Genomic DNA, 72,089 nt, shown 5'->3' on the forward strand with positions numbered 1-72,089 from the left:
AATAGGCAGAGTGCTGGAGAGGTCCCCTGAAATCCACAATGATACATCCTCTTTAACTGCTGGTAATGGTCGAGAGAAAGCCTGATCTGATCTAGTCTGGTGATCAGATGGCCAAACACCCTAACTGTTGTGCTGGAAGTCTCATCCAATAACTGATGGAAGTAGATGCAGAGATCCTCGGCCAGGCCCCAGGTAGAGCTCCAGGAGTCCAATTGTCAAGAAAGAGGAGGGACTGTAAGACTGTGAATTGTTGAGCCCAAGATTGGAAAAAGCACAGGGACAAATAGCCAAACAAATGGAAGCACATGAATTATGAACTAAAGGCTGTGGAGCCCCCAACTGGATCAGGCCCTCTGGATAAGTGAGACAATTGAATAGCTTGAACTGTTTGGGAGGCATCTAAGCTGTGAGACCCAGACCTGTCCTTAGTGCATGAGCTGGCTCTTTGGAACCTTGGGCTTACATAGGGACACTTTGCTCAGCCTGGATGGAGGGGACTGGACCTGCCTGTACTGAATCCATCAGGTTTAAATGAATCCCCAGGGGAGTCTTGACCCTGGAGGAGTTGGGAATGGAGGGGAGGGGATGGGGGGAAGGTGGAGGTGGGGGCGGGAGGGGGGAGGACAGGGGAACTCATGGCTGATGTGTAAAATTAAAACACAAATATAATAATAATAATAATAATAATAATAATAATAATAAAAGAAAAAATACTGTTATCATTTGCATAGAAATGATACAATGTCTTCCTTTCCCTGTTAGAATTATTGTAACTATTTGTTCATTCCTCATAAATGAGAAGCCATTGATACATACAGTATTTAAAGGGAAAAATGTGTTTACAGATATTTGTTTATAGATCCCTCATCCATGAGTTTACATAAAGCCACTACATGTACCCACAATTTCTATACATGCAATGCCCTGAATTATAGATTGTTGTAATAACATTTATAAATTTCACAGATAGTTTGAATAGTCAGATACTGTATTCTAAAAAATGGATGGTTTTAGGAGCAAAATGTGTAAGGTTTTGTGTTGAATCTGATGCTATATGCTAATTTACAATAACTTATTTGGTAGAATTGATTTGATAATACAATAAATACTGAACACAGTTATGGCTACTATACTTTTCAGTCTTTTTTTTTTCTGTTTATTCGAGACAGGGTTTCTCTGTGTAGCTTTGCGCCTTTTCCTGGAACTTGCTTGGTAAACCTGGCTTACTTTTCAGTCAGTACACATTCTCTGAAATATAATCCCAGAAATGCACTCGTTTGTGCTTACAGAAATGAAGTAGTAGTATTTCCTTGGTTACAAATATTACCTCCAATTAGAACTCTGTAATACAATACTATAATACATTAATGTAGTCACATGACTTTTTATGCTTGTTGTTTTAATTATCTATGAACATTTTTTTTTCTATAGTAACTTTATTTAGGGCTGAATAGATAGTTCAGCTGGTAGAGACAATTGCTGTAAGCCTGGGGACCTGAGTTCAATCCCTTGAACCCATGTGGTGGAAGGAGATAATTGACTCCTGGAATTGTGCTCTGACTTCAATAAACATGCCAGGACACATGAATACAGTAAATGCCATACAAAGTTAAAACAAAGCAAAAATCTTTACATTTTTAATCTTTAGTTTTTCAGAGAACAAAAATGAAGTCACGAGGTAAAAGTTTAATGCAAATATAACATTGTCTCCATGAGGAAATAGTAATTTCTGAATTATTAGGAATAAATAGAAATTTTCATGAAATATCCTTTATTGAAACCATAAAGCTAGAAATGTAAGCAACATGACTTCCATCTGTCTTGGTATATAACAATGAATAGCTGGCTGCTACATAAGTTCTCCTTTATGTGTGGTGTCATTGGTTTTTAAGAGCAGAAGCTGGAATAGTGACAGGAAAATTATTGTGGGTTTTCTTATTTTGAAACAGGGTCTTACTGTGTAGATCAGGCAGGTCTGGAACCCTTAAAGATCCATCTGTCTCTGCTTCCTGAATGCTGCTTTTATTCAAATAATGGACATTTCTCTTCTTTTGCTTGCTTTATTATAATTAACATTATTTTATATTAATGCATGTATATATCTGTCATTAATGTAACATGAAAATTTCAAACCAAAAGACAATCTGCTATTGTGTTTTGAGGAATGGCTAAAATATATTAAAATATGTGGCCAATAGCAATTAATATGCCTAAGTGATGATTTGAGGAGCTCTCCAGTTTTTTCCAGTCAAATAAAGTATTCAGTAACAGATGAAATACATTTATTAAAAATATATACCATACTTTTTGTTATGTATGATATCACCAATCAAAAATTTATAATCTTAAATGCCTATTTACTTAATATGTGACACTTAGTATATTTATACTATTCTTTGAAAGTTTCAAAAATTTTTAAAAAGTATTTTCTCATTAATTTTTATATAATATATCTTGATCTTATTCTTTTTTGTGTGTATTTTTTATTTTATAATTTAATTTAATTTTACATATCAGCCATGGGGTCCCCTCTCCTCCCCCCATCATATTCTTTTAACTACCCAAGTCCTCCTAAATTTTTCTCATCTCCATGCCCATTCAACTTTATGTTCTCTTTTCCTATTTCCTCAGATAAACCCCAATAAATATAAAACAAAAATAAAAACAAACCAACTAAATACAAAAGAAAAGAAAACAACAAAAAATAAGACTAAAAACAACAAAACAAAAAGCATAGAGTTTATTTTGTGTTGGCCAACTACCCCTGGGCATGGGGTTTGCCCTGCAGTGTGATTGGTAGACCCAGTGACACTCTACTGGAGAAAAGTGAATTTCCCTTTAGCAGGACGCCTAAAGGCACATTGCTGTACCCATAAATAAAACATCACCCATTCATTGTCAGAGAAACTTCCTCTTGCAGTAAAGAGTGATTGACAGAACCACAGCTGACAATGTGTGGAAAGTGACAGAGTTTGGAGCACTCAGCCCTATCTCAAAGCCCTCTTCTCAAGGCTCATGGAGCTATGAGGAAGAAGAGGCTTAATGATGATAAGAGCTGAAGGTCATAGATAACGCCAAGAAAATAGTGTTATCCAGACACAACAGGACTACAGATATGATATCACAGAGCCTGTGACAGCATACACAACAGAGAGAGAGAGAGAGAGAGAGAGAGAGAGAGAGAGAGAGAGAGAGAGAGAGAGAGAGAGAGATTTAAATAAGAAAAAATCCCAGCAGGGAGAGGGTAAAGTGAAAACAAAATCCCACTTCTAAAAAAGAACCCATTTGCAATTTTAGAGACCTTGCTGATTTAGATCAACTTCATGTCTATTACATAAAATCCTCTCACATAGATAAAGAACATGCTGAAGTACATGAACAATTTCTAGCAGTGTCAGAAGTAAAAATAATTTTATCTACAATATCTTCTGTGTATGAACATACCAGCTAGGAACTGGCCTGAAAAACCCATTATCTTAAATCATGACATTTCTTTAATTTCCAGGGAATAGTGGGTGGTGAAACATTTTAAAGTCCTCCAAAGTAGGTAAAGATTAAATATTACATAAGGATAAGACAATTTACCTTCTGTGGTCACTATAAATCCCTGAGAGACTAGCTTGCAGAAAGGAAGGAAGCAATCAGAGGTTAATTCAGATGTAATGCTCTTATGAAATATCTGTCTGGAAAGCACAGCAATACAGGTAGATGAAAATATTGTAGGTCAACTGATGCAATCAGCCTACTTTCTCTCCAGCCAAACTTAATTTTCATTATAAACACATGGGCTACTCTAGACTTGGGAGATAATTTATTCTCAGTTCCTTTGGGATTGGCTAAATTGATAAGAGTAGCATATATGTTTTATTCACCTGTACATTTTGAGAGCACAAAGAAAATGAAAAGCTAATGAAAACTATTTAATATCTTTACAAATCACCAAAACTTTATTTGATGCTGGTGAAAACATGATATGTTGCATTCACTATAGATTTCAGTATGAGGGGAGTCTCAAAAAACTACCACATGACCCACTATACCATTATTGGGCCTGTACACAAAAGACTCTAAATGCCACCACAGAGATATTTGCACATCTATGTTATTTTTTACCTTAATTTACAGTCAAGGAAATGGAACGAGTTTACTGTTCATTAACACATGAATGTGTGGTGTATGCCCTAATGGATTTTTATTTAATCAAAGAAAAATTAATAATGAAATATATAGAAAAATGAATGAATCTGGAAATTCTTATATCAAATGAGACATCTATGACTCAATAAGACAAAATTTCAGTTTCCTTCATAAGTGAGGTCTAGATTTGAACTGCTCTATGTGTGTATGGATGCACAGCTGTAGTGTGTGTCTTGAACATGAACTAGATATGGTACCATGAGGAAGGAGGGGGAAGGTTTTAAGCAAACAGAATATGGAAGTAGAATATATATGACATGAAAGTGGGAAGGAAGATCTCGGGGAGCATTGGTTTAGGCAGGGAACCTGGGTGGGTAGAATCAAAAGAGAAAAATAGGAATGAAAATTCCCTAACAATACCAAGTACTTTGTGCTTTTATTTTAAAAAGTAAAATACAGAATGCATTAAATTTATTTATAAACTAATAATGTTATAATCTGCAAGAATATCAGTAGTATATAATAGTGTATATAGTAGTGTATAAGGATATACAGAGTCATTGTTATATTTGCAACATGGCTTCAATTTCTCTCAAATCTTCAAATGAAATTGTACGCAATATTATAGTCTATGAGATACTTCTATGTATTCACTCAGAAACAAGTCCTATTTACTCACATAGAAGAGATTTTTTTTTATACTTTACACACATTTACAAATTTTACAGATGCATCCAATTCATGAAATTTTATTATACAAAATACTCTTCAGATTCCCTGTATGTTTTTCCGTTTCTAGTCATTATTGTAAAGAGCGTTACTCATGATCAACCTTCCAAACAGTTGTCAATGACTGAGGGTGGTTACATATAGTTTAATAATGTAGGAAGAGTAGTGTACATATTAGCATAGATACTGAACAGAAATTATTTTTATGCCTATGAATTGTCTATTAAGGGTTAATTTTTGGTTGTACTTATTGTGTAATTTATTAAAGATATTTCTGTACATTAATATATAACTTGAATTTTTAGGTAACTATGCAAAATAACGGGGTTCATTATGGAAGTTTATGCACATATGTCCTTCCTTTGGCTCATTTATTACACTCGTGTACTATACATCCTCACCCATTTTTCAAATTTTGTCATTCATATTGTGACTTTCCTCTGTATGTCTTTGCCCTCTGTTAAGTCACTGTATATTCTTTCTAGTTAGAAAATTTTTTCAAAAAAAATTTTTTTTTAGTTAACACTTTTTTCATCCCACCCCACCACCACCTCCCATCTACCCCGCCTCCCCTCCATTCCTTCTCAGGCTCCATTTAGAAGGGCACAGGAGCTTGAACAAAGCATGGCACATCAAGTTGAGGCAGGATCGAGCTCCTCCTCCTCCTGATGGAGAAGGAAAATGTGGTACATTTACACAATGGAATGTTACTCAGCTGTAAAAAGCAATGGCCTCATGAAATTTTCAGGCAAATCAATAGCACCAGAAAAAAAATTATTCTGAGTGGGGTAACTTAGGCCCAGAAAAAAACAAAGCAAAGCCATGGTATGTGCTCACTCATAAGTGGATATCAGGAGTACAGTAGAGGATCACCAACTCCAATCCATAGACCCAGAAAGGCTAGATAACAAGGAGGGCCCAAAGGATTCATGGATTTCCCTGGGAAGAGATCTCCTGGGTAAACCTGGGCAAGGGTGAGGAGAATAGGGGAATGGGAACTTGAAGGAGCAGGTTGGGCAGGCTGAGTGTTGGGGCCAGGTTGGAGGCTGAACAGGGGCCAGGGAGTAATGAAAGAGACATCTGGATGCGCATGGCGGGGGCAGGGAGGGGGCTTTGGAGTTAGAAAAGTTTTGATATCTATAAACTGTAAAAATAATGTGCTAGGCAAGGTGTGCCCACTGTGAAATAGTGGCACAGTTGTTAATCAGTGTCTTCAACTGCTTTCTGATTAGAGTTGAGGCCCACTCTACAAGACTGATTCTGTAAACCTAGTTAAAAAAAATAAATAACATAGCTAAGGAGGGCTCAGGCTCTCAGATTAACCTAATGTTGTTATTCAACTAAGTTATCATTGTGCAAGCAGTTTTCTATATTTATATCCATAGACAAATGTGACTTCCAGATCAGAAAATCTTTTTTCCCCCAAAAAACGACAGGGATTACAGACACACATAACGACTATGGTAGAGAATACTACGTAATAGTTGATTGCTCAGCTCAAACCAGCACATTTATATATCCCTCCCACAGGCTCAGGGATCACTTCAGAAGTAGTAGGAAAAAAGAAAGAGCTCAAAGATGAGGAGACAGGCTGGATAACGCTGTCTTTTGGGCATGGTATACATCTCTTGGTACTTGCAAAGGCTGAACAAAACTCTGCCCATCAATGGTCAATCATGGATCAGGGAAAATCTCATTCAGCTCTACTACTTACTCATGAAAATCCAGAAATAAAGTACAAAGCAGGGGATATCTTTGATATGAAATTCCAAAAGAAGTAACACTCTCAATAGTGGTTGAAAAATCACCTGTAGACATTTGATTTAATTTCAAATGGATGTAGGAGGTATTAGGGGGATGTTTGTAGGGAAGGAGGATGGGATTTAAGGGAGCAGAGGAAAAAAAGGTAATGGAGAACATGAGCCTTGATGTATAGATTATAACTGACATACTTGGAAATTATATTGCCCCTTTTTTCCATTCATGTCCCAGTAGCATACTATTTATGCCTAAATCTTAACTCATTGTTTTGAGAAGAATATAATCTGTGAAGTACCTGTTTAAAAGCATCCTTCACCTGTTGGTTTCTTAGAGTGTAAATGAAAGGATTTAGCAAAGGGGCCACAGAAGTATTAAGCACAGCTACACCTTTATTTAAAGAGACCCTTTCCTTTGCCGATGTTTTCATGTACATGAAGATACAACTCCCATAAGTAATGGAGACAACAACCATGTGTGAGGAGCAGGTGGAAAAGGCCTTTCTCCGTTGTTGAGCTGAAGGGAACTTGAGGATGGTTTTGATGATGAGTGTGTAGGAGAGGATCACTAAGATCAAGGTGATGACCAGTGTCATCACGGCCAAGGCAAAAGCCATCAACTCTATGAAACGTGTGTCTGTGCAAGACAGCTGGAGGACAGGAGAAGTGTCACATAGAAAGTGGTCTATTGTTTTGGAAGCACAAAAATCCAGTTTGAGTCCCAAGAGCAAAGGGGGGAAGATGACTAAGAACCCAGTCACCCAGGAGCTGATGACCAGCAGATGACACACTTTGCTGTTCATGATGATGGGGTAGTGCAGTGGTCTGCAGATAGCAACATAGCGGTCATAGGACATGGCAGCCAGGAGGTAGAACTCTGTGATTAGTAACAGAAAGAAAAAGAATAATTGAGCTGCACAAGCATTGTAGGTAATGGTTCTGTCTCCAGTGAGAATGCTCATCAAGAACCGTGGAATACAGGCAGATGTGAATGCAATTTCTAGAAAGGAGAAATTCCGGAGGAAGAAATACATTGGAGTCTTGAGGTGGGGATCCAGCAGGGTGAGGAGGATGATCACTAAGTTCCCCATCAGGCTCAAGATGTAATTAATAAATAAGAACAGGAAAATCAGAATTTGTAGCTGAGGGTCATCCGTCAGTCCAAGCAAAATGAACACAATCTCCACAGATTGGTTCTTCATTTCCTTTTTGCCCTAACAAGTCTACAGAAAACAAAACAAAATTAAATTTAAAAATAAATAAAAAATAAAAAAGGAAAAACACCCAAAACAACTAATATCACACATCATACATAAGAAAAATATTTGTTCCTTTGTAATCATATCAATGTTCATTTTTAGTATAACCCATGCAAAAATATTTTAATGTGTTTAGAGTTCATCTCATGAACATATATTATACCTTATATGTGTCTTAGTTAAGCTTTCTACTGTTATAAAACATCATGACCAAAAGTAAAATGGGGAGGAAATGCTTTAAAGGGTTTACTTCACCTTATAGTTATAATTCTACCGGTGGGGGACTCCAGGGCAAGAACTAAGGGAGGAAACCTGGAGGCAGTAAATTATGCAGAGGCTATAGATAAATGCTATTTACTGATTGATGTGCTGTTCATGGCTTTCTCAGATTGCTCCCAGGACCACCTTTCCACATCAACCATCCATCAAGACAATGCAACATAGACTTGTCCAAAGGTCTGTCTGGTGTGGCCATTTTTTCAATTGAGGTTTTCTCTTCCCAAGTGTCTATAGCTTGTGTCAATATGGCACAATATGGCTTATAAGATTCAGAATCGTATTTAACTCTAAGTTGAGTGAGTCTTTAGCTCATTTATAGGAGGCATGTCAGTTATGTGTTCATCTGTTCCTGTCTTTCTAGTAATTTATTTAAAGTAACTGTTCAAGTGTGTGGTATTTGAAAATTTCTCAGTTAAAAATCTTGAGTAAATTGCCACTTGAGTGATACAATGGTTATAATAAATGATGGTGTTCCCAGTAGCTATAGTAATTCCCAATTTAGGGGTCTATATCTAGGGCATTTCTAAGAAAGAAAATCCCTAAAGAAGGAAATATGTGAGACTGTAGTAGGAGATTCTAGTAGGGTAAGTGTGGTGATAATCAAAGTTCAGTTCCTAGAAACGAACTGGGGAACGTAAAATCACACAAATTTCTAACTGAGTAATCATGTGAGCCTGCTACCATAAACTCTGTCTTTCTCGTAAGTTTTCTCATTACCATTGTCTATCTTATGATAGTTTTTAATGGAGAGAAATATCTGTATGGAAAGTAATAACTAGTGTTTAACCTATGAATATAAAGCCAATGTTTTAAATAAAAATACAAGGCTCACTTTTCATTTTCAAACAACTGTGTAAGAAAAATACATTAAAATTATAAAATACTTAAATTCAATATTAAAACTTTTATAGTCTGTCAATTTTATAGTCATGTAAGCATAGGAAATTTTGAAATATATGGAATATTTATTTTGAATAATTAGAATACACTTAAAGCTTAGAAAATACACATGTTCTATATAATGTGATTGAATACCAGATAATTTCCTGATTAGTTTTAGGAATTGTGTAGTAGAATCAAGTGACATGAACAACAATCTATATCTGTCAATGAATATACACATCCACAGAAACAAACCTAGCCAATATCAGTAGGAAAAAAATCTAGCCAATATCAGTAATTAGCATTAGTTCATTTGTACTGTTTTATTCAGTCAACCAAAGATTAGCATACCTGATTCTTGAGTGATTTTGTTTTATGGCCAATAACACTGGTGTTCAGGTGTTTCCACTTAATAAAGGATGGCTTTTCATTTAAGGCTTCCAAGTTATCTCAGTTCCACATCCCAGGTACGATTTTATTTCATTATGAACAGTTTGGTAATGCTGTTACAGTGAGCAACATACCATCTCTTTCTCATTTCTGTGGTATTGACACAATGCAAGGTCTAGTGATATGAAAATGTTTGTTAAGTTATTGTAGGAACAGAAAAACATGTAAATATTTTAGAACATACTAAGAAATCACAGAATGATATGATACAAGTAATAGCAAATGAAGTATTTTGGCTAGCATTCATACCAAAGGGTAGACTAACTGAGGCTGATTTCAGAGGTCGTGATTCTAAAATTATTCTATTTTATAAAGGCTTCTAATCAAAAGCCATCTTACATAACATTAATTAAATAAAGAATTAGTGATATCATCTCTAATGAAAAATTTTATGAGATCTTTAAATAACCATAATATGATCACTTGAGCCATTTAAAGTAAAAATATATAAGGTCATGTGTTCTGCATTGTGAATGTTAATAGAATTATCTCTAACCCCTGAGGTACAAATTATTCTTTAGAAAGGAGTAAAAATTCAAAATTAACATATAAAGAACCAAAGGATAACTGAAAATCAATTCTTTCCTTTGTTATTTATGGTAATATGCAGAAGGATATGAGCATTTGGATATTTAAATGATCCACAAAGGAACCAAAAATTTGAGATAAGATATTCTAGGCAGATGAACAAGCCTGAGACAAAGAAAACCTAATGCATCACACAAGCTTTGCTTGGAAAAAATACTTAGTGTTTTCATATTTATTCATCTCTCATAGAACCATAAACTATTATAAAGAAGAGTACCATGGTCATTGAAGTTCTGTAGGACATGCAGATGTTATAAAACAATATATCATAAAATATGCTCATTTATACAAATCTTCCCATTGGTAGCACTGATACAGCTGTTTAATTATACCATACTTACACTAAGTTTTCCTCATATGAAATGATTGATTTGTTCATAACACATAGTGTAAAGGAAAACAGCACAAATCACACTATGTATTATTATATGAACCACAGGCCCATAAATACAATTGCATTTAGTTTTGTTGGATCTTATGGATACCACATAAAATTGGAAGATTTTTCTAATGTTAAAACATATTATATTAAAGCACTAACCCTTTATTAGTTCAAAAGCTTTCTTCAGTTGAGCATGTAAATTCCTCCAAATTTGTGCTTTCGTTTATCAGTTATTATCCTGGTGAACAAAGAGTGTGGATCAACCATTCCTTCTTCCTCATTCTATCCTAAAATATATGACAGATTTGCTTATTTACGTAAGCAAATGTCCTGGAGATACTATTTTTAACTAATTTAATGCCTGGGAGGAAATTAGTATTTCTATAGTACTACAGTTCATTTATTTAAAGCATTTAAAACCTTGTTAAATGTAACATGCACCATAATATAGAAATTCACCATCTCTGAAATAATGAAGAATTTATGTTTCTGTTTCCTATAGGAAAACATTTAATAAGAACAAACAATTCTCAGGGTAACTAGACCTAACACCATCTTTTCCTAAGGGATCGCCAAATTGTATGATGCAGAAATCCTGCTTATAAAAATAAACATCCACACATAGACTTTTACTTCTTTTAATTACACTTCAGAAAATTAATTACTGATTAATATTTCATTGCCTAATACACTAATCTTTTGAAAATATAACTATATGTTTCTAGGTTCAAAATCAGAGAAAACAAAGAATATTTCAAGTGAATATGAAAAGTGATCATGTAAGATGGGAAAATATAACCTGTTGTATACTAATTAACCCTAAGATAAAGATGTTATTCTAAAAGTGCCTGATTCCTCTTGGCTTGTTTGCTTAATGGTATGTACTGTCAGTCACAGGACCATGGCAACACATGCAGGCATTTCAAACATGACTGCAGCTGCACAGTCCTTTGTTAAAAGCTGAACCCTAACTTTTTTATTATTCTCTTAGAGGTCGGTCCATCAAGTTTCCAATTATAATAATTAGAACAGGACTAACTTCTAAAATTGTTTAGATGTACTAACATCTAAATTATGTATATTTTATGATGTATTTTCAAAAACCATAAACTTCTCAGTGTTCAAAATTATGTTAATATCTTTGGTATGAATTCCTCATAATGATTGCTGAATGAAAAGTAAACAGTAATTTAATCAAAACTGAATACATTTTCTCTTTCGATTCAATCAACCCCACATTAATGGACAAGTGCTCCTGTTTCACTCATTCTCCACAACTGAGTGTGTTTTATTTAAATGTTCAGAATAATCTATAGCTTATAGATATTTTTTAGAATTATGTCATATCCATCTTTTCTACTTTCACATTGCTTCTTTATTTCTTTTTCTTTTTTAATAAGAGAAACCCCATCCACTTGCCTTTGGATTCTTGTTTTATTAATTTGCATGCTGAACTCTAGTACTATCCATTCTTATGAAAATGACCTGATTTTGTTCTTTTTTGATGAATGCACTACACGATGTGCATATTTTATATTTTCTCAGTTCTTTCATTTGCTGAAAGTCACTTAGGCTCACTCCATGAGTTAGGTTGTAATACAATAAATATGGCTGTCCACACGTATTGGTGAAGGCCTTTTAAAAAATTCAGATAATGACCTTTTATTTCTGCTAATTCTTTTTTTTTTCTTTAAAATTTGTCAACATCACTTATATACTACATTTCTGAGTTTATGTATATTTATTGAATAAAATAATTAATACTTAATGTACAAGAAAAACTAGAAAAATATGAACAAAAAAGAACAAGTTACCAAGTACTTTTATTTTTTCCCCTTAACTCTTCATTGTAGCACTGGTATTCCATTTCAGATATTTCTGAAAAGCTGTATGGAAACCCACTTCTCTGGAAACTTCATATATATATATATATATATAAATGTGTGTGTGTGTGTGTGTGTGTGTGTGTGTGTGTGTGTGTAAGAATAAAGGAGTCAATACAAAAAGGGGAAGAGAATGCTCAACTAGACGTCTTGTTACCCTAAGTACAAACCCCAGTACTAGAAATGGTTTCCACCTTGTTGAGTCATTGTTCAAAGGGATTTCATAGAACTCTCAAACATTTAAGGCTATTTCCAAGGCTGTTGGTTACCTTCCGCCACCTGACAGTAAGGTCCTATTGCTGAAGACATCACTTTTCATCAAGCAGGGAGAAATGGAACTAGTGTTCAAAGAAACTTCATCCCTACTGACTAGAGTTCATGGCACTGGAAAGTACTATGGACACTATTGGAGAAGAAAAGTAATCATCAATATCTCCCAGATACAAATCATGTGATACAACAGCAATCTCCCTGCAAGATACACTAGTGCAATAGTGGCATATATATTATGGGAGTAGCAAACCACCTCTTTTGAATTTAAGGCCCAATCTATGAGGTGGAATCCACACCTGATATTGTTAATGAGACCTATTTGAGACTAGATAGGTCATGGACGCTAGGGGAAAACCTACTACAATTATTCTGCTAACTGAACATAGCAACAAAATGACTCTCGATGACATATTGTTATACCCATAGATCAGTGAATTGCTCATCTCTCATCAGAGATGCTTCTTTTGGCAGTAGGTGGTAATTAACATAGAGATATACAACTAGAAAATGCAGATAGTGAGAAACCTTGGACTACTCTGCCTTTATCACATATCTTTAAAGCATAGTTACTGACTCCTGTGGGTATATTCTCAGGAGTGATATATCTGGTAAATATGCTAATTCTATTTATAGTTATTTTGAAGAGCTTCTATCATGATTTCCACAGTGAATGGACTAATTTACATCTTTGCCAAGAATATATCAGGGTTCTGTCCCTCTACATTCTCACCAGCACTTACTATTTTTTTTTTTTTTTTTGGAGCTGAGGATCGAACCCCGGGCCTTGCGCTTATTAGGCAAGCACTCTAACACTGAGCTAAATCCCCAACCTTTTGTATTTTTATACATAGAATTATATTTTGTGTTGCTATAACAATTTCCCTATAGATCAATGGAAATAGGAAAGGAAGGATGAAATCACCACTTGAGTAAATGAAACAAACTCTGAACCTCAGAAATAGCAAGAGGAAAATGTAGGAAAAATACAACAAGATCCTGACATAGGTAAGGACTTTCTGAAGAGGACTCTAATTGTTTATGAAGTAAGACCAAAAGTTTACACATTGGATCTTATGAAATAAAAAGGCTGTATATAGCAAAAGGTAAAGGAAATTACTGATTGAATGAATAGATAGCCCACAGAATGAGATAAAATCTTTTTTTCAGCTATGCATCCAACAGGTTAATAATGTGTGTGTGTGTGTGTGTGTGTGTGTGTGTGTGTGTGTGTGTGTATACAAAAAAGATCAATAAACTCAGAGTTTCTTTTAAACAAGCTACATAAATTCTCTGATCCCTGATAACATCATCTATAAAATTAAAATGGTAACTGTTGTGAAAGGTAAATGATTTCCTCCATATACAATATTAGAACATTGCTTGGAACTTGGAAATTATCTGAAATTGTGTGCTCTCCTGATTCCCATTCATGGTCTCCTGTATGTGTATAGCACACACCAGCTCTCTGTCAGATTTGAGGATATTTCTTAGTATTCTGCTTAATTAGTTTTGTAGAGTCAGTAATGTATTATTATGGGTCAAAAGTTAGAAATTTATTTTAAATATAATGACAAAAGTCTCCTTTGCAACCCCTCTCCTCCGCTCCCCTGTTGCCCTCCCTAAAATAACCAAGGGTGAGAGTTGTTAACTGTCAGTGGAACTGTACTCATTTGTAAAAGAACTCATATGCATTATCACACCATTATTAAACTAACAATAGCACACTAGAAAAAAATCTTTTTTTTCAGCTATGCATCCAACAGGTTAATAACATGGGGAATATAAAACCCAAAACAAAACAAAACAAAAACCTAAAAATGTAAGCATGAAGAAAACAGATGAGTAACAAAATGAACTGTGGTGCTGAGAAGGGTGTTCCAAAAAGAAGAAATATAAATGGTCACTAAAAAGTGATCAATATCCCTGGCCAACAAAGAAATCTAAATTGAGGCTACTTTGATTCCCATCTCACTCCAGTAAGAGTGGCTTCTATCAAGAAAAGAAATAGCAACAAATGTTGGCAAGGATGTGGGAAGTGATAGTGGCTGTGGAACTGCTGAATCCTTTATGTAAATTAAATTAAGTAAAAATTAAAAAAAAAATTGTGTGGATTTCCTAGAAAGCTAAAAGTAGAAATACTATATGACCCAACTAAACCATTCCTTCGTAGATACCCACAGAGATACTTGCACCTCTACATTCATTGTTGAATTATTTAAATGGTAGAAATGGAATCCTAGATGTTTATCACCTGATGAGTGGAGATAGAAAATGTGATACATATTCACATTGGGATCTTATATAGGTATAAAAATTACATAAACTTTAAGCTTCTGTGAAAATGGGTGCATTTGTAAGATACTATACTAAAAGAAGTAACTTGGACTCAGAAAGTCAAACATCACATATTTTTGCTTACAAGTGGTTCTTAGCTTCAAATGTTTAGATTTATGTGTTTAAATTGGAGATAGCTCCTGTAATGCAGGAAGCCAGGAAGGGGCCATGAAGATAAAATTCTCCCTAAACACTCAAAACAATCTATTGCCACTGCTCTTAGCTTCCCACTATAACTAGAAGGTAAGACTCTATTGATGAAAATATCTTAAACTACGGTTTTAGGGCATGTCTAAATCAAGATATAAGTAAAGTGGAGGATTGCTCCCTGATGGTACATTTCTTGTCAGGACACTGCTATGCAAACTGCTGAGGTGGAAAAGGCAGAAACAAGCAATAGTCTTATGCAGCTGTGGATCCCAAATCCAAACAACAGAACAGGCAGGCAAAGTTTGCCCCTCGCGTAGAAGTGGCATGATTATCATGCATGTAACCAGTCACTTTCCGATGGGATCTTAAGCTGTTCCAAGAAAGGGAATTCATATCTGATATTGCAACCTGGTCACTGATTTTTAAAAGATGATGCTCTTCATTGTGGGTGAGCATGGTCTTTCTGGTGTGTACTAAAATAGAAAAAGAAATGAGAGAATTTTCACTCTCTAGATCTCACACTGAGACGTCTATCTAATCCTATCCTTGAACAATTTTCACACAGGCAAACTCTTACTAGTTCTTTGAACACTGGGCTTATATTCTCAGATCTTTGGGCATGAGCATGAATTAGAGATATACCATCGATTTTCTTAGGCCTACAGTTGACATGGCCAATCTCTCCTGTTGAAAATGAATCTCTCTCATTTTCAAATTTTAAATCTAGTGTCTAATCCAAATCTATATCAGCCATTGTTTTATTCTCTAAAGAATCCTGACTGATACACTCTGTCTCCTATGGATTATAAAAAAAAAAAAAAACAAAAAAAACAAAACACCATCATTTAAGGAAAAGAATAATACAAAGAACTAGCTCTTTCTTTAAGTTTAGCAGTGAAAAATGATAGTCTCCTGATTAATTCTGGACACTTTGATGTTACTGTCTACACACAGAGTAGGTTTGAATTGATTTTAAGAGGGTTTCAGTTTCATTTTCTAGCTTTCCCTTTTCTATTTTTTTTTTCAGCTTCTGAAGTTTACTCTGTGGCTTTCTGCAATATTTTCTTTGGTGCATTTCTTTTTTTTAATTTTTTTAAAATAAATGTTATTTTGGTTGTGTTTTTTTTTTTTTAACAAATGAAATAAAGTAAGATAAAACAAAACAAAAAAATCACATTGAACTTGGACAAGCCAATCAGTGGGAGGAAAAGAACCCCAAAGAGAAGTCACAAGAATCAGAGACCCACTCTTTCACACATTCAGGAGTCCCATAAAATACTAAGTTAAAAGCTATAATAGATATGCAGAGGACCTGGTGCAGACCTGTGTTGGCCCTGTGCTTGCTACTTCAGTCTCTGTGAGTTCATATGTGCTCTGCTCTGTTGATTTAGAGGGCCTGTTCTCCTAGTGTGCTCCATATCCTCTGGTTCTTACACTCTTCTGTCTCCTTTTCCATGCAGTTCCCAGTTCTGAGGGGAGGAATTTGGTGGCGAACTCCCATTTAGAGACCTTCTAGTGTCTCTAAAGTCTGGCTGTGGGTCTTTGTGCTTGTTCCTGTTGCAGGAGGAAGCTTCTCTGATGATGACTGAATACAGCGCTAATTTAGGAGTATAGTAGAGTATCATTAGGAGCCATTTTATTGTTACTTTTTATTTCACACCAGTAGTATTTGGTTTTACCCAGGCCTATGGGCTAGCTAGCCTCTGGGTCTTTGTCATCCAAAAAGTATTAGGTATAGATTTCATTTCATGGAATGGAGTGGGCCTTATGTCAAATCAGGTATTTATTGGTTATTTCCACAAGATTTGTGCCACCATTCTCTAGCATATGTTGTAGGCATGACAGATTGTAGATCAAAGATTTTGTGGCTGGGTTGGTGTTTCCTTTTCTCTTTTGGTAGTCTGCAGAGTTCCTTCCAAAATCAAAGACACTAGAATGTAGGAGTGAAGGGTCTATGTAGGCATCAGCTTTACCTTGCCATGTTCAATAAGCTGTGTCTATGCTGTGTTTAGGAATGGGGATTTGCTGTTAGTTTGTGGAGTGCAATCTATTGTCTTTGTAACATCCTGGGTTCCTTGGGGAGCTTCATGAGACTCCTTTGGTCAATAGCTCAATTGGTTGTAACCTAGTCCCAGCACTTGAAACTTTCTTGACATGAGATGGCCAGTTGGGTTCCATCTCTCTCATTATTTGGAGACTTTGTTAGGACCCCCTTCATGTATTTTAGGAAGTTTTTGTAGATGTAATTCTAAATGGTCTTATTAAATAAGAAACACAGAGCCAAATAAAGAGTTAAAAGCCCAGAGATCAGAGCAGTAGCCATGAGCTAAGACCACCTTATCTTATCACTCGCTGCTGTCCTTCCCCTGAGAGAGATACCTTCTCCTGTGTGACCCATCTTTTTATTGCCTTTCTGTTCTACCTTCTCATTGGCTTTAAACCCAACCACATGATTTTCTCATCACTGCCTGCCTGTCTATACAGACCTCCAGGTCTCTATGGTACATACTGAGATTAAAGGTTTGGGTCACCACTTGGCTGTGTCCTCAAACACATAGACTCTGCCTGCCATGTGATTGGATTAAGGGCATGTGCCACCACACTGGACTTTTGCTAAATGGCTTGCTCTTAGCTCTGACCCCCAGGCAACTTTATTTATTAACATACAAATAAAATCACATTTCAGCACAAGTAAAATATCACCATAAGTTTCCACAGCATTAGGTTCCCATACCTACCCTGAAATGCTCTTTAGTTCCTAGATTTCTCTCCCTGTATTCCCTCTCTCAACCCAATCTTCCCCTCCCCTTCACACCTGGTCCTGCTGTTCCTGTCCCCCTGCTCCTAGTCAACCCATAAAATCTGCTCTATTTCCACCTCCCAGGGAGATCCATGTGTTCCCCTTAATCCCTTTCTCTATACCTAGCATTTCAGGGTCTACATAGTATAGCCTGGTTATTATTTATTTAATGGCTAAAATCCACATATAAGTGAATACATACTATATTTATCATTCTGGATCTGGGTTACCTCACTCAGGATGATTTTTTCTGTTTCTTGAAATTTTCATGATGTCTTTTTTTCTTTAAACCTCTGAATGTAATGTACACTCCATTGTGTAAATGTACCACATATTCTTTATCTATTTTTCCATTGAGGGACATCTATGTTGTTTCCAGTTTCTGGCTATAATAAATAAACAGCAATGAATGTGGTTGAACAAGACTCCTTGTGATAGGATGAAGTGACCTTTATGTATATGCCTAAGAGTGGTATAGCTGGGTCTTAGGTACACTGATTTCCAGCTTTTTGAGGAGCCATCATACTTATTTCTGTATTGGCTATACAATTTTGTGCTCCCACAAGCAATGAATAAGTGTTCCCTTATAAAACTTTTTTTCACTAGTTCTTTGAGAATTTCATAGTGTTCATAGAATTTCACTAGTTCATAGAATTTCATACATTCATGAATTTTTAATTTCATTGCTGCCTTAGGAAGAAATTTTTATTTGTATCTTTGGCTTCATTTGAAACATATTTTTTTCTGTCTTCTTGTCTTATAACTGGGGTTTTGATAAGCCAGTTGGTAGTTCTGGAAGACTTGGGTCTAAAGTTCCTTTGCAATTGTGGAAAACTAATGGGATCCTCACTGAAAACTTGGCATCCATATAGACTGTTTTTTCCCTCCTGATTCATTCTATAAATTTCACTAGATCTAGTGAAATTTATTCAAGATTGTATGTATTAATTTGTATATTTCATGCAGCATACAATAGACAGTACATGGTGGTTAATAACCATTTTATAAAAAATAGTTAAAAATGTGGAAATATTATGAAGAATATATTCATTTCCTCAATAGTTATAAAGACACTATCAGAATTCTTACAGTTAAAATTTATGAAAAATGCTTTCAAAATGTATTTTTTCTTATTTATAAAACTACAATTGAAATCCTCAAATACATATCATGGACTTTTCTAGCAATAGCATAAACCAGACATCCACATGGCCTCTAGCATCAGCATGTGCTGTGGACTTCAGCATGGTCTTGGTGGTAGTACAGACCATGGACATCATCATGGCCCTTGGTGGCAGCATAGGTCTGGGACATCAACATAGCCTCCAGGCAAGGAAGCTACTTTTGCAGACTATTGGTACTATTGGTGACTGCAGACTCACAGTTGAGAAAGAAAGTCATAGAAGGCTTCTGTGACCCCTCCCCCCAAAATAAGAGGACATAAATTTAAAAGAGAGCAAGGACTGGCATATGGTTGAGTTTGGCAGGAAAAAATGAAAGGGAGAAATTATGTAATTACCCTAAAATCTCAAAATAAAAAGTTTTAGGAACCATCATTTTTAATGTTCAGTAAATAGTGTATATTAATGTTTATAAATATCTCTCCCACTTCTAGAACAATATTTTTATGAATATAACTGATACCACATTAATACCTGTAAAATTAATAAAACTAAAAAAATAAATGTAATCCAATATTAGAAAAGAAAAATGTTAGAAATTCTTAGGAAAGCAATTTTAATTGGTTGACTAAAAATTACATAAACAGTTTATTAAACTCTTAGAAAAAAAGAATGAATAAGAACTGGGGGCCATATTGATATAAGCAGGCCATTAACATCTTCTATTTCATTATTTGAACTGGCCTTTAATGTGCCTCTCACCCACAGGCCACATCATTTCATGTACTTGTGAAAAATACCATTTTCCTTGCCATGTTCATAAAGGCTTGCTTGACTTGCTGATTCCTCAGGCTATAAATGAAGGGGTTTAGCATGGGAGCTACTGAAGTATTTAGTATGGCAACTCCCTTGGTCAAAGATGCTCTTTCTGATGCTGAGGGCTTAATGTACATAAAAATTCAGCTTCCATAAGAGATGGAGATGACAATCATGTGGGAAGAACACGTGGAAAAGGCCTTTGTCCTCTGACTAGCAGAAGGAATCTTCACAATTGTTCTGATGATATATGTGTAGGACAGAAATATTAATGCCAAAGTGAACATTAGGGTAAAGACAGCACAGGAAAACCCCATCTTCTCCAGGAATTTTGTATCTGAACAGGAAAGTTGCAGCAGGGGGAAATAATCACAGGTATAGTGATCAATGATGTTGGACCCACAGTAATCAAGGTGTAGGAGCAACATGAGTGCAGGGAAGATGATTAGGAAAGAGACCAGCCAGCAGGCAAAGACAAGCATTGTGCAGACTTTCTGACTCATGATGGTCAGGTAGTGCAGGGGCTTGCAGATGGCAACATAACGATCATAGGACATGGCAGCCAGAAGATAAAATTCAGTGACTCCCAAAAGGATGAAAAAAAATAACTGAGCTATACAATTGTTGAAGGAAATGGTTTTATCCCCTGAGATAATGGTGCCCAGGAACTTGGGTATAGTGACAGTCGTGAAGGACACTTCTAATACAGAGAAATTCCTGAGGAAGAAATACATGGGGGTCTGGAGCTGGGAATCCAGCAGGGTGAGAGTGATGATGGTCAAGTTCCCTGTGATGCTGAGTGTGTAGGTGATGAAGAGAAAGATGAAGATCACAACCTGGAGCTTAGGGTCGTCTGTTAACCCCAGAAGAATAAACTCTGTGGTTTCTGTATGGTTTCCCATTCTGCAGTTACTTTTTTTTCTTCTGCCAAATCTAAAGGCAAAACCAGAAAGAATCAAGTAGATTGAGGATTAGTAAAAATGAAAACAAGGAGCTGTCATATTGAAGTAGTATGCTGTTTTCACCTTTAAGGGACATTTAAAGCCATTCAATACTAATGATTCTTTAATTACCTTTCTTGAAACAGAGAACAACTCCACTTCAAGGCAGTTTGAAAGACAGTTAAGTATCAAACTATGATGCAATAAATATTCATCTCAATGAGAATGGAAATTATGAAAAATATTTTGGTGAAGACGTGAAGAGAAAAGTACTCTAAAATATTTCAGTAGTGATGTTGGCTTAGTACAAGTAGTATGATAACAGAATGGAGGTTCCTGCAAATGAGAACTGTGGATTTAGTATATAGTCTAGTGGCCTTGTTCCAAAGTATGTATCCAACTAATGATATCACAAAGAAGTGGGATGATTCTTCAGCTGATATACATCCAGGAAAGATTAAGGATACCTAGTATTGATTGATTGAGTCTGAACCACTTACTAGCCTAAAAATCAGTTAACCCTCTTTGATAATTACCTCATCTTGTAAATATACAGTTTCTTCTGCAGACAAGTCCATATCAAAGGACAATTTTAAGTTATAAGTGTTAATATGTGTGAAACATTATAAGATTATAAATACATGTGCATGATTGTGTTTATGTTTAGCCCAGTGTAATGTCAACAAAATTACCTTTTTCTCACTCCTTTATTGCCATGGCATTAGAAGTGATACTTGCTGTTCACATGCATAAGACCTTATACTCATAGACACCAATCTACTCCACTTAGACGACAATGTTGTCACTTCCCATCAACGATCATATTACTTGGTACATTTACAGAAGGACAGATTTGATTATCAAAGCTATTTTAATACATCTTGTGCTTAGTTTAATTTTAGCTGAAAGGAAGGATATACCCAGTTGATACTGACTTTAATCATTGTTGTTATCATTCTCTTCTTTATGCTGCCACATGTGAGTTTATTGGAGTTGTTACAATACCGGAAGATTTAACTTTTGCATAATGATTTTTATTGTTTGGTTTCCTGTATTCTGGAGCTCTTTTTGGGTCCTACTAAATAGAGTATTTTATTCTTTAAACGTAAATTATAATTATTCAAATCACAGACTGTGAAAAGTGTTCGAAGTATGTTTAAAATAATCATAATACTGAAACTTCTGATTTATTGCTCCTAAAACTGTAAGAGTCACATGCTGACATTTGAAAACACTGAGACACTTTTTCCCCACTGTATGTCATAATCGTAAAATGTATCATTGTTGATGAATAAATGTACTTTTAGAATTAAAAATAAGTAAATGCATATCATTAGATTAGTACTATTTTGGAAGTGAAAATCCTCTTTTATCCTCTTTTAATGTTGTATCTACTTTTCTTATTCTATGTACTTTGATTTGAACATTTTACAGGTAGCAATGCAATTATTCATTTTCCTCTTACGAGTTAGAGCTATGAAGGAATGCAGGGAGAATTGTAAAGAAATGTCTTAGTAGCTGTTGGTAAATATCCCTTCCTTCCATTAACATTTTTGTACCAGTCCTCAAAGACCAGAAAAACAGGCTTAAGGAAACCTCGACATGGCTTGTTTTCAGTAGGTGATCAAATGTCCAGCTCTAGGGCTGTTTTGATACATTTTCATGTAAAAACATTTGTGAAAACTCAATGGGTTGTAGCCACTTGTCAACTAAATGGGTTTGTTACAAACTTTAAAAATTCGTGGATTTCTAGACCATTAAAATGTTCCAAGGATGTGTTTGATCTGAGAGTAAAGATTATGTCCAAACATTTAATTCATCTCTTTAAGTTCAAAATGTTAAGTGAGTTAGGTTACTTTTTATTTTTTTTAAAGATGAATATATGTAAACAGAGTTCTGTCTGCAGGTAAACCTGATGCCAGAGAGGGCATCAGATCTCCTTACAGATGCTTGTGAGTTGCCATGTGACTGCTGGGAATTGAACTGAGGATCTCTGGAAGAGCAGCCAGCTCTCTTAACTGCTGAGTCATCTCTCCAGCCCAGGGTTAAGTTATTAACATCTCATTTCCTTCCACCCATTTCATCAAATTTACTTCATACTTGCCTTTTAAAGAATCTGAGATGAATTCCTTGAACAATTCAATGTAACAATTAACAATGATAATTTTTGTTCAGTATCATGATTACAATTAATCTTCAGGATTTCATTATGAAAATATACCCAAATTGTGCCCTTCCCAAGTCTCTACAATGAAATAAACAACAACAATGACCCTTGAAATAAACTAGGTAAAGTATGGGCAATTCATATAATATTCATGGGGAGAAAACTGTATTAAAGGATATATTAGAGTTGAAAGGTTAAAGGATGCTCTTTTGAGAGACACATTAGGGAGTTTGACTAGTTGCATTTTAGTTTTGATATGTGTGTTTGAATACTGTTAATAATATTTCATGATGCCCTGGATGATCATTTACCTCCATGATACACTGACTTTGAAAGGCCAGTTTTTTCTCAAGTTTTCCTGCATTTATCCATTTTTTTCTTTAGTCAAACATCATTAAATGTAACTTATTAGAAAAATTACACAGAGGACATCTCCAAACATATTTTGTTGATCACATTGTCTTCATTATTTATGCATTCAAATTTTAAAGAATTGTTCATAATGTTGGTGAATGATGGATAGGAAAGAATAACTGTTTCATTCAAGGCATGGGTAATATCTAGCTCATCTTCAAATCTCAAATTATATAAAAGTACTCTCTATAATAAAGTTGGATGGATAGGGAGGTAGAGAGGATCTAGGATGAGTTGGTAGAGGGGAAAGAATATGATCAAATATATTATGTGCAAAAGATTTAAATACCTAAGTAAGTAAACAATAAAAATATTCTTATATCAGTATTATCACTGCAGGGTCTAGGTCATACCATAAGGGTTCTTTAGAGAATTTTTGTTTACTTGGATTTAGCAGATTCCTCAGGAGAACTCACTGAGTGACTATACTTATTTTTATTAAATTCTCTTTTTGCTATTTTCATAGTTACTTATGCAAATCTTTCCAGGAAATATGAACAGAGTACATTAATAACTTTAAATAATGATGTACAGGATCAATTTCAATATTAATATTCATATATAGAGAAGAAAACTAAGAGAAAGAGAGTTTATCAGGCCACATTTAATAGCTTGATAGATACTAGCACTACTGTCCAGAAACGTTTTTGAAAATGAAAAAAGAAACTCTGATCCATTAATAATAATGGTAGTAGAGAAACAAAAAGCAAACTGAAAGGTTGAATTTCACAGAACTGCTAGAGAAGTAATAATAATACTTCATGAAGGTTTATTTAGTTATATACCAATAGATTATGTATTTCCTTATGTATACTTCATTTAAAAAATGTTCCAAATAGAGAATTTGGAACAAGTATCTAACCTCACACTTTTAGTTCATTACCTAGTCATCTACAAAGAAAACACAGAAGAAAAATGAAATAATAATATTATTATCTTAAAACACTATTGATTTCTGATTTAAGATATTATAAAATCAGTTAACATCATAGGAAGCATGTGGCTTGGTCTTTTTTTTTTTTTTTTTTTTTTTTTTTGAGACAGGGTTTCTCTGTGTAGTTTTGGTGCCTGTCCTGGATCTCACTCTATAGACTAGGCTGGCCTCAAACTCACAGAGATCCGCCTGCCTCTGCCTCCTGAGTGCTAGGATCAAAGGCATGCACCACCACCGCCCAGAGTGGCTTTGTTTTGAAAGAGGTTATTATAATTTTTAACTCAAGTGGACTACTTAATGCATTTATAACTTTTAATGAGGTAGTTTCTTTAAAAACAAAATTTCTCTGTTCAAAATAGAGTTGAAATTTCAAGAATGTTTTTGAAAATTGAGATTTTTATAAATAATTGTGTTCCAAAAATTCTGTAGCAACTAGGAATGGCTGTGCTATTATTTTCCTTTCAGTTGAAATGATTTCTCAATTTTGACAGTATATTCATAGTAGTAACGATTCATTAAAGGCATTATTTCACTGATCAGAAACTTGTATATTTGATTTAATTATTTTCACATATTTCTGAAACTTTTATTCTTATTCTCAAATGAAGCATTGGGGTTCAGATTTGATAACTATCATTAATTTATACAACTAGCAAATGTCAAATATCAATAGATTCCCTAAAATTAAAGGATATTTCTTCAAAATAACACTTGTCTATAAAATGTGGAATGAGAATTGTGGACATAATAAATTTTTGCTTTTAATCAACAGAAAATACATAAATTGACATAAGTAATCATGCCACATTTCAAAATATAATTACAGTAAATCTTAAGTTTGATAAAGTTGAGCTCTGAAATGATGTTTGATTTTGAGAGGCTTGCACTGCCCTTTTTATGTCCAACTTACCTGTGACTTTCATACAGCTTCTCAGAACTGCTGGCATGGTGGAAGTATCGTCCATTCTATTTCATTAAATAGTCCCCACCCCAGGTAACTATTTAGGGTTTCAATGTAAAGGGTTTCTTCTATGTTTTCTCATTTTATCCAAAGTGGGTTTGTTCTTTTGGTTACTGAGAGATGAGAAGGAGTGAAGGTAGAAATTGAAACAGTTTCAGGAGATGTTTTAAACAAAATAACCATGGCTTGCTAACATACTTTATGCCACATGGAGTACTAAAGTTTTACCCATTCACTCTGCAATTGGCTCAAGGGACCAATTCAGTGAATCAAAATAGCCAGCAGAGGAATGTACACAAAGCACAAGGGACTGTCAAGCATAATAGCATTAGTATCAAAATTGGAAAAAGAAGATTGGGGTACAGTGTCCAGTGAGAGTAAGGTCACTAATAAAGAAGGAAGTCATGCTGATTTTCATGTAGTTTGAATTCAGCCTACCTTTAAGAATTTTGACTACATTAAAACATCTTATACTTTGTGCCTTTTTGTCTCTACTCATTTATTCAATAATAATGAATTAGTGTTATAATTCATGTGTCAAACATAATATTAGGACCATTTTCCTTGAGGAGGCTATAAATATAGTATTTTGCCAATGTTAGATTATTTTTTAAGGTCCAATATTACTGTGTAAGAATTTAGCAAATGCTATCCAAAACATTAAAATAGAACATAAATAGAGGTTTTTGATTGTCTTGCTTGTTTTTTATTTTTTAAAATTATTTATTTTTATTTTTGAGATTATAATGTAATTGTATCATTCCCCCCTCCCCTTCCCTTTCCTCCCTCCATACCCAACCATATATCCCTGCTTGCTCTCTTCCAAATTTGTGGCCTTTTTCTTCATTAATTATTGTTACAAACATATATGTAAGGGGATATACATTTATATATTCCTAAATACATGTGTACCACATGCCATGGAAGTCAGAAGAAGATGATGGCACCCTTGGAACTGGAGTTACAGATGGTTGTGAGCCACCATGTGTGTGTTGGGAATTGAACTCAGGTCCTCTGCAAGAGCAGCAGTGCTCTTAACCACTAAGCCATCTTGGCACATGCACTTCAACAGTGTAGCATACTCCATAATTTTAATTGGTTTTTAAAATATTTAGTATATTTTAAGCAGATTTCCAGGCTAAATAATAGTAATAGTGGGTACCTAAATATTTATCATCGAGGATAATGGGAATCGAAAAGGTTTAACAGAACAGGGAATGAAGCAATGGGAGAGGGGAGAGACATTGGTGGAGTTAATCAAAATGAAGAGAGTACAAAAAAGACATATGGAAATCTGCTACCTTATAACCAATTAAAAAGTACAACTTATATAAAACAAAAATTGAAGGGAGATACTCCATATGGCTGGGAAAAAAAACCTGACCCCAGAAGCTATATGAAAACACTCGTGCCAGGGTGAGCCATGGGGCAGCCAGTACTGAGGTCAGGGAGTGTGCAAGCAGCCTGGAGCTCCCAATAGGGCCTGTCCTAGGCCAGCCAGCAGGCACCCAGCATGGAGCCACTACACCCATGCTGCTTGCCATGCTGGGAGGGAAGAGTGAGAGGCGGCAGTACTGCCCACAGGCTACAAGCACAAAGGTTGAGCCAGGCAAGGCTCAGGGTGCAGACATCAAGGGCTGGGGTGTGTGTGAGTGGCATCCAGGAGCTTGCACAGAACCTGCCCCCAGACACCCTACCTAGCCACATCACCCTGACTCTGGGCAACAGCAGCATATCTGAGACAAGTCTTGTCACTGGTGCAGTGTTTATAGTGCTTCAGAAACCAGAGCTCCCAATAGGGCCTCTCCTAGGCCAGCCAATAGGCACCCAGCATGGAGCCACTACACCCATGCACTAAACTACCCTAATTGTCATCATAGAACCTACATTCAGTAACTGATGGAAGCAGATGCAGTGATCCACAACCAAACACTGGGCTGAGCTCCTAGACTACAGTTGAAGAGAGGGAGGAGGGATCACAGGAGCAAGTGAGGTCAAGATCATGACAGGGAAAATCATGGAGACAGCTGACCTAAGCTGGTAGGAGCTCATGGACTCTGGCCTGTCAGCTGGGGAACATGCATGGGACTGAACTAGATCCTCTGAGTGTGGATGACAGTTATGTGGCTATATCTGTTTGGGGAGCCCCTGGTAACGGGACCAGGACTTATCCTGGGTGCATGAAATGGCTTTTTGGAACACTTTCCTTAGGGTGGGATACCTTGTCAGCCTTGACACAGTGGGGAGGGGCTTAGTCCTGCCTCAATATAGTTTGCCAGACTTTGTTGAGTGGCCTTACCCTCTCTGAGGAGTGGATGGGGGGTGGGATGGGAGAAGGTGGAGGACAGGAGAAGGGGAGGGAGGGGAAACTGGGATTGGCATGTAAAATGAAAAAAACTTTTTTTTTAAAAATTAAAAAAAAGAAAAGAAAAGAAACCAGAGGCCTTGAACCAGACCAACCACTCATTGTAATGAATATTTGCATGTAAAGCCATTTGGGCAATATATATATAAAACATACTGAAATGAATATTCAGTCGAGAGGCGAGAATGATGGAGGAACGGAGCAGTGAGTACACAGTGGAGAGAGGCAGAACTAGAGACACAATGGTAGCGACAGGTGTGAGAGAAGGCTCCAGTGAATGGGGGAGCATGTCCTTGCTGAATTGGGCTTATTGGGTGGTGTGCAACAGTCTGGGGCTTGTGCAGACTCAGCCCCAAACATGCTGATCATTCTGGTTCTGAACGATGACAGTATGTCCAAGACAAAGAATTGTTCATTTTCTGGATTGGACCTCCTCCAAAGACCTCTATGGTCTATGTGGCCCCTGGAGGCCTCTTTGGCATCCATGGTCCACTGTTTCAAGCAGTGTTGAAGGGCAATGTTCATGTGGATGTCTGGGGTGCTACAGCAGTCAGAGGCTGTGTTCATGTCAGTGGCTCGTGTTACCACTGAAGGTCATGCTGTCCATAGTCTGTCATGCTATCTGAAGCCATGTTGATATCTATGCACCCTGCTGGCACTGAGGGTCATGTCTGGATCTGTAGCCCTGCTGCAGCTGCGGCCTATGTTAATATCTCTGACCTGTGCTACCACCAAAGGCCGTGTGGATGTCTGTGGTCTATGCTGCCGCTGTGGGCCATGATGGTGTCTGTGTCCCTTACTGTGGCAGAGGGTTATGTTAAGTCCATGGTCTGTACTGCCACTATGACCATACTGAGGTCTGTTGTACATGCTGATGCCAGAGACCGTGTGGATATCTGTGGTCCATGCTGTCACCAGAAACCATGATCTGTACTCCTGCTGACTGCAAAAGGCAAGGAAGCTACTTTTGGCATTGTATTGTTGACTACAGACTCACAGTTGAGGAAGAGGGGCACAGAAGGCTTCTGTGACAACCCATATCCCTCCCCCAACTTTCTCCATAACAGCCTAGACAGAAAGCCATCAAAGAGAAATCTTAAAAATTGTGATAAGGATGCTGAAGTGTAGCTGTATACAACTGATCAAGTCTGTTGGGGTTTTGAGTGGGGAAGGACTCGGTTTTCTGTAAGGGGCTGGCCACTGGGAGTTTGACCATGTGAGTTTATGTGCAACATAAGTTAAATTTGGGTTTTCTTTCACTTTTTAAAATATTCTTTTTCTTTTTCTTTTTTTGTGGGGTGAGGTCACATCATAAGGGTTGGGGAAAGACTTGGGAGGATTGGGAAGTGATGTGAAATTCCTGAATAATAAATAAAAATTATGTAAAAATTAAAAGAAAAGAAAATGCCAGTGCCATAATACCAGTGATACTTACAAGCTTTTTGGTAACGATTTCCCCCAGAGACCCCCATATAACATACTCTTGCCATTCCTTTTGGTTGTACACTAGAATTAGATGATACCATATCAGTTAGCTTTCAGGGTCCTGCATGATGCTTTGTAGGCCACAAGGAGAGAAAGGATATTAACAGTCTTTCCCAGATGTGAATCTAATGATCTATACGACCAATTTTTCAGGCAAGATATGACTACTTCACTACTACTAGGGATAACCAACTGTTTTCACAATGTAAACCTTGTCAAAATCCTATGGCAAGAAAATACTGGACTCTTGTGGGGGGACTGAATGTTGTTGCTTAGCTAAATTGACACAGCGTTAAGTTGGTTTTTACCTATTTGCCTTAACACTCATAGAAAATGCTTCTAGCAGCCTTAATCAGAAAAATATTCTCTTTCCAGTGTATCATGGTAAATGTAAATAATCATGGCTCCATAAAGTTCTGAGAATAAGTGATGAATGAGTGCTGAGCCCCTAAAAGAGATTTATACCATTCCCACTAAGGCTCAGGACTCCATGTGTGTACCTGGACACACTGGACAATAACAACAACATCACATAAACACACATATAAAACGGGAGATAAATAAAACTAGATCTAACACATGATTTCAGCAAATCTAGGAAATAAAAATATTGTGAACTTGAAATTATAAGTAGAAAATATTTGTATATTCAATAAGTGAAGAATTAGCCAGATAAGTTACATAGCTTGAAAAATAATGTTTGTTGTAGATTATTTGATATATTTTATGTAGCTACTGTTTCATTAGTAATATGGAAGAGAAAATTTAAGCATATGCTTATTAAAACAGTGATACCTCTAAAAAACAAAATATGAAATATTTTTATTAAGAATAACGAGCAAGGAAATTTATATTTTATAGATACTAGTTTTTATCCAGAATTTTATTCATACTTTAAATTTTTTAATTTTAAAAAAATTGTAAGATTATAATATAATCACAACATTTCTCTCTTTCCTTTCCTCCCTCCAAAGCCTCCCATATACCCTCTCCACTCTCCTTTAAATTCATGGCCCCTTTTTTCATTGTTAGAGTATGCATGCTCATACATGTGCATGTGTGAGTGTGTGTGTGTGTGTGTGTGTGTGTGTGTGTGTGTGTGTATGTGTGTGTGTCTGTGTGTATTCATAAATATAACCTATTAAGTCCATAGTCCATATGATGTTACTTGTATGTATATTTTCAGGGTCAACCATTTGGCACAGAAATTTAACCAGATTTAAAGGTATGGTCAAGCCTGTGATCCCAGCTACTTGGGAGGCACCCAGGCAGTGGGACCCAGACCTATCCTTAGTGCATGACCTGGCTGTTTGGAACCTTAGGCTTACACAGGGACACTTTGCTCAGCCTGGAAGGAGGGGACTGGACCTGCCTGAACTAAATCCACCAGGTTGAATTGAATCCCCAGGGGAGTCTTGGCCCTGGAGGAGATGGGAATGGAGGGGAGGGGCTAGGGGGAAGGTGAGGGTGGGGGCGGGAGTGGGGAGGACAGGGGAACCCATGGCTGATGTGTGAAATTAAAACACAAATATAATAAAAAAAAGAGAATAGATTACAAGAAATGATGAGAGACTCAGGCAAGCCTGGGCTACAGAGAGCAAGCACAAGAGCAAGAGAGTGAGAGAGAACGCATCATTGAGACAGACATTGTGAGATCAGCACTGATAACAGAGGATTTAAAATTTTCTTAATTTTTATAAAATATTTGCAACAGCAACACTTCACATTAGCACATTGTTTTCATTTGTTTCTGTCAAAAGCTACTTTATGAACTAAGTCTTTGAAGGCTTGTTTTACTTGCTGGTTCCTCAAGGAATAAATAAAAGGGTTCAACATGGGAGCAATCGAAGTGCTGAGAACAGCTACTGTTTTGGTCAGTGATGCCCTTTCTTTTGCAGAAGGTTTCACATAGATAAATATGCAGCTTCCGTAAGACATGGAGATGACAATCATGTGAGAGGAACAGGTGGAGAAAGCCTTTTTCCTCTGACTGGCAGATGGAAATCTTAAAATAGTTCTGATAATATACATGTAAGATAAAATCACCAGTGCCAATGTGAACAGCAAAGTAAACAGAGCAAAGTAGAAACCAATCACTTCTAGGAGCCTAGTATCTGAGCAAGACAGTTGTAAGAGGGGAAAATAGTCACAACAGAAATGATCGATGACATTAGAAGCACAGAAATCTAACTTGAGGACCAGCATGAGTGGTGGGAAAATGGTCAGAAATCCTGCTAGCCATGAGGCAAGGACAAGAAGGGTGCAAACTTTCTGGTTCATCATGATGGTGTAATGCAGTGGTTTGCAGATGGCGACATAGCGATCATAAGACATAGCAGTTAGAAGAAAAAATTCTGTCACACCAATGAAGATGAAGAAAAATAACTGAGCCAAACAGTTGTTATAGGAAATGGTCTTGACTTGAGTAATTATTGATGCCAAAAATCTGGGGATGGAAACACTGGTGAATGTAATTTCTAAGAAGGAGAAATTCCGGAGGAAGAAGTACATAGGAGTCTTTAAATGAGAGTCTAGCAAGGTGAGGATGATGATGATGAAGTTTCCAGTGATACTTAATATGTAGGTTATTAATAAAAAGATGAAAATTATTACCTGAAGCTCTCTGTTGTCTGATATTCCCAAGAGCACAAACTCCGTAATTACTGTATAGTTTTTCATACTGATTTTCTCTTTTAATAAAATGCATTGATGAAAAAGACATCAAAGAGTTTATTTAATGAGGTGGAATTGAAATGTTTGTATATTGACATTATCATCTCCAACAAAATGATGCATTGACTCTCTTTTTCTGTAAAAATTACAACACGGGCATTTTCTGTCTTTCATTTAACATTTAGATAATCATTATTGTCTTCCTTTAAAAATACATGTATAAATGTCATTAATTTATCATCATAGCATGCAGGTCAAAGCTAATACTTGTTAATTACCATCAAAATAGAGACTGTACACATATACTATATTGAATAGGGAAATATACTTATGGATTCATGTTTAAAATTTCCTTATTAATATTTTTGTATGAAAACTGTGCTTATACTCAAAATTTCTGTATGTGTAATACAGCTTTAAGAGACAGATTACCTCCATAGTAATTATTGACTTCACCTGTAATTTGAATGCTGTTCTGAAATATCTGCTTGGGAAGCACATATATTGCTTTCCGTTTTTAAGATTGTATGCTTTTAGAATTGAAATATCTAATATTTAGAGTCAATTTTGACGCCACTTGAAACTTACAGAATTTAATTAATAGAATTCAATGAACAAATTTACAATTATAATGAATAGTATTGTAAAAATTTTAACTCTTACAAAATTGTTTTATATATAATCACAAATACCTGTGCTTGCACCCACAGTCATAGGACTATTGTTATGTTGGTTATAAGAAGAGGAAAAATTAATCACAGAGCTAGAAAAGAGAAATATAATACTATAATAAATTATGCATTTGTGTGATTATCATAAGTAATAGTTTAATTAATGATGAACTTTTTAATATTTACTTTGTATCTTTATCCTTACTTTTTTGAGAACAAAAGGAAGTTCATGAGGAAGTTTTTTCTTTTTTGCAAAAATATTGCTTCTCTTCTTGAAGACTGACTGTTCAGAATAAATAAAAAATTATTAGCTTTGCTTTATTGAAATTATAAGATGTAAGATACATCATTTCTATCTGTTCAATACTAACACACAACAAACAATATACTGTTTGTGGCGTAAGTTCTCAATTATTATGTCATATTGCTGTCTTTGTATAGCAGGAACTGGACTCTGGGCAAGAGGAGATTATTAAAAATGGTAATGGGCATTTCCCCTTTTCCACATAGTATTTTGATAGTCAATATTGTCTTCGTTTATAAAATGCATATAGCTGTCACTAGTTATCATTAAACATGCATGTCAAAAGCCACCTTGTTATTAACGTTTGAGAAATGGTTGAACTATATATTAAACGTGCATCTAAAAATAAATGCTAGAATGATTGAGTTCTCCAATTCTTTTGAGTTAATGAAGTTTTAAATAACATACAAAACAAATTTATTTAAAACACAGAACATTCTTTTCTTATATTGTATAACTAACACCCATTGGAAAGGTGATTTCAAATTTTCCTTTATTTTCTTAAAATATAAAATATATTTTATAATTTTTTGGCATTCAGCTAAAAGTTGCTTCTATTATTATATAAACCCTTTAGCATAGATTAATCACATGCTTAACTGAAAGATTTTTAATAGTCTCACTTAGAAGTAAAATTGCTCTCTCTCTCTCTGCATTGTGTGTGTGTGTGTGTGTGTGTGTGTGTGTGTGTGTGTGTGTGTAGGGAGGGTCTTACTATATAGCTCTGGCTGGCCTAGAACTCACTGTGTAGACCAAACTGGCTTTGAACTCATGGAAATCTGATTGCCTCTGTATATAATGTTCTTAATTCTTCCATATGAACAGAAATATGCTGGAACTCGACTATAAATCTGTTTTAAATCATTACAATTCTTTAATTCAGGGAATAGTGGGTGGCACATTTTAAAGTTCTCTGCAGAAGGTAAAGAATGAATATTACTTAAGAATTAGACAATTGTACCTTCTGTGGTCACTACAAATCCCTGAGAGACTAGTTTGGAGGAAGAAAGGAAGCAAGCAGAGGCTAGCTAATTCAGGAGATGTAACGCGGTCATGAACTACCTGTCTGGAAATCACAGCGATACAGGGAGATGAAAGCTGAGGCAATCAACCTGCTTTCCCTTCAGCCAAACTTCATTTTCCTAATAAACACATGGACTCTTCACTCGGGAGATAATTTATTCTCAATTATCTTGGGGTTGGTTATCTGAGTGAACTAATCTACAATGGGCCATTTGTTGAGGGTAGTATCTTTATTTTATTCACCTGTGTATCTCAAGGGACCAGAGAAGGTGAGCAATTAATGAAATCATTTAATATCCTTACATATAAGCAAACTTTATTTGCTGCTGGTGAGAATACAACACGTTGTATCCATTATGGAAATCAATATGGAGTTTTCTCATAAAACTAGTACATTACCCAACCATATAATTCCTTGGCATGTATCTAAATAATTCTAAATCCTACCACAAAGATACTTGAATGTTCTTGTTATTTTTTTTCTCAATTCATAATACCAAGGAAATGGAACCAACTTAGTTGTTCAGCAACAGATAAATGTATGGTACACTCACACAATGGAATTTTATTTAACCATAAATAAATATTAAATAGTGAAGTTTGTAGAAAAAATTGATCTGAAAATTATTATATTGAGTAAAATAACTCAGGCTCATGGGAAAAAAACAAACATTGAATGCTCTCAGGCATATACTATTTTAATTTTTATATATGTGAATACATATAACGCACTCATTCATTCATATATGGCTGTTGTTGTGTGTCTAGGCCATGTAACTAGTAAGGGTACCACAAGAGGTGAGAAGGGGGTTTTAAAGACACAGAAAATGGAAATAGAATATATGTGACATAAAAGGAAAGAGGCCTAGCAGAGAAAAAAGGGTACAGGTTGGGGGTTGGTTGGGAAAGAAGCAGGGAGGAAGATAAAAATGCAAATTATGTGTGCAAATACCATAACAAAACCAATTACTGGTGTTCAAATTTAAAAAATAAAACTTTATTTTTATTAAAAAGATAAAATTCAAACTAACACATAAATATGAGATGCAAGTGTATATTCAATAGTGCACAGTAGTATAAAGGGACATACATACAGAGTGGTCATTATATTTTCCACCTGACTCCTATTTTCTTTATAGTTTAAATTACCCAGTTTAATGCTCTATAATATAGCCTATGTGACACTTTGTATATTTACTCAGAAACTAACTCTCTCTTTCTCTCTAATATATATATATATAATTTTGGTAGGGGAGATAGAGGACCAAGTATATAAATATATGTAGTATATAATGTTGGTAGGAGATAGAGGACCAAGTTTATAAATATATGTAGTATATAATGTTGGTAGGAGATAGAGGACCAAGTTTATAAATATATGTAGTATATAATATTGGTAGGGTAGATAGGACCAAGTAAGAGTTTAGTGTATATATGTTTTAAAATTTTTATATTTTCCAAAATAGATATTGAGTATATTTTATTATTTTCTTTGTTCATCAATTGCTTTTGTCCTATTTATCCATAAGATACATTTCTGTGCATTAATAGTTAACTTTTAAAATTAATTTTGTATGCTATCAAACAAATAGTGCTTCATCGCAGAAGTTTCCAATGTATGTTGTTATTCTTGGTCCTCCTTCATTCCTTGCCCATTCTCGTTCCATTACCCCATTATCCTACAGTCCCATTCTGACCTACCTTTTCCCAAGAGAGTCTTCCTCCAGCTTACATGTCATGTGTTCCATGGTCCTTCCATTTCTGTATTAGCTTACTGTTCTTTTAAATCATTAACAACCTAAGGAAAACTAGACATGGGTTTCTTAATTTAACCTTCTCAATTTCAGTTACAGCAGAGGAATTGTAGACTACCCACATCTGGTGAATCATTCTTTTTAAAACCAATCCAGGTCTGAAAAATAGTCCATTTTAACCAGAATGTTACAGCAGATGTAGAAACAGATATTTTTATATGAGTAAAAGGTCATCAGCATTTACAATATGTATAGCCCTTGCCTGCAAATTCTGTGTGTAGAATGTTTTGTGTAATTATATCCACATTGCAAAACTATAAGTGTAGACTTCTTCCAACAGAAAATGGGACACCATGTAAATATCCATTACTAGAATACTGGATGTATGCACTACATTTAGTAAAATCCTAAACGCAATTGCATATACATATGTTTGAAATATGTTGTATAGAACTGATGAAGGATGGAGCCCTCAGAGTCCATCATCTATTCTAACTTGGAGTCTTTTATGTTTCAAAATGGAGTTTGGGGCTTTTTTCTAGTTCTATGAAGAATGCCATTTGGATTTTGAGTGTAGATTGCTTTTGGCAATATAGCTATTTCTATAACATCAGTTCTGTTCATCTATAATCATGGGAAGTCCTTCCATCTTTTTCAAGTTATCTTCTTCAATTTATTTCTTTCATATCTTGATCCTATTTACATGATGTATATCTTTGTCTTCCCATTTCATTGTATTTTTCTAACAATCTCTAACAGCTAATTCTCTCACTCTTGTAAACATGGTTATAGCTGTTAATCTTTTACCTCTCTCCAATGAAAAGGATCTCAAAAGGCCAGAAGGGACTGATCTCTAAAATCCTGACAAGGTGATACAGCATGCAGGCCAGTTCTGGGTGCACCTTTAGAATAAAGCTTGTTTTAATTGGAAAACTATTTTTTCAATGTCTTTAGGGATATATATTATTACTTATATGTATTTTTCAAGGCTGATCACTTAGTATTGGCTGCAGATTCAGATGAGAAGGGAGATGGGTAGGATTTAGGAGGAGTTGGGGGGAATGGAAATCATAATCAGAACATATTGTATGAAAAAACTATTTTCAATAAAATAAAAATATAAAATAGTTTTTTATTTTTCATATACAAATACTGTGTTTATATAATTTTCACCTTTAAAACTGTCTTGGGGAAATCAATTTTGCAACTGCTTTCAGTAATAGAGATTTTAGATGGACACAGGAGTCAAAGCCAGATCCTTTTTCTCCATTGTCATATCCTGATTTGAAATTGGCCTATGCTGCTTTATATCCTTTATAGTTCTTCTAGCACCAGATGGAGGAAGTTCTTGCATCAGACAGAGGAAGAATGGAAAGAAGAAAAGACAGATAAAAGAATTAAGCATAGCTGCAAGGAGAACAACCCAAGACCGAGAAGCACATTCAAGCTTCTTGCAATATTCAGCCACTGACATCGCAGTTGGCATGCAGCTCCCGCATTGCTGGTGTGGGGTGATTCACTATTTGGAAAGTGATGAGAGGTTTCCCCAGAAACAGCACCCCTAAGTCAAGCTTGTACTTTCTCTCTTCTTCCTCTTCTGCACTTCTCAACCACTGTGTTACAAATGTGCAGGTACCGTGTCATCAAACAATCTTAGGTGCTATGCAAACACCTGGCAGCTATAGAGTAATATAATTGATTTTCTTAGTTGAATTTTTCTCATTCTTATTAGTTCTTTGGGGATTTCATGCAATGTATTTTGATTATATTCACCCCCTTTCCTGACTCATCTATGATCCATTCCCTACACACACACACACACACACACACACACACACACACACACACACACACACACACGATTTTGTGTCCTCCCTTTTCATTTTTGAATAGATCAAATACTGTACTTGGTTGTATGGCGTTCACTCTAGAGTGACGAGTATACCAGGAGTCATACCCTTAAAGAAAAGTAATGCTCACAAGAGATAACAATTACAAATAGCTCCTTAGCTAGGGGTTGGACTTCATGCCTACCTTACCTCTCCATGCTGGAGTTTTTGTCTGTCCTGAGCCTGCACAGGTCTCTAGCATACTATCTCACCTGCTGTGAACTCACATGTGTATGTGTCATGTGGTGTACAGAAATAGTTTCCCTGTAGTCATCCAATGCTTCTGACTCTTACACTCTTTCTTCTCTGTCTTCCACAATGATCTCTGAGCCTTAGAAGGATGGTATGCGATACACATTTTTCTGTTCAATGATAAATATTCAGCAGTCTACTATTATCTGCACCTTGACCAGTTATAGGTCTTTGTGTCTATCACTATCTGAGAATTTATCAGTTCACTAATCTATGGTTATTATGATGTCACTAGCAGTAAATTTAATACTGTGTCCATTTAACAGAACCGTAGTGATAGGTCCTCCCTCTATAAGTAGCCCCAGTAAACTCAGTTCCCTAAGTCAGACCCTGGTTTGTCATTGGTGCTCCATAAGGAGGGGTTATATATTTGTTACCTCTAAATAGAGAAAGAGTTCTTTTAACACCAAGTTGTAAAAAGTAGCAGTAAATTTATTCTGCTGTACTGGGATAAAATTAGGTATGTAAACCAACATAATGGAGCATGGAGCCTAGAATTGCACAAATATTGTCAACAAATATTCAACAAGCATGCCAAAAATATAAAATGTGTAAAAGATAGATTTTTCGCAGGGCAGTGGTGGCGCACACCTTTAATCCCAGTACTCGGGAGTAAGAGGCAGGTGGATCTTTGTGAGTTCAAGGCCAGCATGGGCTACCGAGCAAGATCCAGGAAAGGTGCAAAGCTACACAGAGAAACCCTGTCTTGAAAAAAAAACAAAAAAAAAAAATGGATTTTTCAAATAAATGGTGTTGGAAAAGGTGAATATCCACAAAAAGTACATTAATATGTACTTGGTTTACACCACAAACAAAAATCAACTCTAAGTGGATTATATAAATATAATACCTAGCATTTTAAAAGTCTTATACGAAAACATGGAGGTCAACTTTACATTGATCTTCTTTATTTAAATTTTTTCTTTGATTCTTATTTCTGTGCAGGGTTTCTTTGTCTGCATGTGTGTCTGTATATTATGTGTGTGGTGTCCATGGAGACAAGAAGGTGCTGGCCCACCTGGACTGGAGTTACATACTGTTCTGAGGTCATATGGGTGCTAGGATTAAAATCCAAGTCCTTCAGAAGAACAACCAGTATTCTTAACCAAGAGCCATCTTTCTAGCCCCAATGACACTGTTTTTAATGATGATTTGAATGACATGATACCAAAATACAAGAACAAAAACCAAAATAGATAAGTAAGATTACACCAAAGTAAAAAATGAATAAATAAAGAAAACACCAACAGGATTAAAAGACAGTCTGTAGAAGTATAGAATGTGTTTGAAATCATAGAATCCAACAGGGGCTAATTTTGAAAATACATAGCAACTACAATGAACTGTTGCTGCTCCTGATACATTTTCTTGATTTTTCTAAGTTATTTACGACTCCTATGGGATGCTTTTTCTAAATCCTTGACTAAGACTAGACTACTGTGGTATCTTTTATTATTAATAATGAGTATTTTGTAACAAAGACTAGACTACTGTGGTATCTTTTATTATTAATAATGAGTATTTTGTAACAGTAATCCCCAGAGAAGATTTGTAATTTTAGTAGATTCCCTTGAGTTGGTAAGAAGTGGGAAATGGTAGAACCAGAGCATTATAAGTGCACAATTGGCTATGAGGCATCTCTTTGTTGTAAGAGTTGTGTATATTTCAGAAATGATTTCAGATTCTTCTTATGACTCCCGATTTTTACTTCATCTTGAAGAATGACATCTAATTGGAGGATTGGGATGATAGATATCTCAACACTAAGAATGAGATTTCACAAAATTCAGCCTGTCAGATGGCACATGTGAATATTACCATCGTAATCTCAAGTTTCCACAGTAAATGTGAAATTGAAGGAATGTGAAAATTCTTTATGGAAGTATACCATGTATTGTGCCTCTTCTGACAAAAATAGAGTGAATATTTCTACTGGATAGTAAAATAACAATCACCTAAACAATTGAAATTGTCTTTAATTGACAAAGCAGGATGATTGATAGACATGAAAAGGTGAGTCCATGCTGATTTTAAATTAACTTTGTTATATAAAACTAAGGCTAATGCACAGCAAGTCCAATTAAGGGAACTGTATTTGGAGTATTGAATTCTTATATTTTATGAAATGTCTTAAAGGGTAAATATTTTGAGGTTATGTGTTAACAGATTAATGTATTTTATTTTTATACCTACTTCTATATTTGTTTTTCTTTGACTGTTTTAGAAAGTGGTGTAAAGATTCTGTAATAATCAGTTCTTATTTGGTGATATCATAATTCTAAGTCTACACCATTCAGAAATGACTAATATCTAGCAATCTTTTCACATATGAATGCTAAGGATAATAGGAAAATGAAAAGTAAACATTTGCTTGATGAAAACTAAAGCCTGAGTATCTTCAGAAGCCAAATTTAAAATAATTCACTAATACTGATTTTTGGAAAATCCATTGTTTGGTAAAGCATTGTTTCTCCCCCAAAATTGGTTCATAAAAGTAGTATAGGCAAAGGAAAACAATATTAATAAGACAAATGAAAAAGGAATAAAAATAGCAAAGAAGGAAATTTAGGGAACTCATTTAAAAGGCAGAGAGCACCAACTGCTTACTCAACACCAAACTGTCCACCCTGAAATCAGATACACAAGTAACATTATACAGACTGAGCAGATTGTACTTACATATTTAGAATTAAACATGTATTTAAGAAAAAGTCTACAAATTTGAAAGAGAGCAAGGGGGTCGGATACATGGGAAGGTTTAGAGAGAGTAAAGGGAAAGGGAAAATATTGTAATTATACTATAATTTCAAAAAATATGTTTTAAAAAGTCCACAAATAAGCTAGAGCCAGGGGCACGGCTTGTAATCCAGGCTCAAGCAGCGGGACCAGAACCTTATGGCTTGCTTGATAACAGAGGATATTTGGAAGTGAATGTGTTAATTTGCACTTATGCAAATTAATGAGAGAAAAATACTATTCCATTTCAAGGGTGGAAGTGTTTTATGTGAAGAATGTTGAACACAAAAAGTCTAGGACAATTTTGTAATTAACCTATGGCATATAATTATGTGCAACCTGAAATTTCAGGTTAGAAAACATTTGCAAATGATGTATCTCCTATTCTGCGTTAGTGTAGGTATATAAATTCTAATGCACATAAAATATTTTATTTGTTTTTGGTTCTCTAAGGCTTACAAAAGAGGATGAAGAATCAATCAGTGGAACTTGACTTCATTCTTTTAGGATTGACAGATGACCCACAATTGCAAATTGTGGTTTTTCTGTTTCTCTTTCTCAATTATATGATGAGTCTGATGGGGAACTTAATCATTGTGCTCCTCACCCTGCTGGACCCTCGCCTCAAGACTCCAATGTACTTCTTTCTCCGTAATTTCTCCTTTTTGGAAATCATATTCACGACAGTGTGTATTCCCAGATTCTTGACAACCATTGTGACTGGAGACAAAACTATTTCTTATAATAATTGTGCAGCTCAGTTGTTTTTTATTCTTTTGTTGGGTGTCACAGAATTTTATCTCCTGGCTGCCATGTCCTATGACCGCTATGTTGCCATCTGCAGACCATTGCATTACCCGATCATCATGAACAGCCGAGTTTGCCACCAACTTGTCATCAGTTCCTGGGTGACTGGGTTCTTAATCATTTTCCCCCCATTGGCCATGGGTCTGAAGCTGGATTTCTGTGATTCCAGAATAATTGATCATTTTATGTGTGAAACGTCTCCTATCCTACAGATCTCCTGCACAGACACTCATGTCCTAGAAATGATGTCCTTTGTCTTGGCTGTAGTGACACTTGTAGTCACACTGGTCCTAGTGAGTCTCTCTTACACTTTCATCATTAAGACTATTATGAATTTCCCTTCCGCACAACAAAGAACCAAAGCCTTTTCCACCTGCACTTCTCACATGATTGTTGTCTCCATAACGTATGGCAGTTGCATCTTTATGTATATTAAGCCATCTGCAAGGGAGAGAGTAACCGTGTCCAAAGGTGTAGCTTTGCTATACACTTCAATTGCTCCTCTTCTGAATCCCTTCATTTATACGCTAAGAAACCAGCAGGTGAAAGAAGTCTTCTGGGATGTGTTACAAAGACTGCGTTTTTCAAATCACAGCTTAAAATTGTGATATAGACTGCAACCACACATTTAAAATGGAAAATCTATTTAATATATTTTTTTATTATTTTTGTGTTTTCTTATGTCAGCAGTTACTTCATATGTGGGATATTTTTCCTGAAGAACCCTGTAACTCACTTCTACTTTACATTCTACTTTTCCTTGAAAGATTGTACTCCATGATAACTAACTTCCTCCAATTCCTTTCTGAAAGTATTTTTATGAGTATATATTATTATTACATACCTATTTCCAGAAACCATTGTATTGAACAAAATAAACTTTGTATATTAGCAATTTTCTATGTGTGATTTATTATTTGATTGAACATCAATGTAATATATGTCTATAATATCTAACCATGGGAGACACTCATTGGTCTTCAAAATCTATAAAGGACACAAACGCTTAAACCAAATATTATTATATGGTGCTAAATTATCATTGTATGAAATGTCTCAAAAATATTGTGGGACAGATGGGGTGACTTTTGTGGAATTTCAAGGAAAAATCTTTCAAGAGAATATAATCATGCCAAGGTGAAAAAATACATATATAACAACAATTAATGTAAAAAATAGGATGTGAATTTGAAAGAGAGCAAGGAGGAGTATATAAGGTTTGGAAAGAGGGAAGGTAGGAGAGAAATGTAATCTCAAAACATAAGGAAATCATTTTTAAAATTAAAAAATATAGGATAGAATACAAGAACATGCGCATTCTACAAGGGTACTAAACAACTCTACGCCTTGGAAAGTGAGCATAACTAATAGCTAAAAGGGCCTCTAAGAACTTATCTGGAGAAGACTCAAGATGATTTGGTGGTAAAAAAACAAAACAAAACAAAACAAAACAAAACAAAACAAAACAAAACCCTTCCCATGCCAGTGTGAGTGCTTGAGTTTGATTCCCAGAATCCATGGTGAGAATTTATCCCCAAGAATTTTCCTCTAGCATCCATACATGAGCACTCATGTACTTCACACCCCCACCTCACAGACACAACTCCCTTACCGGACACTCTCACCTTACCAGACACTCTCTCAGTACAGACTAGGCCAGATTTTCTGTCCTAATTTCTCCAGGTATTACATAGGACATATGCAACCTACACAGTTGTTCAGTGGTTCCACTCTATTAAGACTGTGTGCCACTCAGTAAAAGATAGCACCTGGACTTCTAAAGACACAAAGATGCCTGTCTCACAATCCCCTTAATGTAATAATGAAGGCAAAAGCAACTATGAGGTGGCAGAGGTGAATGGATCAAAATGTGACAGGATCTATTATTCAGTAAAGTGTGTGGATTTAAGTCTATCATGTCAATAATTTCCAAATATCTAAAATATTTTTATTTTGCTTGAATTATAGTGCATTTGATTTGTGGTACAAATGTTATATTAAATATATGACCATATTTCCAAATAATCAAATCATATATTTTTGACCTCACACATTTTACACTTATTTGTGATATTCCAAGTTATTATTTCAGGTGTTTCTTAGTTGAGATATCTGGCATATATCATTATATATTTAATATGCACCTTCTGTCTTGAAGCATAGTCTGTACATAGTTCTTACAATTAGAGAAGTCATTGAAAGTGTGTGCAGGATGGACACTTGAGTATTTAACTTTTAATTTTAGAGAGATTATCCCTGTAAAATATCAGACATAGTCTGTATTAGAGATGGGGCTGATGAAGGTCATTGGTCTAAAGTATTTGTAAATTTTCAGGCAATATGTAAACATAACAGTGGGTCTAGCATACAGATAGTCAGATCAATTAAAGTGAAGAAAAGAAGCTTAATTAAAAATTAAGATTGTGAAGCTAATCACGTGATTGTTATCAAGTTATTTAAAATTGTTTGTAACCATCTTATAAACCATTTAAGACACACACAGAAATAACCTAAATGTTATTGTTCCCAAATGGGATTAAATAGTTCAAGCAGTGACTCAATGGGAACCAAAATGTATTAAATACTGATATTATACAATGTTTTTAGAAAGATATAATTATTTTTGTTTCTATTCTGGCTTGATAAATGCTGAGACATACCCTATCTTCCACCTGTCGTTTATTTTGTTTTTTAACCCTTTAAGTCATCCACTTAGCGCATAGGTGAACAAAACATGGTGTTCCCCCTTCATCTCTCACCTCTTCCAGACCGAGTCCATTGAGCTCAGAGTCATGGTTTCCTGGGGTCCAGGTTACTGTAATTACTGTTCCTATGAGTGTAAGGCTTTAGGGTTATTTCTCTGATACTTGTCTGTATGCTTCCATTTATAAGGCAGAACAAGGAAAAAATTGTTTTACTTCATTGGAGTGATTTTCTTAACTATGAACTATCTAGTTTATTGATTTGGAATATTTTATTAACTAATGTGATAATATAATCAGAACTTTCTGCCTTGCCTCACAATTCCTAAATACTTGGAGCTTCATACCATGAGACAGAGCCTGCACTCTTTTTATAGTATGACATAAATGGCTATTCTCATGTTTCAGGCTTTAGAACTGAGCTGCTCATTCTCCCAGCAATTCTGAAGGGATTATTACTCAATAAAACAGAAAAGTTATTCGTTTGCACTCTCAGTGAATTTATTACCAACTGTATTTGTTCAACTGAGCTCCCCAAAAGCACATCCACAGTCTTAAAGGAGTACATGAAAATCACATCAATAATTCTTTTTGCCTTAGCAATTTTATTCTGTCTCGTACAACAACAGCTGTATTGCTTTGAATTAACACAATTTGCTGTGGGATGTCTTTCTGTATGCTGTGAATATGTGTTGTTTGATTGGATGATAAATAAAGCCATTTGGCCTATGGCAGGGAAGGATGGAGCCAGGCAGGAAAATCCAAGGGAGATAGTGAAAGGAGAATGGAGAGGAAGGAGACACCAGCTGCCACCAGGAAAAACAAGATGTAAAAATACTGGTAAGCAACAGCCACATGGCAACTTATAGATTAATAAAAATGGGTTAAGTTATAAGAGATAGCTAGCAAGAAGCCTGCCTTAGGCCATGCAATTGGTAATTAATATTAATCCTCTGAATGATTATTTTATAAGTGGCCATGGGACCACGGGAGTGGGCGGAACCAGAGGAACGTGGGACCATGGGGCCAGAGCAGGACCAGAGAAACCTTCTGACTACATTTGGTTGCCCAACATGTTGGCTCAAGTTTCCACCTAAAACCTGAGAAAGATTTAAAAAAAAGATTCTAAACAGAGCTAAAGACTGCTGTGGGATGTTCTGTATGTCAAATGTGTTGCTCTGATTGGTTAATAAATAAAACACTGATTGGCCAGTAGCCAGGCAGAAAATATAGGCGGGAAAAGCAGAGAGGAGAATTCTGGAAAGTGGAAGGCTGAGGCAGAGAGACACTGCCAGCTGCTGTCATGACAAGCAATGTGTAAAGATACCAGTAAGCCACAAGCCACGTGGCAAAGTATAGATTAATAGAAATGGGTTAATTTAAGATAGAAGAAGTAGATAACAAGATGCCTGCCATGGCCATACAGTTTGTAAGTAATATAAGTCTCTGTGTGTTTACTTGGTTGGGTCTGAGCACCTGCAGGTCTGGCTGGTGAGAAAGATTTGTCCTAACTGTGGGCAAGACAGGACCAGGAAAACTCTAGCTACAAAAGAGAGCTTCCTAGTTGTGTTTTAGGCAAGCCATGAGCTACAGTATGGTGGGTTTGTGGTGTGTGAGTTTGAACAGAGCATGGCAGATTCTTGCCATAGTACATAGTAGTGTCTCCAAGCCACACAGCATGCTGCATGGCAGATTTACTAGCTTTTGCTAGTTAAAAAAAAAAAAAATGTTTCTGGGCTATACTCAGCTAGGTTGAGGCCTAGATCCACTGCTTCCAAGGCTGGGTGGAGACCTGTCAGAAAGTACCACTGCCATGCTGGGAGCTGAGATGGGTGGAGTGGAGTCAGCAGTCAAAGCTGCTGTTTTAGTCCCAGCCATGCTGCAGTTTAAAGCAATAGATACACAAAAGACAGGTTCAGGTGGAATAACACTAAATGGTTTACAGTGTTTGTAAAAATGTACATAGGCTTGGAAGAGAGAGGAAAAGTAATATATGCAGTTATATAAAGAAATAGATAATTTTTAAAAATAATGTCTTTAAAGAGACAGTAAAAGTAATATAAAAATAAGCCATGTAAAGATGAAAATCACACAGAGAGTCTGGATTATATTGTCTTTCAGATTTTTAATTGCAGAAAGACATTTGATTATAAAGGCTGCAAAGTCAAACCAATATATGTATTTTAAAGGTATCTTGACTTCAAAATTTGGATCTAAGGATATGTTTCTTTGGAAAGGAGGCTCTGCTTTTGTTTCCACAGGAAGCAAGAAGTTATAGATTTATTCCAGGTTAAGATGAATCAGATTTGATCAACCCAGACCTCCCGAACCATAACAGAGGGTTCTTATCAACAAAGGTTATAGCCAGTCCTCCCAAGACTTGACCATTATTTCGAATTTTCTCAGGATCCCCATAAGACTACCAGTGCCCCCAATCAGCAGGAAATAGCCTAGAAAACTATGCCTACATTCCCAATAACTGGATTATAGATATTGTCTTTGTTTAGGGATTTGTTACAAATTATTATTGGTCATAGTCAATATCTTTCTAAAAAAAGGGGGGGATAGGTATGATAGGATGAAAAGGTAGATTATTGAATCTACTTTTAAAGAGCAACAACTTGTGTAATATGTTTTAAATTGCTATAGATTTTATTTTATTACAAATTTAAAGTTAATTTTGTTATACTGTATGTATATTTCTACTCTTATTTCAGGTATTATGCTTGTACAGCTCATTTGACATTATAATGTATAATTAAGAAATACAGATTAATAATTAGTCATCTATGATAATCACACTTACAGTCATGTTAGTTAAGTTTTCTAGATATACATAGATATATTTCAATTAGATAGATACTTTTCAAACACTTCAAAGACCTACAGAATATGGCATTTAAAATGTTTTAAAAACTTAGGCTTTTCTGGAGAGTGAGACATGTCTGGTCTTGGCAGGACTGATTTACTTCAAAGAGGAATGTGGGCATCAAAGATACTGCATATGGAATTTATCTTCTTCTTGGCAAAAATAGCCATTTGGGCAAGAAACTGCTGTTGCCTGGACTATTGATAATATGTTATATAAACTGGACAAAGAGGACCCATAGGAAGGTGACCACTGAACTTTGCAAGGCAAAATGGTTCTTCAGGTTCCTGCTTAGCAGAGGTGACTGCCAAATATTCTACAGGACACAGGGAGAAGTGACTAAAAACCTCTAGGCCTGCTGGCTGAAGATGGATGCCACAATGTTACAGAGGAACTTCGGATGACTGTCCAGGCAGGCAGGTGTCTCTGTCATTTCCACAAATTTGGAAGTTGCTTACAATGCTTTTTGTTGTTGTTGTTTTGTTTTGTTTTGTTTTTTGAGACAGGGTTTCTCTGTGTAGCTTTGCGCCTTTCCTGGAACTCACTTTGGAGACCAGGCTGGCCTCGAACTCAGCTGCCTCCCAAGTGCTGGGATTAAAGGCTTGTGCCACCAACGCCTGGCTACAATGCATTTCTTGTTTACTTAGGAATATTATATCCTTCTGGGGTCTTTGATGTTGTTGAAGACTAAATAGTTATAATTATAGTTTTTCTTAGTCATGATAGATAAATTAGATATGAAACTTTAGACTCATAAATATAGATAGATAGAATATTTTCTTTAAGCTTAAGGGAGCAAGGGATCCCAGCTGGATCAAGAACAGAAAGGGAGAACAAGGAATAACAGACCATGATAAATGAAGACCACATGAGAACAGGAATAGGCAGAGTGCTAGAGAGGTCCCCAAAAATCCACAATGATACATCCTCTGTAGACTGCTGGCAATGGTCGAGAGAAAGCCTGATCTGACCTAGTCTGGTGATCAGATGGCCAAACACCCTAACAGTCAAGCTGGAATTCTCATCCAATAACTGATGGAAGTGGATGCAGAGATCCTCAGCCAGGCCCCAGGTGGAGCTCCAGGAGTCCAATTGGCGAGTAAGACGAGGGATTGTATGAGTGAGAATTGTTGAGACCAAGATCAGAAAAAGCACAGGGACAAATAGCCAAACTAATGGAAACACATGAACTATGAACCAAAGGCTGTGGAGCCCCCAGCTGGATCAGGCCCTCTGGATAAGTGAGACAATTGAATAGCTTGAACTGTTTGGGAGGCATCCAGGCTGTGGGACCTGGACCTGTCCTTAGTGCATGAGCTGGCTGTTTGGAACCTTGGGCTCACACAGGGACACTTTGCTCAGCCTGGAATGAGTGGACTGCACCTGGCTGTACTGAATCCACCAGGTTTAAATGAATCCCCAGGGGAGTCTTGGCCCTGGAGGAGATGGGAATGGAGGGGAGGGGATGGACGGAAGGTGAGGGTGGGGACGGGAGGGGGGAGGACAGGGAAACCCATGGCTGATGTGTAAAATTAAAACAAATAATAATAATAATAATAATAATAATAATAATAATAATGAATATTTTCTTTAATTTTGCCAAATATAAATAGACTAAATATTATAACTGTAGTTCCTGCTTGACAACTGTTCTATTATATGTAATTTTACTATATTAAAGTAAAAACCTTCCTTTTTATTAGACATAAAAAGGGAAGTACTGTGGGATGTCTTTCTGTTCAATGTGAATATGTGTTGCTTTGATTGGTTGATAAATAAAACCATTTGGCCTGTGCCGGGGAGGATGGAGCCAGGTGGGAAAATCCAAGGGAGAGCGTGAAAGGAGAGGGAGGAGACACCAGCTGCCACCAGGAAAAGCAAGATGTAAAAGTACTGGTAAGCCATGGCCATGTGGCAACCTGTAGATTAATAAAAATAGGTTATATTATAAGAGCTAGCTAGCAAGAAGCCTGCCTTAGGCCATGTAATTGGTAATTAATATTAAGCTTCTGAATGGTTATTTTATAAGTGGCCACAAGACCTTGGGGGCCAGGTGGGACCAGAGGAACGTGGGACCATGGGGCCTGGGCAGGACTGGAGAAACCTTCCGACTACAACAATTCTTTCATGTCTTGTACAGAAATAATTGACTTCAATTTTCATTTTCATATAATTTTATACTTATCTGTATAAAATGATTATGGAAAGAGACAAGAGAGAAAGAAAAAAACGAACCAAACATGAGATTTTCTTCAGTATCTAACTAAAAATGTGGTTAAATTCTTGCATTAATTCTTCATTCTTTGAATTCATCTTTCCTCTGCAGTAACTCATAAACTGTAGTACCAATAACATTTCTGAGGCATTTAAGAGGAAAACCAAATGGACTATCAGGATGATTAACATATATTCACTTTTCTAACATATGTTCATTTTCCTAAACAATGTCATCACATTTTGAAAGCATCTGAATGTGTCAATAAAGATGACTCAAATATTTATTGAAATAGAGATGCTATCATCTTTCACTATCTTCTCAAAAGGGAAACAAATGATAAATTGAAATAAATAAAATTAAGAACCTCTGCTTTTCAAAAGACATTTTATGATTGAGAAGGAATATATAATAAGTTCAGAAAAACATGCTGTGCATGATGACCTCCGTTCGGGACCCAGCACCCCCATGCAATCATTGGAGAGGTCAAATGTTTCCCCAGGTCCTGGGTGGGGCACAGTTAGTGACACCCTGGAGCTAGCTGGCCAAAGGCCTCACTAAAGAGTGTGCTCCAGATTCAGTGACAGACTCTGGCTCAAGCAAATAATTCCAGGAGTGATAGAGACACCTAACATCCTCCTCTGGTATCTGTATGTTTGTATGTGTGTCAGTCCTGTTGTGCTAGAAGGCCTTGTTTCCTTGGTGTCTTCCATCCTCATTGGCTCTTAAAATCTTCCTGCCTCTTCCTTCACAGTTCCCTGAGAGCCCCGAGGGGAGGGAGTTGATGGATACCTCTTTTTTTTAGGACTGAGTGTTCCATGGTCTCTTACTCTTTGCACTTTGTCCAATTGTGAGTGTCTATATTTGTTCTCATATACTGCAGGATGAAAATTCTCTGACCGTGATGGCTGAATGAGATATTGATCTGTGAGCATAGCAGAATGTTGTTAGGAATCATTTAATTGCTGCATTCATTTAGCAAAACAATAGTATTTGGTTTTCCCTACATCTACAGCCTATCTAGTTTTAGGTTTTAGCCACTTAGGCAATGTTGAGCATGGGTTTCATCTCATGATGTGAGCCTTAGTACTAGGGCATATCTTAAAATCTGATATTGCAGTAATAGAATTTTTAAATAGATGAATTTTCAGAAGCATTTGTCCTACCAAAATTAAACAGAAGAAAATAAACAATTTACACAAACCTATAGCCAGCAATAGAATTGAAACACTGAATAAAGACTTTCTCAACTAATAAAGGAAATTATTCCAAACTTTTAAAATAAAGCCACTATTACACTGATACCAAAATTGTAGTGAAGACATAGCTTTAAAAAAAAAAGAGAGAGAAAGAAAAAATTACAGACCTATTTTCATGACTCATTCAGATGTAAAACACTCAACAGAATACTTGCAAACAGAATTCAAGATCACATCAAAACAATCAGCCATCATTATTAAGTTGGCTTCATTCAAACCATGCAAAGATCATTTAGCATACATAAGTTAGTAAATGAAATTTATCATATAAATGGGTTCAAAGACAGAAATCATAGAATCATCAACATAGATTCAGAAAAGGCCTGTGAAGTTCAGGAGGCTAAGTATGGAAGGGACATCTGTCAGCATAATAAAGGTTTACTTGACAAACATAGGCAGCAGAATGATTAAAGAAGACAACATCGAAAAATTCCTTTAAAGACCAGGGAAAAGAAAGTATAATTAACTCTCTTCACACCTAATCAATATAGGGCTTTAAATCATGGTTAGAACAACACTATAAGAGAAGAAAATGAAAGGGATGAAAATGTGGATTGAGAAGTCAAAACATTTGTATTTACAGATGATATGATTCAATATATCTGACCATAAAGAGTCCACCAACTTGGGAAAAAAACAGAGATAGTAAACACTTTCAACACAGTGATAAGATATAAAATTAACACATACAATTCAATGGATTTCCTATATATCCATGGTAAATACAGTGAAAAAGAAATTAGGGAAACAATCCAATTACAACTCTCTCTCATTCTCCATCTCTCTCCAAATTGCAAATAAACCTAACAAAATAAAATAAAGAATCTCTACAAAGAAAACTTTGATATACTTGAGAGAAATTTGAAAGGCACTAGAAGAAGGAAAGACCTCCTGTATAGTTAAAACAGTGCAGCCACTGTGGAAATTGGTATGAAGTTTCCTAGCAAAGTTAGAAATAAAAGTACCTTGGCACTCAGCTACATGGTTCATGGGAATGTAGGCAAAGTACTATATATCATACTACAGAGACATTTTCTCTGTCACATTCATTGGTCTATTGTGCCCAGTAGCTAAGAAATAGAGTCTGGCTAAATGTCTACTAACAGATGGATAGATGATGATTATGTGGGACATACCCAGAATGAACTTTTGTAGATGAATTTCTTTTCTTTTTTTGGTTTTTCGAGGCAGGGTTTCTCTGTGTAGCTTTGTGCCTTTCCTGGAATTCACTTGGTAGCCCAGGCTGGCTTTGAACTCACAGAAAGCTGCATGGCTCTGCCTCCCTAGTGCTGGCATTAAAGGCATGCGCCACCACCCCCTGGCTGTGGACGAATTTCTAAACATTCTTAGTAAATAAGAAATACAGTGCCAAATAAAGGGGTGAAAACTATAGAGATCAGAGAAATAGAGCCACCAGCTAACCTTAGCTCACCATGCCACTGTAGCTTCCCAAGAAAGAGAGCTTCTTCCTGTCTAACCTGCACCTTTATCGCGTTGCTGTTCTGACTTCTCATTGGCTCTTAGCCCAGCTACCTCACTTCCTTGTCACTGCCTGTCTGTCTGGTTGGTATTGGGATTAAAGGTGTGTGTTGCCACACTTGGCTGTTCCCTAGTGTGTCCTTGAACACACAGAGACTCTGCTTGCCATGTGATCGAATTAAGGGTGTGTGCCACCATTGCCTGACTTTTGTTCATGGCTGGATGTCCTCTGATCTCCAGGCAAACCTTATTTATTAACATACAAATAAAATATCACCACTTTTCAGGACAAATAGAATTATCGCCACATAATTTGATTCATCTTAAAGAAAATTATGAAATGTCAAAGTAAAAGGATAAAACTAGGAAAGATATTATACTGTAACATATAACCCAAGCCTAAAACCATAACTGCCTAATACTTTCTCTCATACATGTATCTTAACTTTAAATCTTTAGATTGCGTGTTTGACTTGCAGTGTTTTTAGAAGTAAGCAAATTAGAAAGGGGCCATTAGGACTAGGGGTGCTTTTAAGGGAGAGAAGACCGTCAGAACACAGATTACTTGAAAACGGAGGGGGAAGGATTTCAGGGTGGAAATTTTGAGGCATGGAGTTGGTGGTATAGGAGAGACATGGTAGAGCAAGAGGAAGTAACTGAAACTAAAGTTTTATGAAAAATCCATATGGAAACACATTGCTTTACAAACCAATTCAAACTTATTAAAAATAAAAGAAATAGAAGAATGATATTTTGTATGTGTGCATAATTATGCTCCCACAGGCTAAAGGTCATTAAATGACCTCAGTGACAGGTATGAGCTTCCTCATTCTGTGATGTTGGTCAAAGGAGGCCCCAAAGGCCTCCAAAATTCTGTATTTTCTTGCCACTCTTCTTCATTGCCATAAAGCTATTTGATAAGACCCTACTGCTGAAGTATTCCACACAAAGTACAGAGAAACCAAGTTTGCACGGTATAGAGAAAACAATCTGGAAGCTCCCATCTTGCAGTCTAGTTTTTATAGTGCCTGGTGGTGCTGTAGAGGCTAAAGGTGGAGAACAGGCACTGATAGCTCAACCCAGAAGTGAACCCTGTGAACTTTAAGACCAGTGTTCCAGTGAAGATGTACTCACTGATGCAACAGTGATGTGACTGCCCTGGGGGGGGAGGCGGGGGGGACAACTGTACCATGATCAGATTTTTGGCCAGCTTCACAAGAGGGGATTCTTGTATGGTATTGTTTAAAAAACAAAACAAAACAAAACAAAACCAAAAAACCAAAAACCAAACCAAAACAAAAACAAAAAACAGGCAAAAATCCTTGACTGATGAGGTTGTACAACCATATTTTATACCATTGTTCAGCTAAATTGTCATATCGCCACATTGCCTTCTAAATGTTACGTTTGTATAAATATAGACACTACTCCTAGCTTTACACATAGAAGTTTCCCTTTGTAGTAAATGATTGTGAATACAGGGGCACCTGTCTGCTTAAGGTACTGATAATAAGTGGTTGAGTGATCAGCCCTAGGCAGGACATTTACCTCACCTACTGAAGGCACAGAGGTATTCCAGAGAGGGGTTGGAAAACTCTAAGTGTCCAAAGATGCGAAGAAAGGTTTGGAAGTGCTGTCTTTTGGGCATGACACAGCCAGTGTTATCATGACCTTATAGAAATTAGGGCTGCCTGAAATGGGCATAGAAAATACTGGGCCTCTGAACTGTAATCAGGGACTGGGCAGAGGCTCAGAGAGCACTCTCCTTCCCAATTGAACTACCAGATACTGATGAATTCTGGGGAAGGGACTTAAACACAGTGTAATTTGGGGTAGGGCAGGAGTTTCCTTGTGTAATACAACCCTCAATGCACAAGGGAGGGCAATGACATCAAAACATGACTGAAGGTACATGTCATTTCTTCCAAGAAGATTGTGATCTAGAAATAAGCTACCCATACTAGCTTAAGGGCCTAAGGAAGGGTCAGGCCTGGCTTCAGTCCTACAGATAACGTAAAGGTCATTTGGGCTATTAGCCACCTGTGGTTCTGGTTGTGCAACTTGAGGGAGCCTCCGGCTATGTAGATAATATAAGGGTCATTTAGACAATTAGCTATCTCTGGTACTAGTTGAGGGACCTAGATAAGGCCTAGCACAACAGATAACACAGACCAACTGTCTATTAATCACTTCCAACTCCCAGCTTTCTGGGTGGATGGGCAGGTTTTACATTTTTCCCATGGAAAGTCAATCCTGCATTACTTAACTTTTTGTGTTTCTCTGGAGATCTGTGGGAGCAAGGACCTTCCTGCTATGCTCCCATCATGGAAGGACTCATTTCAATTCTCTTGCTGTCTTTAAGAACCCATTCCAGCTGATACCAAAAAGTGTTTACTTGTTTATTACTTCAGCAGACAATGCTCAGCCTCCTTTGAAAGAGCTGATTGGGTGAAGTATGAAAATTGCTAATATTTAGCATTTGTGTTAGAACCCTGCTTGGAAATGCAAGTGATATTAGCAGAAAATGGCAGTGATTTTCAGTAATGTTTTAGCACAAATGTAGATTCTTCTCAAACCATGAAAACCCACTATGGATGTCATATTAGTTCATCACCCTGGAGACAAAGAACAAGTCTCCTCTCTGCCTCCCAATACCAAATCATACTCAAAAATCACCCTTCTGAAAAGTCTACAATAGAAACACTAAGAGCAATAGATGCTAAAAAGCAGCTTCCCAGCTTCTCCTCATCTTTTAAGAAGGTCGTGAGTGATGCTGATATGTTGGCATACAGTTAAATGCAGATTTTGTGAAAATGCTTAAAACCATACTGTCAGAAGCTGCCACTCGCACTTCCATCATTCATCATACTCAAGAGAGTGTATTGGGAGTGGGTCAAAACAAGTTGAATTAATTTTCATTTGTTCACAGTTTGCTTCTATTATGTAAGAACATTTGAAATTCAGATCATTATGAATATGCAGATCCATAAGATATAGACATAATGCTCCAAACTTCTCTAAAGCCCTTGTTGAAATGCCAGGTTCTGCAGGGCACAATCTATAGTTCAATGGAAAGAATAATTAAGAAATCATCCTGAGTGAGGTAACCGAAACTCAGAAAGACAAACATGGTATGTACTCACTCATAGGAGGATACTAGATGTAAAACAAAGATGACTAGACTGCTACTCATAACTCCTACCTAGGAGGCTACCTAGAAAACAGGACCCTAAGAAAGACACAGGGATCACTCAATGACAGAGAAATGGATGAGATCTACATGAGCAACCTGGACAAGAGTGGGGGTAATAAAGGGCAAGGGTTCAAGGGAAAGAGAGCTTAGGGGAGCAGGAGATCCCAGCTGGATCAAGAACAGAAAGGGAGAATAAGGAATAACAGACCATGGTAAATGAAGACCACATGAGAATAGGAAGAAGCAAAGTGCTAGAGAGGTCCCCAGAAATCCACAATGATACATCTACTGTAGATTACTGGCAATGGTTGAGAGAAAGCCCAAACTGACCTAGTCTGGTGATCTGATGGCCAAATACCCTAACTGTCGAGCTGGAACTCTCATCCAATAACTGATGGAAGTGGATGCAGAGATCCTCAGCCAGGCCCCAGGTGGAGCTCCAGGAGTCCAATTGGCGAGTAAGACGAGGGATTGTATGAGCGATAATTGTTGAGACCAAGATCAGAAAAAGCACAGGGACAAATAGCCAAACTAATGGAAACACATGAACTATGAACCAAAGGCTGTGGAGCCCCCAGCTGGATCAGGCCCTCTGGATAAGTGAGACAATTGAATAGCTTGAACTGTTTGGGAGGCACCCAGGCAGTGGGACCCAGACCTTTCCTTAGTGCATGAGCTGGCTGTTTGGAACCTTGGGCTTACACAGGGACACTTTGCTCAGCATGGAAGGCGGGGACTGGACCTGCCTGTACTGAATCTACCAGGTTGAGCTGAATCCCCAAGTGAGTCTTTGCCCTGGAGGAGATGAGAATTGGGGTGGGGATTAGGGGGAAGGTGGGGTTGGGGGTAGGAGTGGGGAGGACAGGGGAACCCATGGCTGATGTGTAAAATTGAAACACAAATATCCATATTTAAAAAAAATAGGTACAAATAGGTACAACCATACACAAAAGTAGACACAAACATGAGGCACACAGACATACACACAAATACACACACACACACACACACACACATACACATACACACACACACACACACACACAAACACCACACAAAATGTATAATACAAGATTTTGCATATTTAAAGGACCTGAAATCTTTTCTTTCATTTTTCTCCAGCAATATTTTTATTTATTTTATTAACTTTACAGAATTATACATGTATAAAGTACATTCTAATTAGTATAAACCCTTCATCTCTAAGTTCCTTCCCACTCCTAATACCCACTCCACCTCCCTAAATATCCCATTCCCACATTCTTGTTTTCCTTTTAAACACTGGTTTCTGTGTGGCATCAGTTTCCTAACTATCCATTGTGGTCTGTGGGTCTCCTCAGTGAAGACACTACTAAAAACAATGGCAATCCCTTCCCCAGAATTCATCAGTATCTGGTAGTTCAATTGGGAAGGAGAGTGCTCTCTGAGCCTCTGCCCAGTCCCTGATTACAGTACAGAGGCCCAGTATTTTCTATGCCCATTTCAGGCAGCCCTAATTTCTATAAGGTCATGATAACACTGGCTGTGTCATGCCCAAAAGACAACATTTCCAAACCTTTCTTCGCATCTTTAGACACTTAGAGTTTTCCAACCCCTCTCTGGAATACCTCTGTGCCTTCAGTAGGTGAGGTAAATGTCCTGCCTAGGGCTGATCACTCAACCACTTATTATCAGTACCTTAAGCAGACAGGTGCCCCTGTATTCACAATCATTTACTACAAAGAGAAACTTCTATATGTAAGGCTAGGAGTAGCATGGATTTCAGTTTAATATGGTTTTCAGTTTAGTGTTTTTCTGGGATTCCTGAGAGTTTAAACAACTGGGTCTCTACATTTATACCTGTTTGTTTTATCTTAGGCTATTTTCCTTCTGTTATGTTGTTTTGTATGATGGTTTCTATTTTATCTTATTATATTTTATTTTTTTCCCTTAGAAGCCTGTTTGTTTTCTAATGAGAGCCAGAAAGCAGGGTGGATCAGAATGGGAGGAGAGATGTGTTGGACCTGGGGAAGTAGAGGGAGGGGAAACTGTAATCAGGATGTGTTATGTGAGAAAAAGTATCTATTTTAAATAATGGATAAAAATAGTTACCAATTCAAAAACATCAGAGAAGAAAAGCCTTTTTGTAACATATTAACTTAATAGATCAATAGTTTCTACAACCAAAACACTAAGGATGTCATTAGTTAACATCTGAAACCTTTGGGAAAAATTCCCCACCTTTTTGTAATCCACTGCCTTCCTGATGTTTCCACCAATGTAGTTAAGAAATATCTTGATTTCTGGCTTTCTTTGTTCTGTTATTTAAAGTAAAAAACAAACAAACAACAACAACAACAACAGCAAAACAAAAAACAAACAAACAAAAACCTTCATAAGAATGTTTCCAACAGGAATGTTAAACTAAAGGTAACATAAATCGGTTTCTAGTCCATGTCACTCAAATTTGGCTCCAAACAAACGTCTTTAATTCCTTTTGATGACAAAGCTGTGTTCTTTTGCTTTGATACTAATGACAACATGGTCTAATTATTCTGACAACTGATCTTAATTATTATAAATCTAGATGAGAAATATCTCATTCCTTTAGATGCTACATACCTTTCCACATAATGCCCTTCAACCTTCATTTTCGTTCATCTTACAAGGTACATCATTTGGATGCTTCCTTCTACAAGACGAATTTAATCTTTAGATCTACTCAGATTTTCTAGTTATTTTCCACAACAATCTCCATTGCCATTACAGAATAATTTCATGCTCTGAGTTTGTCTCTATTTTTAGCAACATAAAATATTAAACTGCAAATAAAATGCTTAGCAATTAATACACACATAGAAGTAATTCAGTATGTCTAACAACATTATGTGTACAATACATTTAGTAAATAAATGTTTCATTTGTGAGAAGAGGGATATTTGAGTTAAGATACAATTACATATTGTGGACCGAAGAGGCAGTTTCCTCCCAGGGATTCAGAAGATCTATTCTGAAAGATGAGCATAGAGCAATTAGAATGCTTACTATGACCTAAGTAGTAAAGGAGAGAAATGGCATAGGCCACAGTGGATATATTTGACAATCGTTTTCATTTTTCCAGTCATGTTACAACAGCATGCTATTTATTCCTAAATCTTAATTCACCGTTTTGAGCAGAACAAAATCTGTGAAGCACCTGTTTGAAAGCTTCCTTCACCTGCTGGTTCCTTAAGGTGTAAATGAAAGGGTTTAGCAAAGGGGCCACAGAAGTGTTGAGCACAGCTACACCTTTATTTAAAGAGACCCTTTCCTTGGCTGAGGTTTTCATGTACATGAAGATACAACTCCCATAAGTAATGGAGACAACAATCATGTGTGAGGAGCAGGTGGAAAAGGCCTTTCTCCGTTGCTGAGCTGAAGGGAACTTGAGGATGGTTTTGATGATGAGTGTGTAGGAGAGGATCACTAAGATCAAGGTGATGACCAGAGTCATCACAGCTATGACAAAAGCCATCCATTCTATGAAACGTGTGTCTGTACAAGACAGCTGGAGGACAGGAGATGTGTCACATAGAAAGTGGTCTATTAGTTTGGAAGCACAAAAATCCAGTTTGAGTCCCAACATCAAAGGAGGAAAGATGGATAAGAACCCAGTTACCCATGAGCTAATGACCAGCAGGTGGCACACTTTGCTGTTCATGATGATGGGGTAATGCAGTGGTCTGCAGATGGCAACATAGCGGTCATAGGACATGGCAGCCAGGAGGTAGAACTCTGTGATTAGTAGTAGAAAGAAAAAGAATAATTGAGTTAGACAAGCTCCGTAGGTAATTGTTTTGTCTCCAGTGAGAATGCTCATCAAGAACCGTGGAATGCAGGAAGACGTGAATGCAATTTCTAGGAAGGAGAAATTCCGGAGGAAGAAATACATTGGAGTCTTGAGGTGGGGATTCAGCAGGGTGAGGAGGATGATCACTAAGTTCCCCATCAGGCTCAAGATGTAATTGAAAAACAGAAACAGGAAAATCAGAATTTGTAGATGAGGGTCATTGGTCAGCCCCAGCAAAATGAACACTATCTCTATTGATTGGTTCTTCATTCCTCTATTATTCCAACATGTCTACAAAAGAACTTTAGAAAAAGCACACCCTTAAAAAACTGTTTCAACATAGAAAATTTCTTACTCAGAAGTTTAACCAATGTCCATATATTTTTAAAAATTATCTTAGAGTTTATCTATGAACCTGTCCTCCACATCATTAGTATGTTTAAAAGAACAGTTATTTCCCTTCTTGTAAAGAGTTGAGTATGCTATGATTGTGCATTTACAGAAGGAATGTTGGTCATTGGAAATATAGGTCATCCATTTCATTAATATTCTTTGCTTATCTTTCCTGTACTTCGTTTCATTAGACTTTTTCGGTGTATAATATTTAAAATTTTATGGTTATATTAGGTAACTATGTATAGTTCCAGTAGTCATAAAAGTTCTAATTTAGGGATACACATATCCAAAATTTCTAAGAAAGAAAAACAATGAAGAATTTAAATAAATGGCAGTATTACATGAGATTCTTGCTGGATCAGGATGATGATCATCTGAGTTAAGTGCTTAGAAAATAACTGGGGAGCATGAAGAACATACAAGTTCAAAACTGATTCAGCAGCTCAACTTGCTACCATAAGCTCTGTGTTTTTTTTTTTTAAGTATGATTGCCCACTCATGTTTTCTGACTTATGACAAGTGAGAGAAGGGGAAAGCTCTGTATGATAAAAATAATAACTGGTGTTTCACATATAAATGTCAATCCAAAGTTTCAAATAGATATTCAAGGCTCATTCATTTTTTAGAAAAACTGTTGTAACAAAAATACTTTATATTTCTAGAGTATCTTAATTCAGTATTAAGCTTTTATTTATTCTACCAATTTAATAGTTTTATAGATGTCACAATTTTCAAGTGAATAATTACAATAATATACTCCAAGCTTAGACAAAAAAGTCACATTTTGTCCAATGCATTGGAACTAAGATAGCTTGTAATTTCCTCCTAGTTAATTTGTGAAGTAGAATCAAAATGACAAACAATAACAAGTATTTTCCATTTAGAATAAATAGCCATAGAAAGAGTCTTTGTTCATGTCAGTAACTAGAATTTGTTTGTTGAGTCTGTTTTAATCAATCAAACAAAGCTTAAACTAATTGATTCTTAATGACTTTTTAAGTGACTAATATACTGTTTTCCTGATATTTTCTTGTAAGAAACATGGGTGAACTCAATTCTTTCTTATAAGAATTCCAAATGGTGCATCTTTGGTGACGTTCCAGAGAATACTTCCTTCCCAATGCAATTTCATGAGGAACAGTTTGGTGCTGCTTCTATTGACAACAACATAACAATTTTCATATTTCCATAGTTTTAAAATAGATAGGATCTGCTAGTATTAGAGGCATAGTAAATATTGTAAAAATGGAGAAATATATGTGGTGTTTTTTTTACAACATGTAAAATACACAAAGTGAAGAGAAAGATAAATGATTATGGAGGCATAAAATGTTTATTTTTCCTTTTCATGAGAAGGAATTCAAGAAAAAAAGGTTAAATATATGAAAGATAAATTATGGAACATAAGTATATGATATAGGATGCACTTTAAAAACAGATCTCTGGCCAGGCAGCAGTGGTGCACGCCTTTAATCCCAGCACTCAGGAGGCAGAGCCACGTGGATCTCTATGAGTTCCAGGCCAGCCTGGGCTACAGAGTGAGTTCCAGAAAAGGCACAAAACTACACAGAGAAACCCTGTCTCAAAAAAACCAAAAAACAACAACAACAAAAACAAAAAACAACAACAACAACAAAACCCAGCACCACCACCAACAACAACAACAGCAAACAGACTTCTGATTATTTCCTGGTGTACATACAGAGGTGTGGATGTGTTTCAAGTGAGTGTGATCAGAGGGGAAAAGGCCACAAAGAATCTAGCAACTTTTGCACACACACAGTATGTGACAGGGATGAAGTGAAAACCAATTTGAGATACACGGTGTTATTGGAATGCTCACATAGCAATAATCTTTTGTTTATTAAGAAAAACATTCAGCATTTCACAGACTTATTTATTCATTCATTCATTCATTCATTCATTCATTCATTAATATTTTATTATGTTACCAAATAAGATCAAGTAAAAAGCATTCTGGTTTGCATTTGTAGCAGCGGGATCACTAGAAAATTCTGCTTTGAGTAGTCTTAGTTTTAAAATTATTCTGTTTTTATAAATTATTGTGTTAAAATACTCTATTTTGAAAGATTTTATGTAAGATTTTATCCAAATTCTAATTATAATTTACTTATGAAACATAATATTTTAGTGATATCTCTAAGGAAAAATACTTTTTTATTATCACAATGAAAGATTGTAAGCCATTTAAAGTATAAAATGTATAAGGTCATGTGTTCTGAATGGATGATAAACTAAAATTACTTGCAGCCTGTGAGGTATAAGTTATTCTTTAGAAAACAGTACAAATAAAAATTAAAATATAAAAAAAACCAATAATTATCTGGAAAAAATGTCCTCCCTTTGTCCTTTACAGTAATTTACAGAGGGAGACACTTGAACATTTGGACCTGAAATGGTTTCTACAGTAACTGAAGACTTGAGATAGGACACTCCAGGCAGATAAAGCAGCCTGAGGTATAGAAACCTAATACACCAGACTAAGTTTGGTTTGAAAGATATTCGGCATCCTAGTATTTATTCAACTCTGATGTAGCCTTAGAACATTTGTAAATGACAGTGTCATAGACTCTCTTCAGGACATACAGATAAAGTAACTTATTATATAATAGTCTCACTTATGAAATTGTGCCACTGACAACATTGATATCAATGTCTAATTGTATAATACTTACTCTAGAATTTTCTCATTTTAACCTACTGCTTTGTTTTGCTTCAACAATTACATACACCACACATTCTCACGGTGTAATGTAAGGGAAAACAGCACAAATCACATTATGAGATTATATAACTCACAGGCCAAGACATACAATCGTATTTAGTTTTGTTGGCTACTAAGAATATCACATAAGAATTAAAACATTTTCTGTTAAAATATTTTTGCATCTTATAGTCACTTACCATTGTATGTCTATTATAGTCACTTACCATTGTATGTCTATAGGTAAATATAACAATGTACTAAAATACTTACCATTTATTAGTTTAAAAGCTTTCCTTGGTGGTTTATCTTGATTCTGGTAAACATGCACTTCCATATTTCAGCCATTATTCTGGTAGACAAAGAGTATGGATGGACCATCTCTACTCACCTTGTTCTAATCTAAAATACATGACCAACTTTCATGTTATCTTAGAGATATTATATTTACTAATTTGTTTGGTACAAAGGTGAATGGAATTACTAATTTTATTTCTTACTACAATTCACCTATCTGAAGTATTGTAAACCTTGCAAAGGGTAGCAGCACAATATGAAAATTCACTGTCTCTGATGTAATGGAAGGGCTGTATCTCTGTGTCCTATTTGAAACTGTTTAAGAATAGTGAATTCTCAGGGTAACTGCAAACCAAGACCATCATTTATTTCCTAAAGGACTGCAAAAAATAGATACAAAAGTACTTTCTATAGAAATAAAAATGTATGCATAGACTTTGCTTTTGAAAATCACGTTTGCAGAGAATCTATTATTAATTGATATTTTTGTTGTTGTTTTTGTTTTATGTTTTTTTTTTTAAGACAATGTTTCTCTATGTAGCCCTGGCTGTCTTGGAACTTACTCTGTAGACCAGGCCGGCCTTGAACTCAGAGAACTCTGCTTCCAGAGTGCTGGGACTAAAGGTGTGTGTCACCTTTAACTGATGTTTGATTATCTATCACGCATCCATCTTTTGATATTATGGTTATACAGTTCCAGGTTTAGAGCAGAGAAAATGAAGAATTTTCCCAGTGACTATGAAAAGTAATAATATGAGGTGAAAAAAGATAACTTGTTGTAAGCTAAATCCTATCAAAACCCTGTTTCCTCCAAGCTTGTAGACTCACTTCTTTTTATTTTCATACAATCTTTTTTTCCCTTTCCACTTGTGACAAAAAATATTTGCATGTGCCTTGAGAGTCTGACTTAATATATTTTGTATGCTCAACTCCAGTTTTTCTATTTTTCTGAAGCAAAGTGAGTTTTTTAAAAATTTTTTAAAGTGTAAAGTACTCCTTTATATATAAAGTAAATACACACATTCATAAATAATGTTTCTCAATATACTGTTGACAGTCACTTGGATGGTGTCCATGATATAGATATTGTAAATAGTATTCAAACATTCTATCATCTGTTGTATAGTTCCAGATGCCCTTGGATGTATCCTTTGGAGTGGTTTACCTAGTAAATATGATTATTTTATTTTCAGTTATTTTGAGATGCTTCTATACTGATTTCTGATTTTTGTAGTGAATGTTCTAGTTTACATTCACAACAGCAATGTATCAGGGCTCCTTCCCTCCACATCCTTTCTGTGGATATTATTTTTATATGTAAGATTTTACTTTGTACTGCTAAAAATATAGACCAAGGATAAAAAAATGATAAAATCACTTCAGTGAATAAATGGTATAACATCTGAGCCTCTAAAACAACAAGAGAAAAAAGTATAAAAAAATTTAGGACACAGGCATAGGTAAGGAATTTCTGAATAGGACCCTGGTTACATAGAAAATAAGACCCCAAATTGACAGATGGAACATTATGAAATTAAAAAGCTTGTGTACAGTAAAGTAAACTGCTAACTGAATTAAGAGACAATCTACAGAATGAGATACAGTCTTTGCCAGTGACATATTGACTGAGTTCTAATATCTAAAATATATAAAAGAGCTAAAAATGTAAATGTTAATAAATTAACAACCCAATGAAAATGAGCCATGCATCTAGAGACAGTCCAGAAAAGCAGAGACGTAAGTCTATTAACATTTTAAAAGATGATCAACATTCTTGGTCAACAGAGAAATTCAAAATGAGAACACTTTGATATTCTAACTTACCTCAGTAAGAGTGGCTGTTATCAAGACAACAAATGACAATGGATGATGGCGAGGCTGTGAGGAGTGCTGGTGAGTGTGTGACTGCAGAGCCATTAATAAATCATATCAAATATAAAACCCCACAACATCTCAGAGTGACTGCAGAGCCATTAATAAATCATATCAAATATAAAACCCCACAACATCTCAGAGTGACTGCAGAGCCATTAATAAATCATATCAAATATAAAACCCCACAACATCTCAGTGTGACTGCAGAGCCATTAATAAGTCATATCAAATATAAAACCCCACAACATCTCAGTGTGACTGCAGAGCCATTAATAAATCATATCAAATATAAAACCCCACAACATCTCAGAGTGACTGAAGAGCCATTAATAAATCATATCAAATATAAAACCCCACAACATCTCAGTGTGACTGCAGAGCCATTAATAAATCATATCAAATATAAAAGCCCACAACTTCTCAGTGTTGTGTTTCTCAAATAGCTAAATATAGAACTATGGCATGAACCATATATAACATTCCTTGCTGTAATCCAAAGGTCTACCATAGAGATGCTTGCAAATCAATGTTTATTGTCAGTCTATTTTTAATACTTAGGAATCTTCCTTGTTGTTCATCAACTGATAAGTAGATAATGACAATGTGAATTATACACAAAATGGAATTTTATTCATGCACAAAGAAAATCAAAATTATAAAATTTGCATGGAAATAGATGAAACTGGAATATTTTACAAAGGTGAGGTAACACAGACTCAGAATGCCTATGAACTACAATCATCCCTGACACTAGAAACCTGGCCAGCTTTCTGTGGCTAGTAAGATCATGATTCTTGGAGTGGAACCTACAAGTGCCACTTTACTAAACTAGCATAATCCCTAACTACATGCTAAATATTTCTCCCATCCCCACAGATAAGGAAGTTACAGCTGTTTCTGTGGTTTCTCAGGGTGAGTTGCTTGTATTACCTGAGTTTCTGTAGGTGAAGTGAAATGGTCAGCCAGGGGCTGATTCTTTGAGACTTTGGCTTATTCCCAGTGCAACCTGATGCAATTCCTAATGCCCTGAGGCTATGACTGAACACATGCAAGTGATTTTTATACACACTTATATATCTAATTATATATGTAATATATTCTAATATATTCTACATGTTATATATAATCATAAATATGCATATATATGTACTATATAAGAACTATAGGGATTGCTTATTTTCAAATGGCCCTTACTTTTAACTGTCCCTCTGCATATTCCCTCTCTCATTCCTCTTTTCTCCCCCTTCATTCTTGATTCCATCCATCCCTCTGGCCCCTGTCCATCCATAACTGCCTATTCTATTTCCTAACCTCTGTGATTCTATGGATTGTAGATTGGTTGTCATAGACTTAACAGCTAATATCCACATATAAGCTAATACATGTCATATTTTATCTTTCTGGATCTAGTATACCTTACTCAGGATTATTCTTTTTCTAGTTCCATCCATTCACCCAGTGATTTCATTTTATTCAGGATTATTTTTTTCTAGTTCTAGCGATTCACCCAGGGATTTTGTTTTTTAAACAGCTGAGTAATACTTCATTGTATGTACCACATTTTTTATTTATCCATTTTTCTTGTGAGGGACATGTAAGTTGGTTTCAGTTTCTGGCTATTATGAACAAAGCAGCAATGAACATGACTGAGTGAGTAAGTGTCTTTGTGGTAGGATGAAGTGTCCTCTGGGTCTTGAGGTAGATCTATTCTCAACTTCCTGAGGCATCACCACACCGATTTCCATGGAAGTTATATAAGTTTGCACTTCCACAAACAATGAATGAGTGTTCCCCTTACTCTACCAGGATAACTGTCATTTGTTTTATTGATTTTGTCCATTCTCATGGGTGTAAGATGAAATCGCCAAGTAATTTTAATTTGCATTTCCCTGATAACTAAGAATTTTTACTATGTCTTTAAGTATTTCTCAGCCATTTGAGTTTCCTCTTTTGAGAATTCTATTTATATCTGTATAGCAACTGTTTTGTTTTTCTTATTTATTTATTGAAAGTAGACTCTTCTCTCATATGATACATCCTGAACACAGTTTCTCTTCCCTCCACTCCTTCCAACTCCCCTCCACTCCCCTCTCCCCCACATCCATTCTTTCTCCATTTCCTTCAGAAAAGAGCCGGTTTCCAAGAGACAGCAACCACACACAACAAAACAAGCTACAATATAACAAGGCAAAAGCCCCCATCGAGGCTGAACAAGGCAACCCAAAAGGAGGAAAGGTGTCCCAAGAGCAAGCAAAAGAATCAGACACAGCCAAATCAATTTCCTCATGGCTCAGTGAACCCTCTGGAAGAAGACAAGAGCTATAGGGATGGAGGACACCAAGGAAACAAGGCCTTCTAAACACAGCAGGGGTTTAGCACATGATTCACAGAGAGTAAGGCAGCATGCACAGGGCCTGTAAGGGTCTACACCAGACGGGGTTCTAAAGCTGAAAGGAGATATGTGTATATGCCCCTATCCTTAACCCAGAAGCTGCCTCCAGTTGATATTCATTTGCAAATAAAATTTAGTTTTCCCCAAGAAAGTCTCACTGGGAAAAGCAACTACTCTTAAGGGTTTGGGCCCCATGCCAAGAAGTAGATGACCAACAGAAAATGAACTCAAAGACATTTTTTTCAGGTTCTTTGTCTCATGTTATGTGAGTGCTTTTTATTTGTTTGTTTGTTTTTCTTTTCCCCTTTAAAAAATTTTAATTTAATACATATATAATTTTTTTTTTACCTTACAGGTTATATATATATATATAAATGGGCATTATAACATATATCTATGATAATTATTGTTATGGCTTCCAGTTTGGTGTTTTTATGGGATTCCTGAATGTGTGAATGACTGGATCTCTGCATCTATATCTGTTACCTGTGCCTTTTCTTTTTCTTTTTTTTCTTCTGTTTGTTTTTTTTATCTCATTTTGATATTTTTGTTTTTTTTATTTCATTTTATTTTTATCCTTTAGGTGTCTGTTTATTTTCTAAGGAAAGACAGAAAGGGGCTGGATCCAGGTGGGAGGGGAGGTTGGGAGGAGCTAGCAGGGGTAGAGAGAAGGGAAATCATAAACAGAGTATATTTATGTAAAACATCTATATTCAGACTAGCCATCATTAATAAAGCAAATGGCAGAAATTGCTGTCAAGGATGTGGGGAGGAGAAACCCTTATACACTGCTGGGAGGAATGTGAACTGGTGCAGTCACTTTAAAAATTGGATTGGTTGTCAAAAAAATGGAAATAGAATTACTTTGTCAACTATGTCATTGTTGGACATGTACCCAAGGAACACTAAAGTCTTTTCCCAGAAGTACCTGCACATCTATGTTCATTGCTGCCCTATTCACTATAGCAGGGAAAATGAACCAGCCTAGATATCCATCCAAAACAGACCAATGGATAATTAGGATGTGGTAAACATACTCATGGGACAATCAGCCTTCACCACTGAAATCATGAAATTTATAGAAAAATGGGTCAAACTAAAAATCATATTATGTGAAATATGCCAGTCTCATAAAGCCCAATACTATGTTTTCTTTTCTGTGTGGAATACACACACACACACACACACACACACACACACGCACACGCACACGCACACGCACACGCACAGGAACACATACATATGTATGATGGTGTGAGTGTTGATCTTAAAACTAGGAGAAGGAGCTAGTGATGGCACACACCTTTAATTTCAGCACTCGAGAGGCAGAGGCAGGCGGATCTCCGTGAGTTCGAGGCTAGCCTGGGCTATAGAGTGAGTTCCAGGAAAGGCTCCAAAGCTACACAGACCCTATCTTAAAAAACCAAAACCAAACAAACAAAACCTAGGAGGGGGGCTATGAAAGGAGAAGTAGCCGGGCAGTGGTGGCGCACGGCATTAAAGAATCCCAGCACTCGGGAGGCAGAATCCGGCAGATCTTTGTGAGTTCGAGGCCAGCCTGGTCTCCAAAGCAAGTTCCAGGAAAGGCGCAAAACTACACAGAGAAACCCTGTCTGGTGTGGGGGAGAGTGGGGAGGGGGGTTACCAGGGCGTCTCCTAATAAGACTGCATGGGTCTCCCAACAAGACTGCCATGCTCAGTGGGTCTCTGTAAAGAGCATGGAGATGAACCACTCCAGAGATGATTTCAGGGAACAGTGTCTTCTTTATTGCATGTGAACAACTATTTATACATGGAAGCCTATCGACTGTGATTGGCTAGCACCTCACCGCAGACTGGACCTTGAGTGCTCATACCACCAGGGTCTCTGTTCTGAAGAAACACCTGTGACTTGGAGAGTGCAGACTCATCAGCAGGCCAGTCACTGACTCACCTACTTCAGAATTCAGTGTTGTGACTTCTGAGAATAATAGGAGTGTGGTGTGCCATGCTTCTCGTTTAGAAGTGCCGTGTGCCAGGTAGGCTGACTGTCAGTCATGCCTGCGTTTTCTCCTCCTGATTTGACTTGAAAACAGGACTGCTATATTGAAGAGAAATTCATCAGCAAGATATCAAAGTGACAGGGATGCCAGTGGGGAAGCAAGACATGTAAGAGCAAAGTGTGTGTAAACATCTCATTGTAGCATGAATCTTAATGGTACTTGTTAATAAAATAAAACCCAAGGCCAGTTATTGGGGTGAATGCTGGAAGATCAGAGAAGCAGAACAAGCCACAGCTATGTCACCTTGCTAGTTCCTCAGGTGATCCTGTTTCCTCAGGCTGGAAGCTTCTGAGTCCTCATCAGCTGAACTGTGCTGCTCCGAAGCCTGAATACTTCTCCAGCCAAATGCTTAACTAAACGCTTAACTAACATAGTTCCTGGTCCTCGCGCCTTATATACCTTTCTCTTTCTGCCCCCACTCCCTGGGATTAAGGGCTGGGTTTCTGGGATTAAAGGTGTGGGTCACCATGCTTAGCTGTTTCTAAAGTGGCCTTGAACACACAGAGATCCACCTAGCTCTGCCTCCCAAGTGCTGGGATTAAAGGCATGCACCATCACCACCCAACTTCTGCTCTGGCTTGCTCTGACCCATTTCCTAGCCACCATTTTTGGCTTTGTTCTAGTGGCTGTCTGCTCTCTGACCCCAGATAAGTTTATTTCGGGGTACACACAATATTTCAGGCAACACAATACCCACCACAATCTCATAACAGAGCCCACTGCTTTGTATGCACACAAAAAGTATATTGTCCCCCCATTAATCAGCATGGTAAAGACATTACCTATATATGTGTGAGTTTTAAAATTTAAATTTGCTATTAATAAGACCCAATGCTATGCCATATCACATAATGTTGGTTGTAATCAGTATATTATAAGGTATTTCTCAAACACAACATTTTTTATTTCCACTTTCTTTTGTACCTATTTAACTTCTCTTGACTTACTCTTCTCTGGGAGTGGAAAATGAAGATTCTTTTCTGGAAGCACAGATATCAGTTTGGGCATTCCAAAATTCAAACAGCTTTCAGCCAGCGGAGTCTCTTTTCTGTGTGGATGTTTCTGTGTGAATTCAGGAATGTGATAGAATAGATTTTTTTTCTGTGACACTCCTCAATGTTTCCTCTCCCTGGTTGATTTTCTTAGAATGTCATTGTGCTATAACTGTATTCTTGACCTTGATAGCAATGAATAAGCAACTTGAAACTATCATTTTTAGTTCAAAATTATAAGGTATTTTATACTTACTACTAAAAGAATTATTATTATCATTGAATTATTCTGTACATCTTCACAGACTCAAAAAATAAACCTACCAGTTAATATGCCTATATCACACCAGAGTGTATACTTGTAGGTCTCTGAATCTAAATACCACAAAGACCACTACATGCTTAGGTTTATTACAGTGCTATGCACACTAAGTCATAGGGTCAGAATAGGTTTCTGTCAACACACACATATGCCCACATTCTACCCACACCCCTTCCCCGCACATACATCTACAGTGAAATACAGAATGATGTCATTTTCAAGAAAATAGATATAACTGGAGAGGATATTATTAAGTAAAATGATTCAGATTCAGAAAAACAAATATGGAATGTTGTCGGTGTCCCTGTCAGAGGAGCTGCAGTCAGCAATGGAGCTTATGGAGTTCAATTCACCAATTTCACTAAACCCTGGAGAGGCAAAGCCGTGGGTGTTGGGGATTGTATCCAGAATGCCCCTTGCTCCTGCTGTGCTTGCTCCTGCTTGCTGCTGCCACGGTTGGTCCTGTCAGATTTGGCATGATGTGGTGACTACATGAAAGGACCCCACTGTGTCTAGCATGGTGGATTGTTTCTTTAATTGGAAAAATCCCACTGCTCACAGGGAAGTTTACTTGCAGACAATAATGAAGATAATTCTTATAGGAGCAATGACGACTAGTTAGATCTATGGTTTAATTGGACTTTCTGAGTTAGCCTAAAAGATATGGGGGTGGGGGAATTAAGGGAGTTAGTAAAGATGATTAGTGAAATGGTTAAGGTTATTCTGCCAATCGCTCCATTAAGAGATACAAAGTGGGGGCGGGAGGGGGGAGGACAGGGGAACCCATGGCTGATGTATAAAATTAAAACACATAATAATAATAAAAAAGAATTTTTAACCTCCTGATGATAATGTAATTTCACGTGTTTAGTATAACTCCATTAATTTATACTAGCTGTTGAATTTCCTATTATTAAAGCATCATTCTACTTTAAAAAAAAAAAAAGATACAAAAAAAGCAAAAATAGACTAGGATTCACCTTCCGTTTTGTAAGGTAAGAGATTTGCAGAGGATAAAAAATAAGAACCAGGACATTTCAAGCATTACAGGCCGATGAGACCAAAGGTGAGTGCCTGGCGTTATAGTCAGAGAGGCAACCACCCCTGGGTCCCATCCCTGGGCACCGGCCATCCCAGGAGGACCTGCCCAACTTGGCCCCAGTTTCTGGCCATTCAGCAGGCACTGTGGGAAGGCTCCCCTTTTCCAAGACTGCAGGCAGACCCTGCAGTCTCCACACCCTGCACCCACACCCATTTGCATGAGAGCCCAGCCACTTCCTGAGACCAGTCCCCAGCTCCCATCCTGCCCTGGAACTCCCACCTGGACCAGAGGTGAGTGCCTAGGGTCACACCCAGAGAGGCCCACACCTGGGTCCCAGCCCTGGGTACCAGCCACTTCTGGGAAGACCTGCCCAACTGGGTCCCAGGTTCTGGCCATAGGGCAGAGCACCCCCTCCCCACCAGGAAGGTTCCCCCTCTCCAAGACCCTCTGGTGAACCCTACGACCTCCATGCCCTGCCCTGACACCAATTTGCCAGAGACCCCAGCCACTTCCGGAGACTTAGAAACCAGACCCCAGCTTCCATCCTGCTCCGGAACTACCATCTGGATAAGATAAGGAGACCCCAGGGACTTCCTCAGACTCAGAGTCCAGCCCCCAGCTCCTATTGGGCCAGCACTCTCATCTGGACCAGAGCTCCCATCAGGCCCAGAGCTTCCATCTGGACCAAAGAGAGGCTCCTTAACTCTGTCAGATCTGTCTAGACCAAGTACACTGATAAGACCAGGAACGAATCTAAGAGGAGATGGGCAGACGTCAAGGCAGAAGTACATACAACAAAATAAAGAGCAATACAGCATCACCAGAACCTAGCCCTTCTCCAACAGCTAGACCTGAACACCACAGAATGGAAGAAGAAAACAACCTTATAAGTAACATCATGAAGAGGCTAGAGAAGAAATCAAAAATAAAGTAGAGGAACAGACAAAAAAAAAAAAAATGGGAAGAACGCTATAAAAAAAATAGAGGAACGGACAAATAAAGCAGAAGAAAACAATAAGTACCTGAAAGAAAATCATGAAAAGGCAACAAATGAGACAACGGAAACAGTCCAAGACCTGAAGAGGAAAATAGAAAAAATGAAGAAGACACTAGCAGAAGGAATGTTGGAAATAGAAAATCTGAGTAAACAAACAGGAACTTCAGAGGCAAGTATAACCAACAGAATGCAAGAGATGGAAGACAGGATCTCTGGTGTTGAAGATACGGTAGAAGAAATAGATTCATCAGTCAAAGAAAACATTAAA

General features: G+C 36.6%; 5 protein-coding genes across 6 annotated transcripts; 1 reads left to right on the forward strand and 4 right to left on the reverse strand.

Annotated features, from left to right (window-relative positions):
- Positions 1-6,865: 6,865 nt before the first annotated feature.
- Positions 6,866-7,828, reverse strand: LOC118571067 (olfactory receptor 6C6-like). Its single transcript, XM_036169955.1, has one exon. It carries the CDS (start codon positions 7,823-7,825, stop codon positions 6,866-6,868), a length of 960 nt encoding a protein of 319 aa, XP_036025848.1. The 5' UTR covers positions 7,826-7,828.
- Positions 7,829-19,803: 11,975 nt separating this feature from the next.
- Positions 19,804-20,742, reverse strand: LOC118571117 (olfactory receptor 6C1-like). Its single transcript, XM_036170030.1, is given in 1 exon segment — positions 19,804-20,742. A coding segment is annotated over 1 exon segment (939 nt).
- A 10,105-nt stretch (positions 20,743-30,847) lies between these two features.
- Positions 30,848-31,804, reverse strand: LOC118571085 (olfactory receptor 6C3-like). The gene has a single exon (XM_036169987.1). It carries the CDS (start codon positions 31,784-31,786, stop codon positions 30,848-30,850), a length of 939 nt encoding a protein of 312 aa, XP_036025880.1. The 5' UTR covers positions 31,787-31,804.
- Positions 31,805-40,873: 9,069 nt separating this feature from the next.
- Positions 40,874-41,824, forward strand: LOC118571089 (olfactory receptor 6C6). The gene has a single exon (XM_036169991.1). It carries the CDS (start codon positions 40,877-40,879, stop codon positions 41,822-41,824), a length of 948 nt encoding a protein of 315 aa, XP_036025884.1. The 5' UTR covers positions 40,874-40,876.
- Positions 41,825-53,655: 11,831 nt separating this feature from the next.
- LOC118571093 (olfactory receptor 6C6-like) lies at positions 53,656-59,011 on the reverse strand. Of its 2 annotated transcripts, XM_036169995.1 has the most exons (2): positions 58,109-59,011; positions 53,656-53,691 (listed from the first exon to the last, which is right to left on the reverse strand). In XM_036169995.1, the coding sequence occupies exons 1-2, from the start codon at positions 59,009-59,011 to the stop codon at positions 53,656-53,658; spliced, it is 939 nt and encodes a 312-aa protein (XP_036025888.1). The 2 variants fall into 2 exon arrangements, with proteins under 2 accessions (XP_036025888.1, XP_036025887.1); XM_036169994.1 differs by lacking the exon at positions 53,656-53,691 and having other exon boundaries at positions 58,052-59,011.
- Between the last annotated feature and the right edge of the window lie 13,078 nt (positions 59,012-72,089).

This window comes from Onychomys torridus, chromosome 20, assembly GCF_903995425.1.
Source record: "Onychomys torridus chromosome 20, mOncTor1.1, whole genome shotgun sequence".
NCBI lineage: Eukaryota > Metazoa > Chordata > Mammalia > Rodentia > Cricetidae > Onychomys > Onychomys torridus.

Coding starts and splice junctions, on each gene's coding strand:
- LOC118571067 (XM_036169955.1), bottom strand. CDS start 7,825: ATGAAGAACCAATCTGTGGAGATTGTGTTCATTTTGCTTGGACTGACG.
- LOC118571085 (XM_036169987.1), bottom strand. CDS start 31,786: ATGAAAAACTATACAGTAATTACGGAGTTTGTGCTCTTGGGAATATCA.
- LOC118571089 (XM_036169991.1), top strand. CDS start 40,877: ATGAAGAATCAATCAGTGGAACTTGACTTCATTCTTTTAGGATTGACA.
- LOC118571093 (XM_036169994.1), bottom strand. CDS start 59,011: ATGAAGAACCAATCAATAGAGATAGTGTTCATTTTGCTGGGGCTGACC.